At 46.4% G+C, this 72,089-nt stretch overlaps 1 protein-coding gene, 1 long non-coding RNA gene and 1 pseudogene across 2 annotated transcripts; 1 reads left to right on the forward strand and 2 right to left on the reverse strand.

Annotated features, from left to right (window-relative positions):
* Positions 1-1,017: 1,017 nt before the first annotated feature.
* LOC123153836 (probable glutathione S-transferase GSTF1) lies at positions 1,018-2,348 on the reverse strand. The gene is made up of 4 exons (XM_044572762.1): positions 2,196-2,348; positions 1,946-1,994; positions 1,629-1,776; positions 1,018-1,381 (listed from the first exon to the last, which is right to left on the reverse strand). Exons 1-4 carry the CDS (start codon positions 2,346-2,348, stop codon positions 1,084-1,086), a joined length of 648 nt encoding a protein of 215 aa, XP_044428697.1. The 3' UTR covers positions 1,018-1,083.
* A 1,945-nt stretch (positions 2,349-4,293) lies between these two features.
* LOC123153837 (probable glutathione S-transferase GSTF1) lies at positions 4,294-12,226 on the reverse strand (annotated as a pseudogene).
* Positions 12,227-12,717: 491 nt separating this feature from the next.
* On the forward strand, positions 12,718-14,753 carry LOC123149600 (uncharacterized). Its single transcript, XR_006474759.1, has 3 exons — positions 12,718-13,038; positions 14,259-14,388; positions 14,475-14,753. It is a non-coding gene; the product is annotated as an uncharacterized lncRNA (long non-coding RNA).
* Positions 14,754-72,089: the final 57,336 nt, after the last annotated feature.

A 72,089-nucleotide genomic window follows, 5' to 3' on the forward strand; every position in this document is an offset into this window, starting at 1 on the left:
GTCCAAATTTAAGTTTTTAAATTTTCCGAACTAGTAGATGTAGTAATATAACTACCTCTCGAAGGATTTTATTTTTTGAAGTTTTTATCATTTTCTTTTGATTTTTTCGAACCAAAAAAGGTGATCCACCAAGGGGGGTAGAGTTTGAAAATGGGACCTTTAGTCCCGGTTTGAGGTTTAGGGTCCCGGTTCGTGCCTCAAACCGGGACTAAAGGGCTCAGGTGAACCGGGACTAATGCCTTAGCCGCACGAACCGAAACCGATGCTCACATTAGTCCCGGTTCGTGACTGAACCGGGACTAATGGGCTAACCCGGCCTGGACCTTTGCCCCCTTTTCTACTAGTGCTCCGCCTGCTTCATTGCGTCGCTGGCGTCCCTCACGACGACTAGCGGGAGGTGTTGGCATGAGTAGGCATAGCGATGGGTGGGGAGCAGCCTACAGCGACGGATCAAGCGGTGGTGGTGATTCGAGCGACGACGGTGGCAAATCAAGCGGCAGCACTTTTGGGCGAGGTGATTTCAGTCTGGATTCTGACAATTTTGGGGGGAAATGGGTGGCAATGAGGAAGACCTAGGGTTTGGGTGAGGCGCTAGTAAGAATTTATAGCGGCGGGATGTCAATCGGTCGTCGCGGCGGCGGTTCTGCCGTTTTATGTAGTAAGAAGAGCTAGCTCGTGATTTGAGGAGAAAGTGGCGTTGCTCTCTCAAATTTGATCCAAAAAAGAACCTTTTGAGATTTAACTCCTCAAACTTTTGAGAAGTTATAGGTTTGAGGCTTCGGTTAGGTTTGATTAAATCCTCAAAATATGCCAATTTGGGAATTTGAGGTGTAAGTAATAAAGATCTTTCCACATAAATTGGGTATACTTAGACCGTTTGACGGCTGATTGAAACCCTCTAGGGCCTTGTTCAGTTAAACTTCTCTCAAAAAGGATTTAAGGAGATTGAGGGGAGGTATAACTTTTATATCCCTCCTATTCAAATTGGAAAGAGTTGGTGAAACAAATCGAATCGTATGCACCAGCACATCTTAAGAAAAAAGATAACTTCCAATCCACAAAGCACACACCACACAACTCTTTTCACGACGCATCCATAAGCTCCATGACCTTCTTCACGCTCGGTCGATCCATCATCCCATCAATCCAAGCCTTCACACGTGGATACGCATCGAGAACCGACGCGCAGGGGCTGGCCAGCAGGTAGTGAGCCATGGGGCAATGGCTGAGGTCCGCCAGGCTGATGAAATCTCCGGCCAAGTATTTGAACCTCGACAGACGCTCCTCGTAGACTCCGAGGGCCACCTTCAGCTTCTCCAGCTTCTCGTCGATGATTTTGTGGTCAGTCGTCCCGCCCATGAACATGGGCACGACAAAGGCCCTGTTTAGATACTCTAACTCGGTTAGAGGTTAGAATTAGATTCTAACCCTAAACTAATCCTGAACTAACTCTAACCAAAGAGGTGTTTGGATGATAGGGTTAGATGGAGCACGGATACGGCGAGGCGCTTTCACGGACGGTGCGAGAGGGAGGGAGGAAGAGGATGAGAAGCTTCGTGAAAGTGGGAAGGGATCTGCTGCGGGAAGAGCAAGAGAAAAATGTGTTTTTTAGTGGTCCCGAGAAGCACTGGAAGGTGATCGCCGACATAGCCTTGTTGAAGTTGTGGGACTCCGCGTCGAGCCACGCGTCGACCGTCGCGGCCTCGGCGAGGCTGCTCTCCCTTAGAAGATCGGATGCGCCTTTGCGGAGCTCGTACCTTGAAATCGCACACGATTCTGGGATGACAACATAATACGAAAGTTAAATCTGAATAATTATTTTTCAGAGCAATTTGCTCAGTCTATAGCTAAGCTAACACAAAGATGTTGTTCTTTCAGGCTTTTCCTTGTGTTTGTGTGTCGACACGATATATATAGAAATGTGAATGAATATTTGTTCTCTCACCGAAAAGGATGAGATCGCCGTCCTGGAAAGCCGGGACCTGGCCAAAGGGCTGCAAGGCAAATACAAAGCTGATGAACAACCAGACATGTTAAGCATGGTTAGCTAGCTAGACTTTCTGAATCTGAACCTGTACGCGGCCTAGCAACCATCACTCAAAATCTCAGCCGGGCAATCTAAGGGTACTCGTTATGGAAAGAGAAATCTCAGTGAAAGCAATCGGCTGCTGGAAGAAGAGGTGAGCGGCACGTACGCTGCGGGCGAGGTGCGCCGGGCCCTTGTGGTCGCCGGCTGGGAGGTGGACGTGCGCCAGCTCGTACTCGGCGCCGACCTCCTCCAGGCACACCAGCACCCGCGCCACGCAGGTGGATCTCACCGGCCCGAACACCTTCACCTTCAAATTCATGATCTTTTTAACTTGGTGAAGTAAAAAAATGTTTTTTCGTTTAAAAAAATCATGGATTAGAAAATCAGTTCACGAACTAGAAAAAAAATCAAGAATTGAAAAAAAGTTCATGAATTTGAAAAACTTCATGAATTCAAAAAAGTTCGTGCATATGAGAAAAGTTCACGTATATGCTTTTTTCATGAATTTCAAAAAGTTCACAAATTCAAAAAAGTTCAAGAACTTGAATAAAAAGTTCACGCATTTGACAAACATTCATAGATTTTTAAAAAGTCCACACATTTAAAAAAATCACAATTCAAAAAAAGCCATAAAACAAAAGAATGGTTGCCGTGGATCAAAGCACGGAACTCACAGAAGATCACTGGGCGGAGGAAGAGGCAGACGAGTGATGCCATGCTAACGAACCAGCAGCGAGCACCCTATCGCTCTCAGCCACACACCTGCCAAATCCCCCAAAGTTAACAGTCGTGTCAGGGTGTCGCACGCCTAGAAACCACACATTCCACACAAATGTGTCTCTTACCTGTTAACATTGGCCACCAGTTGTTATAAAGATCACATACCTAAAGAAGACAGAGTTGTAGAGATTTAGGCAACATCGAAAAAGGATAAAAATACTGACACCAAGACGTTAAATGTCCAACAAGTCTGCAACTAATATTGCCAGGGCAGCAAGTCTTTGACTATGAAAACATGTCCTCATACTGCGTGATAGTGCCATCGTCTCCTTTGATGTTCTTCAGATACAAGTGCTGGAATGAGTAAAAAGCGGACAATAAAAAACATTGCAGGCATAGTGAGTAAAAAACAGTATGATCATGAACTAATTACCTGATAGCCTCATATAACCGAATTACAATCATATGATTTGTTGCCGAGTGACCATAAACAACCTGTCAGGATATTAAGGATGCTCTCAACCTGTCTAAATACACAGAGCCACACGGTGTCACAGTCCATGTTTTCAGTGTGCGTTGGACTAACGAATTGCTACCTCTGTCAGATTCAAACATGATTGCAGCCTTGCAGCTGACAAAATAATACTCATGTGCAGCAAAGGGAAATTTTGTGACCAGCATCCTAGTCATCCATGGAAATACCCACGGGGTCGAATTTCATGACCAACATCTACTCTGGATGACCATACTGTGATTGACGAGCAGAATCGCTTATACACGAAAGTAAAGGTAAAAATCCAGACCCATGGGTGTTGTCTCTGGCTGGAAACCGCGGTGGTGATAGTGGTCATGGATGATGTTGTTGGGCTCGAGATCTGCCTCCTCAGCCAGTTCCCCCAATAGCAGCCGCTGGAACTCATCGTGGTGATGGTGGTGGTGGTCATGATTGTAATCATTGACCACAAGCTCTCAGATGCAGACCAAAAATAAATAAATAAGCAGAGGCGAGCACGACAGCGGCATCAAGCAAAGAGGAGTACCTAGTGGTGGCAGGAAGAAGCCGAGTCGCCAGGATCGGGCGGATCGGGGATGCCTCGTCAGTGGCGCGGCAGAGAGAAGGGGGCCGGTGACGAAGATGGGGCGGTGGAGGAAAGGGTGGGAAAAGGGGAGGCAGAAGGACGGGGGCGGCGGCGGCGTCAGGGAGGATGAGAGGAGGCGACGACGGCAAGAGGGAAGGGAGTCGTGGGAGAGACCCGTGCTAGGTCATGACCCGTCTGGATTGATCGAGACGACTTGACCAACCAATCCAGTCACGCCTTTTCTTTTCCCCAATCGCGAACTACTGCGGAAGCAGTACGTCGGGCAACGTGGCATGCGCGAGTGTCCGCACCTTACGCCACTGTTAATGGGTTTGATTGCTATTCAGAATGGAACCAAGACAAATCATCTCCACACAACTTCCATTCCACAAAGTGTTGGATATTTGTGTGGTTTTCAACATGGTTATTATTTAACACAAAGCACACACTACAACACCATTCTTTTTACGAAGCATCCATAAGCTCCATGACCTTCTTCACACTCGGCCGATCCATCATGCAATCAACCCACGCCTTCACATGCGGATACGCATCGAGCACCGACGAGCAGGGGCTGGCCAGCAGGTTGTGAGCCATGGGGCAATGGCTGAGGTCGGACAGGCTGATGAAATCTCTGGCCAGGTACCGGGATTTGGACAGACGCTCCTCGTAGACTCCGAGGGCCACCTTCAGCTTCTCCAGGTTCTCCTCGACGACCCTCTGGTTGGTCGTCCCGCCCATGAACATGGGCATGACGAAGCACTGGAAGGTGATCGCCGACATGGCCCTGTCGAAGTTGTGGGACTCAGCTTCGAGCCATGCGTCCACCGCCGCCGACTCGGCGAGGCTGTTTTCTCGGAATAGATCGGACACGCCTTTGCGGAGTACGTACCTTGAAATCGCGCGCGACTCTGGGATGACAATATATATATACGAAATATAAATCATCTGAATAATGTTGTACAGAGCAATTTGTTCAGTTTGCAGTGAGTCAATTGTAAGAAACCACCACATTTGTGGCTAGGTTTGCAGAAAACCACCAACTCATTAATCCGTTGCAAAAAACACCGCAAAATCATTTAAGTCGTTGCAAAAAGCACTGATCGGGTGATTTAGCCCGTTTGATCACTTTCTGACAAGTGGGGCCTGGCTGTTAAGAGCTGACTTAGCAAAACATTGACACACACACCCCCTAGAACTTTTAAAAAGTGCAATCAGCCCCCTCGGTGTGGACAACCTCAGCGCACTGGCCCTGCTGTCTGATTGGCATGGCGGCGCCCTCGTCGGCGTCGGAGATGGGTACGACCGCGATAGAGGACAAGGAGGCGGCCGGGGTGTGCGCATTTTCGAGGCGTTGGCCTGCCGGTGCTGAAGCGATGTGGAGGACGCGTCGGAAGCCGAAGCAGAGGAGCGGCAGCCTCCTCTGATGTGGTCGGCGAAGAGAGTGGAGGGGAGGAGGCGACGAGCTCCACCTGCTCGACAAGCCATTCCTGTCACCCTCCTCCATTGAAGAGGATGAGCTCGAGCCGGAGCACCTGCTCTGGCGCTGCCATGGCAGAAGCACTCGCGGCGTCTGCGCCATCGAGGGAGGGAAGCGGGTGGGCTTCCAGCGGCGGCGACGGGAGCCAGTGGGGGCGGCGCGGTGACGGGATCCAGCGGCGGCGATGGGAGCCAGTAGGGGCGGCGCGGCGACGGGAGCCAGTGGGGGCGGCAACGGGAGCCGGTGGGGGCGGCGCGGAGACGGGATCCGGTGACGGCAACAGGAGCCGGTGGGGGTGGTGCGGCGATGGGAGCCGGTGGGAGCTGATTGGAGCAAGGGACGGGGATTGGGAGGGAGGGTTTGATTGCTATTCATTTTTAGATACAGGGGTGTGTATGACATTTGATTGCCAAGTCAGCACCTTACAACTCGGTCCTACCTGTCAGAAAGTGATTAAATGAGCCAAATCACCGGATCAGTGCTTTTTTGCAACGACTTAAGTGATTTTGTGGTGTTTTTTACAACGAATTAACGAGTTGGTGGTTTTCTGTAAACCTAGCCACAAATGTGGTGGTTTCTTGCAATTGACTCGTTTGCAGTCTATAGCTACACGAAATGTTGTTCTTTCTGGGGTTTTCTTGTGTTTGTGTGTCGATACGAGATATATAGAAATCTGAATGAATATTTATTCTCTCACCGAAAAGGATGAGATCGCCGTCCTAGAAAGCCGGGACCTGACCAAAGGGCTGCAAGGCAAATACAGAGTTGAACTAGGATCAGACATATTAAGCATGGCTAGCTAGAGTGCTAGACTACTTTCTGAATCTGAACCTGTACGCGGCCTAGCAACCATTACCCAAATTCTCAGCCGGGCAATCTAAGGGCATTCGTTATGGAAAAAGAAATCTCAGTGAGGCTGCTGGAAGAACTGAAGAAGAGGTGAGCGGCACATACGCTGCGGGTGAGATGCGCGGGGCCCTTGTGGTCGCCGGTGGGGAGGTGGACGTGCACCAGCTCGTACTCGGCGCCGACCTCCTCCAGGACCCTGCTGATGTACACCTCTTAACTGAAGAACAGAGCAACTACTCTGAAGAAATCGACATCGATGATGAAGCGGTACGCACCTGGGAACGGACGGCTGGGATGGAACAGATGGACATCAACGGTCGACAATGGTAACGGTTCTGTTCACCTTCACGCCGTTGCCGCCACCCTCCTGAAGCCTACAATGACGGAGCGGGTCTGGCACGGCGTCGCCACCAACCTGCCAGCTATTTAGCCCCTTCAAGACGTCTCTGGAGTCATCTTTCCCTTTCTCCAAGTTGTAATGGCTAACCTAAGTGTAGAACCCTAGACTACTTGGTAGAATTCGGGCAGATCCTCGATCTGAACCCCTGTATCTGTACTCTGTTTCTCAAAATTAATACAATCGGGGCTAGTTCGAGTAGTTGTGTTGTTGATCGGAGTAATTTGGTCCTGTCAATTGGTATCAGCAGCCAGTCGTTCCTCGGAGGCGATTCGGTCGAAGCAGGCTGTGGTTGGGTCTCGGCTTGGTAAAATTCCACAGCGGGTTGTCGATCGCGGCAGCGGAGTTCGTCGGAGGCGGATTTTGGCGGCGGAAGGGCGAGGTCACGAGCCAGGGTTGCAGACTTGTTCTGTTGTAAAATTCCAGAGCCGGTGATCGCCATGCCTACCAGGACGAAGCACATGGACGAGATCTCGGACGAGCTCGAAGCTCTTCAGAGCGAAGTCGCTGCACTCGGCCTGAAACAGGACAAGATCCAGGATCAGATGGATCTAGTCAACAATCGCTTACAGACGATCGATTCCTTAGAGAAGCAATTGGGCAAGGTGGAACTCTTGGTGGAAAACAATTCCAAGGTCCAGCAGGAGATTTTCACTATCCTGAGGGAGATGCGGTCTGAAAATCCCAACCCACCCTCCCTTGTTTCTCAAACAGAAACAACAGTGGTTGTCCCACAGCGGCAAAATCAGCAAGCACAAGCAGAGACTCGGGAAAGAGAACTAGCAAATCAAGGGGCCACAACGGACCAGCAACGTGTGCAGCAATTCCAAGGGCAATCTTCAGGTACTGTTCGAAATGAGGGACAACAAGCACCAACACTAAGGAACACAGCAATGCAGTACCAATCTGACCGCAATTCAATTCATGAAATCCATTTCCAAGGGACCTAAACTAGATTTCCCTAATTTCAGTGGTGAGAACCCATTGGGTTGGATCAGGCAAGTTAACAAGTACTTTCAGTTAGCACAAACTCCTAATGAATGCAAGGTGGATTTATCACTCACCTATATTACAGGTCGAGCTGATAACTGGGTAAGAAGTGCCCAAATGGATAACAAAGCATTGTCATGGCAAGAATTCTGCAGAGCACTGTGTGACAGATTTGCAGATTCAAGTATTTATTAAGTACTTAAAAAATTCCATAATCTGAAGCAGAACACCCTGTCAGTAGCTTCTTACACTGACAAATTTGAGGAAATCATGGCAGTCGTCAGAGATGAGCACCCCTATTTGCAGGAGAACTACTACATAGTCAGCTTTGTCAATGGACTGAAACCTAGCATACGATGCAATCTCAGACCACAAAGGCCAACAACTCTCAACCAGGCTTATTGGTTAGCCAGAGACTATGAAAGTGGTCTGCAAGCTAAATATCAGTCTTATCAGGATAAACAACTGCAGTATCATTCCACACAGCAACATAAAGCAACTATTCCAGCAGCACCCAACTTACATGTTCCACAAGCAGCACCTGCCACAAAGAAACCTGGTATATGCTGGAGATGCAATGGTCCATGGGCACCTGGACATAAATGCAAGCAAGCTCCTGCAATACATGCTATAATAGGAGAAAATGAGATCACAGACCTTTCTCCTAAAGAAGAAGCTCAACTGGCTGTCCTAGCAGCTGAAGCACATTTAACTGAAACCACAGCTGACTGTATGCACATCTCTGCACAAGCAGTTTCAGGGAACACTTCTTACTCTACATTAGCAGTTCACATCTCTGTTGGGGGCAGACAGGGAGTTGCTTTGATTGACACTGGCAGCACAAATACATTCATTGATCTCAAGTTTGCCCTCAAGGCCAAGTGCCAACTCATAAACACACCCACCAAGAAATTTACAGTAGCCGGGGGAGGTTCACTCACTTCTGGTGCATGTGCCCAGTCCTTAAAATTCAGAATTGGCCAAGAAACATTCTGCAATGATCTGACAGTACTAGAACTGCAAGGATATGATATAGTGATTGGTTGTGACATGCTCAAAAAGCATAGCCCAATTTCCATGGACTTTGAAGAAAGAACTGTCACATTCACAAAGGACAAAGCTACTCAAATAACTTTTCCAGACTGCACTAGTACTGAACCACCAAAAGTTATTACTGCAGATAAGATGAACAAACTACTGGACAGTGGAGCAGTAGGTTTTGCAATGGGCTTACACTTCATGACCACTGGCCATCTCTCACCAGTACAAGAGCAGCACACACCTGAAGATATCTTGCAAGTTTTAGAGCAGTACAAGGGACAATTTCAGGAACCAACTGAACTACCACCAAAGAGAGAATGTGATCATGCAATTCCACTTAAAGAAAACTCTACGCCTCCAAATGTGAGACCATATAGAGTTCCACACTTACAGAAAAATGAGATGGAACAGCAGATCAAGATCCTTCTGGCTAGAAACATCATACAACATAGCATGAGCCCATATGCATCTCCTGCTATTTTAGTCAGAAAAAAGGAGGTACTTGGAGACTGTGTATTGATTACAGAAAACTGAATGCACAGACAATCAAAAATAAATTTCCTATACCAGTGATTGAGGATTTATTGGATGAACTCTCCATGGAGCAGCAATATTCAGTAAATTGGATCTCAAGTCAGGATATCACCAGATCAGAATGAAACCTGAAGATATACACAAAACAACATTCAGAACATATTAAGACCACTTTGAGTTCTTGGTCATGCCTTTTGGTCTCACTAATGCTCTTGCAACCTTTCAAGCACTGATGAACAGGATATTTGCACCTTATTTAAGGAAATTTGTCTTGGTTTTCTTTGATGACATCCTGATTTTCAGCAAAACCCCAGAGGAACACAAGGAGCATTTAAAGATAGTGTTGGACATCTTGGAAAAACACAACCTCTTCCTCAACAGATCCAAGTGCACATTTGGTACAGACACTGTTGAATATCTTGGTCATGTAATCTCTGCACAAGGTGTTGCAATAGACCCTGAAAAGATCATAGCAGTGAAATAGTGGCCTATTCCAACCAACCCTACTGAAATAAGGAGTTTCTTAGGGCTGGCAGGGTACTACAGGAGATTCATCAAAGATTATGGGTTTATTTGCAGACCACTTCATGACTTGTTGAAGAAGGATTCCTTTCTATGGACAGAGACACACACCAGAGCATTTCAAACATTAAAGGAAAGTCTAACAAATGCACCAGTACTGGCTCTCCCAGATTTTTCTATACCATTTGTCCTGGAATGTGATGCTTCAGGAGCTGGAGTGGGAGCTGTCCTTATGTAGAACAACAAACCTATTGCCTACTACAGTAAATCACTAGGTCCAAAAGCACCTGCAATGTCCACCTATGAAAAAGAGGCAATAGCAATTTTGGAATCTTTAAGGAAATGGAGACACTATTTTCTGGGATCCTCTTTAATCATAAAAACAGACCACCAAAGTTTGAAGTTCATCACAGAACAGAGAATCTCAGAGGGCATCCAGCACAAGCTAATGTTGAAACCGTTGGAATTTAATTATGTCATTGAATATAAAAAGGGAAAGGAGAATAGAGTTGCTGATGCTCTTTCTAGGAAACCACACATCATGTCAATTTCAATGGCAGTGCCCAGCTGGACTGATAACATAGAGCAATCTTACCAGAATGATGATACATGTAAAAGTCTTATAACAAGAATTACTGCAGGAGCAACAGACCTCACTTCCTATTCCTACATTGCTGGCATACTCAGATACAAGGGCAAGATTTATGTAGGTAATGATGAGGTTTTCCAACAGTAGTTGCTCTCCACTTTCCACTCTTCTCCTATTGGGGGTCACTCTAGAATTAGAGAAACTTATCACAGAATTCACATGATTTTCCACTGGCCTAAACTCAAAACAATGGTGGAGACTTTTGTGCAGCAGTGCCCAGTGTGTCAGAGGTCCAAAGGTGAACACTGCCACTATCCTTGGTTGCTAGATCCACTCCCAATTCCTGATATGGCTTGGAGGCACATTTCTATGGACTTTGTGGAAGGATTGCCCAACTCCCAAGGGAAGGATGTGATCTTAGTTGTGGTTGACAGATTCACTAAATATTCCCATTTTATTGCTCTGTCTCACCCCTTCAGTGTCACTACAGTACTGCAAGCCTTTATTGACAATGTGTTCAAGCTCCATGGCATGCCTGTGTCTATAGTGACAGATAGAGACAGGATTTTCACTAGTAATTTCTGGCAAGCTCTGTTTAAATCCATGGGAGTTAAATTAAACATGAGCACAACCTACCATCCTCAATCTGATGGACAAACTGAGCGTGTGAACCAGTGCTTGGAAGCTTACCTCAGGAACATGGCTTTTAATGAGCCAAAGAAATGGTACTCTTGGTTAGCCCTAGCAGAATGGTGGTTCAACACATCTTACCGTATAGCAACAAAATTCACACCATTTCAGTGTCTCTATGGATTTCCCCCACCTCAAATAGGAAAAGTGTCTATACCTGGACCCACTGACTCAGAAGCACTGGCATTTCAAACAGCAGAAAGACCATATACAACAACAGCTCAAACACAACTTGATCATAGCACAACAGAGAATGAAGAAGTATGCAGACAGAAACAGAACAGATAGACAGTTTCAGGAAGAAGAAATGGTCTACTTAAAAATGCAGCCATACAGGTTAGCAGCCTTCAACATAAGTACAGGACTGAAGCTGGCTACTAAATTCTATGGGCCTTACAGAATCTTACAAAAGATTGGCAACTCCTCATACAAACGGTTACTACCTGAAGATGTACAGATATACAATGTGTTCCATGTCAGTCAATTGAAGAGACACTTGGGGCCCTTGGCCGTACCAGCTCCAGGTCTGCCGTTGGTGGATGAGTCGGGCAAGATAACAGTTTCTCCTGTTCTGGTGCTGGAAACTCGAGCAGTCCCACGTCCACCAAAACTTGTTACTCATATGGCTTGTCCAGTGGCTTAACATGTCCCCTAAAGAAGCAACTTGGGAAGACGCAGACTTCATCAAGTCAACCTTCCCTGAGTTCTTCAACTCCACCATTCGCTCCTGGTTTCCAACACCCGATCCTTGAGGGTAAGGATCGTCTTTAGCGGCGGGCAATTGTCAGGACCCTGCTGATGTACACCTCTTAACTGAAGAACAGAGCAACTACTCTGAAGAAATCGACAGCAATGATGAAGCGGTACGCACCTGGGAACGGACGGCTGGGATGGAACAGATGGACATCAACGGTCGACAATGGTAACGGTTCTGTTCACCTTCACGCCGTTGCCGCCACCCTCCTGAAGCCTACAGTGACGGAGCGCGTCTGCCACGGCGTCGCCACCAACCTGCCAGCTATTTAGCCCCTTCGAGACGTCTCTGGAGTCATCTTTCCCTTTCTCCAAGTTGTAATGGCTAGCCTAAGTGTAGAACCCTAGACTACTTGGTAGAATTCGGGCACATCCTCGATCTGAACCCCTGTATCTGTACTCTGTTCCTCAAAATTAATACAATCAGGGCTAGTTCGAGTAGTTGTGTTGTTGATCGGAGGAATTTGGTCCTGTCATCCAGGCACAGCAGCACCCGCGCCACGCAGGTGGATCTCGCCGGCCCGAACACCTTCACCTTCGCCTCTGTCCCCATGGATCCCCTCCCCTCCCCTCCCCTCCCTCCTGTGATTGCACAAGTCAAAAGCGGCGGCTTACGGTCGCGGCTGGACCGACAGTTGCATTTCTATAGTCTATAGAGCTGCTTCGTAGAAAGTTCATGTAATAGACCGGCGATCTGAAAACTCCAACATATGGGTGGTGTCTTCACCAGTAATCCGGGTTGTTTTTCTCTAGTTTTTAAAATTTTGGTAAAATCAAAACAATGTTTTTGTGTTTAAAAAATCATGTATTAGAAAAAATACAACTGTTACGGTGATTGGCGATTTTACGAGGCGTCCATCCACCTAAATCCAACAGTAGAAAAATAGAAGTTACAAGGAGTTACAAAACTAAAATTACGAGAAATTACAAATGACGACCGGACCATTACAAATTTTGGTGTGGTCAGTTAGTTATTTTGAGGGTAGATCGGTCATTTTCTTTGAAAAATTCCCCATGACAATGTCATCTCCTGATCCACTCGTCTCATCTCACCGGAACCTTGCCCCGCGGCAGCCCTGGAATACCACCGTCCGGAAACTTCCCGGCTACCTCCCGCAGCGCCGGCGCGAGGACCTGGGCGACGGGGCGGGGCGAGGTCCTGTAGGCAACCCCCGGCTGTGCTTGGTCGTAGCGGTAGCGAGAGGGAGCCGCGGGCGCGAGGACATGGGTCAGGAGCTGGCCGAAGACGCCGGTGTGAGGACCTTGGCTTGGGGCCGCTCCCCCACGGCCCTGCCGACGCCGGCGTGAGTTCCTGGAGTCGAAGCCCCGGCTGGGCTTGGCGTAGTGGTCGACCAACGAAGCAAGGTACCTCGCCCCTGCTCTCATCTATTCCCTCCCTCCCTGCCTGCACGTTCAGCGTCGACCAACTGCTCCTTTCACCACCTTGAAATAAAGATCCAGTTAGTAGTTGAGTAGTGACCACACCTAATGTAGCTATTGCAGAACATGGTTCGTATTGTTCCCCTGAAACTCTGAATCTTGTGTTTGGTGTTATTTGTAAAACCAAGTACTAGTAGAACATGATTCGTATTTGATCAAGCTGACAGGTGGCAATACCCCTCTGCTGCCATGACTTTCACAGTTGTCAAGGCCTATAAAATTTTCATTCGGGAGACTACAACCATTCCTGCCATTGCCTGGCTTTGGAAAGCCTGCACTCAACTGAAACATAAAATCTTTTTCCGGTTGTTGATTAACAACATGCTGAACACCACAGAGCTGGTGTGTCATGTGTGATCAGTATGTCCTAGAAACCAGAGATCGTCTATTTCTTCACTGCAATTTTGCACAAATTTGCTGGAAATATGTTTGCCCCAATTCGTCTCCTCTGTCAGAAGGGATTCAGGGTCAGTTTAGTAACTTGAACACCATGCTTCATATTTCATTTGCCATGGACAGAATCATTTTGATTTTTTGGGCCATATGGAACACTCGCAGTGAGTTCATTTTCAGAGATATCACTCCCAGTCTATATGCTTGCAGAAGCAGATTCAAAGATGGGCTTCAATGGTTGGTCCACAGAGCCAAAATAAAATCATATGCTACACTCTCAGATTGGGCTAAATCTTTCAGATAGCAAGCACTAGCAGGCCTCAGCTGATTTTTGTACTTTCTTATTGTATTTGTACTTTGTAGGCCTAGCTTTTTCTTTTCTTGTACATAACTATATACTTCTAAAAAATCTACAAAAATGCTCTGGGGAAGAAATTCCTACAGGTTCGAGTCAGAAAACTAGTGAAAGTGAACTCTTTTTTTATGTCATAACCCCATACGTTATTTCCAATAATCTTCATAGCCACAACCTCCACAAAAATAATTTGTATCATAGCCACATGTCGAGTTCCACCGAACTATTAAATGTCTTTCACTTATAGTGCCAGATACCAATTTTGATGAATGTCTTTTTGTAAGTATCCATACTTTTGTAGGCATCTTTCCTCAAGGATAACTCATGTATCCTAATAAATGTACTCCATTCGCTTGAATTTACAAGGCTTATTTGATTTGTCTTTACATTAAAATAGGTTGGCAAAAAAGGAGCATTTCAAAGCTTGGCATTATCTCAGCATAGTCACAACGTAGGGGGAGCACGTCGTTAGCAACTTTGAAGGCCACGTTGTTGCAATCTTCCAAATGTGCTAGCAGCAAAAAAAGGTGAGTGCATATTGTTAATCTCCTTGAAACAAAACACTCTTCTTCTTCTTTCAAATTGCTTTACTGACCATGCTCTGTTTTTCAAGGATGAGTAAATTACAGGCAAGCAGGAACCAGCAGCTGCTTCTTCCATCAATTCTTCAATCTTTGCTCCATATTTTTGCTCAGAACTATCCATCAGTTCCTAGTTTGCATAGAGGCTGAACTTCTTGTTTCAAATACTTGGAGACGCTTTTGATCCAGTGGCAACTTGCAGGCATAAATAATGTACGTTATAATGTCACTGAAGGGAGTTTCACAGTTCTTATTGTATGTCATGGACGCTGTCAGATTATGGTCAATCCATTTCATGCAGTTTACTTTCATTTCTTGCGAACATATGTCATGTACAATAAATTTTAGAGTCCAGACAGAAATCTAGGAACCAATGATGTTTATCAAGTGAAAGAAATTGCATTATGGCATGTTTACAGGGATCAAATCTCTGCGCTGATGCTTGAATTGAAGCGGTGTTTGTTCAGACTAATGCTATCAAGATACATGAGAACAGAGTTTCGTACTTGAAGTGAGCAAGGCATGCTCCGAGGTACATCCCCTGAGCCTGAACTAGTGAACGTTGAACGCCTGAAGACAAGTGCGCGATTGCGGGGTGTTCTTTTCGCCGTCCCGCCCTCCCCTCAACCTCTCCCCACCACCGTGCAACAACCACCCGCGGCCATCCCTCTAAATCTACTAACCCCTTGAAATTCTCCGGCGAACCTGCACCACCCCCACCCCTAAGATAGACAAGGGGGGAGATGCTACCCCCCGCTACACCCCTTGCACCCTAAGATGGGCCCGAACGACTAAGATGGATACTTGTAAGCTCGAAACGAGTAAGATCCGTACTTACGAGCTTGAACAAGTAAGATCCGTACTTGTGTGCCCGAACGCCTCATAGTTGTACTTGCGAGCCTAGACGACTCAGAACGGTACTTATGTGCCTGGAGAATTAAGGATGGTACTTTTGACCTCGGACGACTCCCAGTGATTCGTAGTGGTATGTGTGGGCCCTATGACCCAGAGTGATTCGTGGTGGTATTTGTTAGCCCGGACGATCCAGAGTGACTAGTAGTGGCATTGATGGTCCGGACGACGTAAAGGGGCACCAGGTGGTATTGGTGGCCCGACCCATAGTGGTACTTGTGGGTACACAACTAGCACTATGGGTAGTTCAACCCCACTACTAGATATGGGGCGTTTGAACCCTCGACTAGCACTTCAGTGTGTCTTGACACAATACTACCACTACGGCTCGTCCGGGCGACTAATATAAGATCGGTGCTTGTGGGTCTAGAAGGACTAATGTCGGTTCTTGTAGGCTTGTGGGTCCAGCCGACTAAGATCGATATTTTGTGAGCCTGAATGACTAAGATTGGTACTTGTGGGTGGGCCCGAACGATTAAGATAGTAGCGAGACCGAACGGGTAAGGCCGGTACTTGTGGGTTCGGACAACAAATATTGATACTTGTGTGCCCAAACGACTAAGATCAATAGTAGTAAGAACGAATGAGTAATATCGATACTTGTGGGTCTGGACAACTAAGATCGATACTTGTGGGGCCGAACGACTAAGATCAATAGTACTAAGAATGAACTAGCAAGATCAGTACTTCTTGGTTTGGACGACTAAGATGATATTTGTGGGCCCGAACGACTAAGATCGGTATGTGTGGACCAGGACAACTATGATCGGTACTAGTTAGCCCAAACTAGTAAGATCGGTATTTGTCGGCCTAGACGACTAAGAGTGATACTTGTGGGCCCAAACAGCTAAAACGTTAGGCTGTGAGTTTTTGTCTTCTGTATGTTTTCACTCATGTCGGGACAAAGGGTATCCTTAATGACATTTACTTTACGATTTTGTTCTTCAAGAGGTTGGAATTTTTATCTATCTTTCGTATCGTCGGATTAATTTACATTATCTGTCGAGTTTCATCATTCTTTTGAAGTGAAATACTTTGTTGGTGTTTTTGTCTTTAAACTTCCATGTGAAAATGGTGTTGCCTGGACAAACTTGTCCTTTACACCATATTTTGTCCATGAATGCAAGATGGTTGCCAAAGTAGACGTGTAGATAGCTCACTACCAGAAACCACCTTATATCGCACTGGCAACAATCTGTACTTCTACCTTGTGGTCCTCGGTTCGAGACAAGTTGACCATTTTTTGGAATGTTTTTCTTTCGGAGAATAGGGATCCAATCTATGATAGAACTGTACTTACCCACCAAACATTATTCTTTGCATAGCGCAATTGTGATCTCATTGTATTATGCACCTGTAAAATATATAAGGAGGTAATGACAAGAATAGGCGTGCAATCTAGCAGCCCCAACTTTATCAATCTTGAGGAGCCCCGGCAATACAACGCCCAACAAGATCATGCGCCCGTCTAAATTTCTTTAAACCGCAAGGCGAGCAATACAACCCCCAATACACACACACACACACACACAAACCCACAAATAAAAAAAATGTAACTCATTACTTCGCCACATTTGAAGAATGCAATCAAGCTACAGGGATGGAAAACCACATGGCCTAGTTCATCAAAACAATGTTGCTCATATAACCGTAAGATTAGGCATTTGCTATAGGCAGATAGCAGCAGGGAAACCTGGTATGATCCCAAAAACATCCCATTCAGATCAGTTCCACCTCACCAACAGTATTTCCAATCTTCATATGTACATGACCTCAAAATGCCGCCGTTGAAACAAGTCCCTGCACCGCAACGTCCATCATGGACGCCCACAATCACAGACCATGTGAGCAAACATTAGTCCTACTTCTTTTGGTCAAAAGTATTAGTAACTTTTCCTAAATAAATGAGGCAGCAACTTTGCTAGAATAAAAAGACACTTGCAACCTTGTAAAACCCTGAAGTCCAACTCTATTAAGTTCCATTCAATAAAAAACAATAGGAGTAGATATTTTAAACGAAAGATAGATCCCGGTTCCCTAAGAAAAGCAAACAACATTAAAGGAAGTTCGTACTGAAGTATCACATTCTGATGACAAGATTTCATTTGCTCTCTACTCACTTTCACGGTCCAGTCTTATTATCTTTGAGCACTAAAATTTGTAGAAAGCATGATTAAATAATTTATGATATGAAGGATATAGATGCACTGGTCAGGCTTCATGGTAAGTAAACTGTAATCACTAGCAGAATTCGTTGTAATCTGGGAAATTGAACATATTAACCTGAGTACCTAACAAAATAAATAGCCACACTTTGAAAAGGGCATGTTTGAGTCATTGTTAATTTAACAGAATTTTCTCCTTTTGACCTTACATCAGCAAATACACAATTGTATCACAAAGTAGCAAATGACTGGAAGCATGCAAAACAATTGTATCTAACATTTCAGATTAATCACTCACCATGCAAGGCAGAAGTCGAGTATTTTGTATCTAACTCCAGAACAGCACCTTCATAAGTTCATGATTGTGTACTTGTCACCAGCAACAAAGTGTCAACCAATTAGAAGTAGTATTACTAAAGACTTGAGCATGCTTAGTTACAGAGAATGGAATACTTGCAGAAAATAGTACTACCACAAAATAGGAGTACCTAACAGCGCATGATACAGAAGTTGTAGATTAGATCGATGGCAAGGCCAGCTCAGACTGTTATGTACACGTATCATATGCATATGCCCACACAATCAGGACTGTTTCCATCATCCTACCACAAAACATGCTTAGTTATTACAGAGAATAAAATACTATTCACCTGTGATTACTTGATAATAGGACCACAAGCGCAATAGTTCCCTACCACGAAACCCCTTGTAGCTAAAAGTTTGCTGCCATCATCTCCTACACAACATCTATGCACCTACCTTTAGTGGGCGGGAAGGTCGCCGGCGGCGCTGACTAAGGCAGTAGGGTATCTGACGTACGGTGTAGAGCAGCAGTTCCATTACTTAGACGTGCAAGCAATCCTTGTGAGTAACGATTTATACTGAATCCCAAAACAAGAAAATGCAGAGCAGGAACTGAACTGGGGATTGATTAATTCCTGAAAAAAGAACAAATTTTGGTGTTTTCCAATCTTCCATTACTCAGAGTTGAAGTCAACATAGATCAATCAAGAACCGAAGAGAAAAGGGGTTGTGGGGGAGATGAACCTGGATGGCAGTCTGGCGGAAGGGGTTAGGGAAGAGGCCGGAGCCGTTCCATGCCTTGCCGACGAAGTTCCCGATGACGGCGTACAGGGTCGGCCGGCACGCGGATTGGATGCGCCGCGACGTAGCGCCTGCAGTACTGCCGACCGACCGGAACCTGCGGTAGGAGCGACAACAAGGTCGCGGACTGCCGCTTCTCGCCTGGATCGGGGTCACCGCGTGGGGATGATCCAAACAGCGAACCGAGCTACCTGTCTACGAGCGGGATATGCGGCGGTGACGGCGGCGGCTATGCGAGGGAAAACTGGGACGGCCTCTGAACGTGCCGTGTCGTGAGGAACGGAAACGGACGAGAGACTCAAGTACTATTATACCCTTTTAGAAAGAAAGAAAAATTTAAAATGATTTTCCCAAATCTAATGGCTAGAAATAACCCGAGGTAGAGTTACATGAAATTACAAATCGTAACTCCCCAATCACCTTAAATTCAAAAAAGTTCGCGTGTTAGAAAACAAGTTCATGAATTCAAAAAAGTTCGCGCATTTGAAAAAAGTTCACATAATTGGAAAAAAAAGTCCATGAACTTCAAAAGTTCACAAATTCAAAACAAGGACTTGCATAAAAAGTTCGCGCATTTGAAAAACATTCATGGATTTGGAAAAAGTCCCCTCATTTCAACAATGCTCACAATTCAAAGAAGGTTGATGAACTTGAATAAAAGTTCATGCATTTAGAAAACATCCATGGATTTGAGAAAACTTCACAGATTTAAAAAAAAGTCTGTGCATTTGAAAACATCCTATTGGCGAGCTTTGTGGGCCCGCTTCTTCGCTCCTGTGTGTCTGGTTCGACTAAGCTAGTCCTTGTTTCTGGTTTTCTCTCGTTCCTGTTTCTAGTTTTCTTTTGTTCCTGTTTCCGGATCTACTTCGCACTTTTCTTCCAGTGCTTTGACGCACAAGGAAATAGGAGTTCTGGAACAAATGCCAAAAATAATTAAGGGTCTACATAAAGGAAATTCTTTTCCAACTCTGTACTGCATGGAACAGAAAAATAAAAACAAACAGGAATTTGCATCACTCAAAAACACTTTTGTTCATTGATTATAAAAGATTCCGTAGATTCAAAAAAATGTTCAAGCCGCTGAAAATTATTCTTGACTTAAATTTTGTTCATAATTACAAATTTAGTTTAAAATTTATTTTCGGATTTAAAAATTCTCGGAGATTCAAGAACTGTTAAAAGCATGCAAAATTGTTCATCCATTCAAATAATTGTTTGTTGATTTAAATTTTGTTCACCATATAAAACAATCATTGATTTAAATAATTGTTTATTTCAAAAATGCTTTCAGAATGTTTTGACTTTTTATTGACTTGCTACTTTATTTTTTCATATAGGGTGTATATACACCTAGGAATCAAACGTTCCCATCCTACGACAAGTCAGACGCCTACTGTAAGCGTTATGAGCTAATCGTGGCTAGCGGACAGCCATCCAACCCGAGAATGATGTTTCAATTGCCAAATGGTGCAACAAGTTCTAATCTCTACACCTAAATATCAGCCTCGCAGGTCACAGCCTAGAGACCAGAAACCCTAGCCGCCGCCACCGCCAAGAGAGCCAACCCTTCTAGCGGCTCCCCTTTGCCAGCGACCTCTTGGTCACTGGTGGTGAGGGAGGTCGTCGGATCCTACGCGTGCGGATCGTTTTAGGTTTAGGTTCTAGACCCCTAGTAATTTAGGTTTTTGGATCATTAATTCGACGTCTTGGCTTCAGCGGTAGCGACAACGATGTTGAGTAAAGAAACTCCGGATTCTTCTCTGGCGAGGCGATCGTCTCTATTGTCAGTGATGGATGTGGGAAGCTGTCTATTCAAGCGGCGGTGTCGTGGCGGCGACGACATCCTTGTGGTGAACGTGCGTCCTCGGGCTCCACCGTTGCGACGGCAGCTGCTCCGACTCGGCACAGAGCTTGGGAGGCAGTCCAGGACGGATGCAAATCGTGGTCTGCATCAACGATATCTAAAAGAAGAAACTTGTGCTCGGTTCGTGGTTGATGGATGAAGGTATGGTTTTTTTCCTTCGACATCTTAGTCATGATGGGGTGTCAGATTTGGAGTTTAATGACGTGTCCCGTGTGTTGCCCCGGTCTAATTCATTCGACAACAATGGTTTCACTTTTGGTGAGTTACCTTGGAGGCCCGCAAATCTGCATACCAGCGATGGAGCCGTGTCGAGTTCGGGTAAGGAGGAGATCCGTCATTTTTTCCTACAGTGTCTACTGTGGTGGTGCCGGAGACAGGTGACCGGCGTTGGTTTCAAGTTCAGAGATGTTCTGTTGTCTTTTTAGTTTTGTCATGTTGATCTATGTGAGTTGTATTTTAATCTTTATAATATATAAATGAGACATGTATTACCACGCAAAAAAATGATGCACCAAGTTTCCTAGATAAAAGATTGTGAAAAGAATCATTTTCTAACACAAAATATTCACGACAACGAGATATTAACTGGCACACCAAAGTTTTTTTGTAATAGTACCGAACTACTTCAGCTTCCTTCGATCCGAATCGAACGGCGACTCTCTCGGTCCAAACGCCAACGTCCCGTTTTGATTTCTTTTCCTCTGTTTTATTAGCTATATACGAGGGATCGAACGATCTCCTCTCCGTACGCCCCTGTACCATTTTTTCCCTTTATTTTACTTCCGGTTTTTCCCGGTGAATTTTTCCTTGTCTTTCCTCCTTTTCCCCCCATGGTTTATCTATCGATTTCTTGCTGCGAGCGAGAAAAATAAACTAAGTGTAATGGGGACTCGAACCCTGGTTGTAGTTGTAGGCTACACAAAACCAACTAACCAACTAATCTAGGTTCACCCAACACACATTATATAAAACATCACCAGATATACTCCCTCCTTCCATCTATATAGAGCCTAATGCGTTTTTCAAGACCGCGTTTGACTATTGACAAGATTAATAGTACATGACATGCATAATGTGAAAATTATATCATTGAAAGCTCCTTTCACATACGAATTTGACGATGTGCTTTGTATAACTTGCATGTCATATATTATTGCTCTAACATTTGGTCAAACTTAGCCTCAAAAAACGTATTAGGCCCTATATAGATGAAAGGAGGGAGTAGGATAGATTTCTCAAAAAAATTGCATTTCACAAAGTGTACAACAGCTAATTCATGAATCATACAAATAATTTATAATGTCATTCTACGTGAATCAACATTCTTTCTGAAACAAATCAACTATATAATGTTTTATCTCAATGCACAATTTCTCAACACATGGTGCCCGAATGTTTAAAATCTCCTTAAAATGAATTATAGTATGTGTTCAACATGTCCAGGCGGGCCTTGGTCCATCATAGTATGGGTCAAATATACAACCATTTGAAATTTGCAAATCATATTGTTATAGTATGACATGATGAATTAAGTACGGGGTGTGGGCTCCACTGTATCTATTGTGTGCGGATACACACACAAAAAGAATTCTTTCGGCCATTGTTGATACATTGACTACCGTACAGACATGATTTAGCACAAAAATAGTTGGCAATATCTCAAGTTAGCACAGAAGATTTCAAGTGGTTTGGAAATACGTAAACATTTGTTTATTTTAAAATGATTATTTTAGTTGTTGTTGGACCACTTTATAAGTTCCTAGGGATTAATTGGTGTCAACATGACAAATGATCAGGGGCATTTGTAGAATAATGCCAACATAGTTTTACTGTTTGAAGGAATATTATTTTGACTTGCTATTTTAAATTTAAATTTGACTTTGATTTTTATCAAGTGGCATACTGGAGTCATTATCCTTCTTGCCTTAGAAATCACTGACACTTGGTTGGTGAGACATCGATAAGTCAGGGCTGGAATCCATCGCTCTACAATGAACAAGCCTATGATACATTCTTGAAAGACAGCCTTTTGGACACTACACAAAAGAAGGGGCTTGTCACCTTTGTTGTGGACCCTTTGAACCCCAAAGCCACATGAGGCAAGAAGCATGCTGCCGTCCGGATTTTCGACTCCTTTGTGCGCAAGCATAAAACCTCCGGTTATAGTGGCACAAAGTACATCTCTCTAATCACCACTGTTAGAAGGGAGAGAGGGATTGATGGAATAGTTCATGGGTCTGTTTAGGACACATCTAGATGTGACATAGTTATGTCACATCTAACCTGATGTCCACTATGTTTGTGGTCTATTTTTTTTTGTCCCAGCTTTATTTTCTGTTCCTTGTTGCTGCGTTATTTGTGGGAGCTTAGATATGACATCCTTAGAAAACATCTAGATGTGAATTAGACAAACTGATAGTTCATTGTATTGCTTGAGCCTCGTGGGCACATATATAGGAGTACAATCATCTACTCGAAGTACAAGACAAGCTAGAACAAATCCTAGTCTATCTCGTCTTTCCTAATAAACATTATACTCAACATCCCCCCGCACTCACAACGGTAGCGACGCAGACGGTGAGACTGGAGAAGAATCCGAAGGCAAGCCAACGGACACCCCCTCACAGTCGTAACGGTCGACGCATCGCGGAGTCGTGACTGGAGTGGCAACCGACGAGGTTGCTCAAGCAAGACGGTAGCCCTTTGTGCCGTTTGTCGATGTAGCCGAGAGCGTGGGTGGTGGAGCCATGGTCGAGGTAGCCGTGCGAAGAATGTCGTGGTTGATGTCGAGTCGGGGTAGCCGGTGTCGAGGAAGTCGTCGTGGAGCCGCGGGCGCAAGAGGGCGCCGAGTTAGCATGGGCGCAGTGGTGTCGAAGTAGGAGTGCGCCGGGAAGAAAATGTTGTTGACGACGCGTCGCTGCGGGTTTGCCAAGCCCGGGGACACATCGCGGACGAAGGCACGCACCGGTGCTGCCAGCACCGGGCATGCGTAGACGGACGAAGACGAAGTTGACAAAGCGCCGACCAAGCTTGCCAGGCCCGGCGACACGTCGTGGATGAAGGCACGCATCGGTGTTGCCAGCACCGGGCATGCGTAGATGAGGGACCTGCACGAGCTGTACGCCATGTCGGAGAAGTCAGAGGGGCCAGCAGAGAAGAACTCGACGACGATTGCGGCGTCCATCGGCGCGGTGCCGATGTCAACAACGGTGGTCGGAGTAGACGAAGTGGCGGGGTAGATGACGGCGACGCTGGCGACGGGCTGGTGCTGGACAAAGACGAACGGGGTGGACGGGCGGCGGCGGCAGCTACGGAGGTAGCCGCGGTGGCGGCCAAAGAAGAGCGGCGGTGGCTAGGTTAGAACTGCGGCGGCGGTGCTCGAAGTAGGCGAAGAACCCTGACAGTGTGACGAAGACCGACGCGGACGGTGGCGTTCCCGCGCCAAGGAAGACGGCGCGGTGCATACCACGGGAGGTCGACGCGCGATGACGGCGGAGCTGACCGTGGGTCGCGGCGCTACGGCCCGAAGGGGCGACGCAGCGGCGGCATGCGGGTCAGGACGACGGCGGGGACCCCGCGCCGCGACGCTGCGGCCTGAAGGGGCGACGCAACGGCGGTGCGCGAGTCGGTGCAGCCGCGGGGACGGCCTCGGGGCGGCGGTGGGGACCGCGTATCAAGGCACTACGGCCCGAAGGGGCGACGCAGCGGGGACGCACGAGTCGATGCAACCGTGAAGAGAACCACGGGGCGGCGGCGATGCAGCCCGATGCTCGATCGGTGGAGAGGCACGCTGAACTCGGGGACGATCTTCACGGGACCTGCGGAGGCGCGCATAGCCGACGGGCCAGGTCGGTCGCGCGGCGTAGATGAGGCGGATCGCGGCGGCGAGCGGGTTATCAAGCCGATCGCGCGTGAGGTCGGGGACACCGCTCGGTGTGGAGGCGTGGTGGCGACGGAGTCCGAGATGAAGCCGGCGACGATGGACGCCGTGGGACGTCGCAGATGAGCTTATCAGCATCGGCACCCGGGCTGCCAAAGCAGCGCCGGCGCCCGGGCAGCGAGGCCTGAGCGACCAATGGAGCAACGACGTCCGAGTTGAGGCAGCCGACGAGCCTGATGTAGCCGTCCCGATGCAGCCGAGAACGAGGCCGACGAGGTAGACCGCTGGGCCGCTGTGCAGACGCGGCGAAGGCGTGTGACGTGGATCGATGGGCGGGCCGGCACGCGAGCGACGGCTATGATTGGCCGTCGCGTGGCGCGAGGCCGCCAGGTCGGGGCGATGCAGGTGTCCCAGTCGGAGCAGGGCGGTGACGGCCGGCGCAGGGCGACGGGCGGACCGACGCGCCGACGGCGGCTAGCCGTGACGGGCCGCCTCGACGCGTGTGGCCGCGGTGGTGCTCGAAGTAGGCGAAGAACCCGACAGCATGACGAAGACCGGCGCGGACGGTGGCGTTCCCGCGCCAAGGGAGGTGGCGCGACACATACAACAGGAAGTCAACGCGCGTGGGCGACGATGTGGACCATGGGACGCTGCGCTACGGCCCGAAGGGGCGACGTAGCGGCAGCGGGCAGGTCGGGTGATGGCGGGAAGACCTTAGGGTGGTGGCAGGGACCACGGGTCGTGGCGCGACAGCCCGAAGGGGCGGCGTGGCGGAGGAGCGCGGGTTGGTGCAACCGCGGGGACGGCCTCTGGACGGCGGCGTGGACCGCGTGCCACGCTCGCTACGGCCCGATGGGGCGACGCAGTAGCGGCGCGAGGGTCGGTGCTGCCACCGGGACGACCTGGAGCGGACGGCCTCTGGGCGGCGGTGGACCGCGGGCCGTGGTACTACGACCCAAAGGGGCGACACAACGATGACGCAGGGTGCAGCTGGGAGAAGAACCACGGGGCGGCGGCGCTACGGCCTGACGGGGCGATGCAGCGGCAGCCCATTGCTCGATCGGTAGAGGCGCACGCTGAACTCGGGATGGTCTTCACGAGGCCTGCGGAGGTGCGCGCAACCGACAGGCCAGGTCGGTCGCACGAGTAGATGAGGCGGATCACGGCGGGCGGGTGATCAATCCGATAGCGCGCGAGGTCGGGGACGCCGCTCGGTGGAGGCGCAGTGGCGGCGGAGTCCGAGTTGAAGCCGCCGGCGGCGGGCGGCAGGGCGGCTATGATTGGCTACAGCATGGCGCGAGGCCGTCGGATCAGGGTGATGCAGGAGTCCCGGTCGGAGCAGGGCGGTGACGGCCGGCGCAGGGCGACGGGTGGACCGACGCGCGGACGGCGGCTGGCCCTGACAGGCCGCCTCGGCGCGCATGGCCGCGGGGTCAGAGGAGAGGCCGGCTGGTCGTGCCAGGGTCGGAGTAGAGGCGCTCGGGGTCGACGGCGACGGTGGGCGACGCAAACCGATCAAGAATAGATCGGAAAATCAAAAAAAAAACCGTGCGATCAAGATGACCGGCGGGAGAGAGAAAACCCCGAAGCAAGGCTCGGTGAAAAGACTCTTTAAGGCAGCCGGTCAACACGACCGGTGAACGAACCCTAGGTATGGGCGGCGCGGCCCCCAGCGACGGTTATGGAGGCCGACCGCCCCGGGGGCGGCGCGCGGGTGCGAAAGCAGCGGCTGCTAGGGTTTAGAATCGACTTGTGATAGATACCATGTTATAAGGAAGAGAGGAGGATTGGTGAAATTGTTGCGGAATATGACGGATGTATTATTGAGCCTCGAGGGCGAATATATATTGAGTACAAGACTTGGAGGGCAAGACGCCTCTCTTAAAGATAAGGTAGGAGACAGATTACAAATTCTAAACTACCAAATACATGTATCCCAAATATATCTCTAACAACCACCTCCACCAAGGAAGTAACCACATTGATTAGAATGCTAGGCTGGAGAGTCAAGGAAGATGTAAGAGCATCTCCAGCCACGCCCCCAATAGGCCCTCCAGGTCACTTTTTCGGCGCCGGCATAAAAAAATGCCCCAGTCGCGTCCCCAGGACACCGAAAAACGCCGGTTCGGCCCTTTTTCCGCCCGGCGGTCACAGGCCGAACCCGGTGCACTAGGGGGCAGTTGGGGGCTCCGGCGTAAGGGAAAAGCGCGGCTGACCCACGCCGTCAGGGGAAAAGTCAAGGTTTTCTTCCCCGACTCGCCTCCCACCCCCCGCGCCCTCGTCCGCCAGTAGCTATATCCCGGCGCCGCCCGTCGCCTTTCACCACTAGATAGCCATTCCACGCTGGAAAAATAGTAGAGCTTCGCCGCGGCAGCCCCTCCAACAACAGTTGGGCGTTTCCGGCCGCCGTTTCCGGCCGTGGAGGGGCAGTTTAGCGGCGGGTACACGCCCACCGGGCACAAGGTGTTCGGCGATTTGCCTGACTCGGCGATGGACTCGGATAACGAGGAAGCGCTCACTGCGCTGCTGGAGGAGGAAGCCGAGGCCGACGTCCAGGAAGAAGAGCATCTCATGATGCTCACCGCCCTCGCCCAGCTGCTGGCGAGCAATGAAAAGCCACGGCGAGGTGGCTCGGTGCCGGGGCGGGTGAAAGCAAAGAACCGGCATCGTCTCGAAGGCTACTGCATGCTCTACTCCGACTACTTCGCCGATGCTCCACTTCACGGCGAGAAAACATTTCAGCGCCGTTATCGGATGAGCCGAAAGCTCTACCTCAGGATTGTGAATTCCATCCGGGAGTTCGACAACTACTTCAAGTGCAAGATGGATTGCACCGGCGCCCTTGGGTTCACCTCCATCCAGAAGTGCACGACAACGATGAGGATGCTGATACGTCTCCAACATATCTATAATTTTTGATTGCTCCATACTATATTATCTACTGTTTTGGGCAATATTGGGCTTTTATTATCCACTTTTATATTACTTTCGGGACTAACCTATTAACCAGAGGCCCAACTCAGATTTGCTGTTTTTTTGCCTATTTCAGTGTTTCGAAGAAAAGGAATATCAAACGGAGTCGAAACGGAACGAAATCAACTGGAGAAGTTATTTTGGAAGGAAACCTACCGGATAGACTTGGACCCTACGTCAGAAGATGAAGGAGGAGCTCACGAGGGTAGGGGCGCGCCCCCTGCCTTGTGGCCCCCCCTTCGGTCCACCGACATACCTCCTGCACCCATATATACCTACGTAACCTAAAACTTCCAGAACGGAGATTAGATCGGGAGTTCCGCCGCTGCAAGCCTCCGTAGCCACCGAAAACCAATCTAGACCCGTTCCGGCACCCTGCCGGAGGGGGCAATCCTTCTCCGGTGGCCATCTTCATCATCCTGGTGCTCTCCATGACGAGGAGGGAGTAGTTCACCCTCGGGGCTGAGGGTATGTACCAGTAGCTATGTGTTTGATCTCTCTCTCTCTCTCTCTCTCTCTCTCTCTCTCGTGTTCTTGATTTGGCACGATCTCGATGTATCGCGAGCTTTGCTATTATAGTTGGATCTTATGTTTCTCCTCCCCCTCTTCTCTCTTGTAATGAATTGAGTTTCCCCTTTGAAGTAATCTTATCGGACTGAGTCTTTAAAGATTTGAGAACACTTGATGTATGTCTTGCGTTGGATACCCGTGGTGACAATGGGGTATTCTATTGATCCACTTGATGTATGTTTTGGTGATCAACTTGCGGGTTCCGCCCATGAACCTATGCTTAGGGGTTGGCACACGTTTTCGTCGTGATTCTCCGGTAGAAACTTTGGGGCACTCTTTGAGGTTCTATGTGTAGGTTGAATAGATGAGTCTGAGATTGTGTGATGCATATCATATAATCATACCCACGGATACTTGAGGTGACATTGGAGTATCTAGGTGACATTAGGGTTTTGGTTGATTTGTGTCTTAAGGTGTTATTCTAGTATGAACTCTAGGGCTGTTTGTGACACTTACAAGAATAGCCCAATGGATTGATTGGAAAGAATAACTTTGAGGTGGTTTCTTACCCTACCATAATCTCTTCGTTCGTTCTCCGCTATTAGTGACTTTGGAGTGACTCTTTGTTGCATGTTGAGGGATAGTTTTATGATCCAATTATGTTAGTATTGTTGAGGGAACTTACACTAGCGAAAGTATGAACTCTAGGCCCTATTTCCTATCATTGCAATACCGTTTACGCTCACTTTTATCACTTGTTACCTTGCTGTTTTTATAATTTCAGATTAAAAATACATTTATCTACTATCCATATACCACTTTTATCACCATCTCTTCGCCGAACTAGTGCACCTATACAATTTACCATTGTATTGGGTGTGTTGGGGACACAAGAGACTCTTTGTTATTTTGTTGCAGGGTTGCTTGAGAGAGACCATCTTCATCCTACGCCTCCTACGGATTGATAAACCTTAGGTCATCCACTTAAGGGAAATTTGCTACTGTCCTACAAACCTCTGCACTTGGAGGCCCAACAACGTCTACAAGAAGAAGGTTGTGTAGTAGACATCAAGCTCTTTTCTAGCGCCGTTGCCGGGGAGGTGAGTGCTTGAAGGTATATCTTTAGATCTTGCAATCGAGTCTTTTAGTTTCTTGTTTTATCACTAGTTTAGTTTATAAAAGAAAACTATAAAAAATGGAATTGAGTTTGTCTCATACGCTTCACCTTGTTAATATCTTTCCTGAGTATGATGGAAAGGATAATTGTGTTCAAGTGCTAGAAGAAGAAATCTATAAAATGTTTGGCACTAAATATTTGAATGATGAACATGATTGCAATGTTGTTAGTATGAATTCCTTGAATATCCATGATGCTAATGATATGCAAGCCACAAGCTTGAGGAAGCTATGTTTGATGAAGATGATATTTTTTGTCTCCCAAATTTTGATGAGCATGTTTATTATGATGAAAGCATGCCTCCTATCTATGATGATTATTGTGATGACACGTATGCTTTAAAGAATAATTATAACAATGAAACTTGTCATCTAGATTTCAATTTTCAATCCCATGATAGTTATTTTGTTGAGTTTGATCTCACTATTATTCATGAAAAGAATTTTGCTTATGTGGAGGGTAATAAAATTTCTATGCTTGTAGATCATGAAAAGAATGATTTAGGTGCTGGTTATATTGTTGAATTAATTCATGATGCTACTGAAAATTATTATGAGGGAGGAATATATGCTTGTAGGAATTGCAATAATATCAAGTTTCCTCTCTATGTGCTTAAAGTTTTGAAGTTATGCTTGTTTTACCTTCCTATACAACTTGATTCTTGTCCCCTCAAGTTGTTTGCTTACAAAATTCCTATGCATAGGAAGTGGGTTAGGCTTAAATGTGCTAGTCATATTCTTCATGATGCTATCTTTATGTTACAATTCTTATCCTTTATGTGAGCATCATTGAAATCATCATGCCTAGGTAGGGGCGTTAAACGATAGCGCTTGTTGGGAGGCAATCCAATTTTATTTTAGTTCCTTGCTTTTTGTTCCTGTTTAGTAATAAATAATTCATCTAGCCTCTGTTTAGATGCGGTTTTATGCTTTTAATTAGTGTTTGTGCCAAGTAGAACCTTTGGGGAGACTTGGGGAAAGTCTTACTGATCATGCTGTAAAAAATAGAAACTTTAGCGCTCACGAGAACTGCTACCATTTTTATTTGGAGAGTGCTATTTAGTTAATTCGTTTTTCAGATGGTTAATATATAAATTACTCAGGTCCAGCAATTTATTTGAGAATTTTATGAGTTCCAGAAGTATACGTTTGATTCAGATTACTACAGACTGTTCTGTTTTTGACAGATTCTGTTTTTCGTGTGTTGTTTGCTTATTTTGATGAATCTATGGCTAGTAAAATAGTTTATAAACCATACAGAAGTTGGAATACATTAGGTTTAACACCAATATAAATAAAGAATTAGTTCATTACAGTACCTTGAAGTGGTGATTTATTTTCTTATACTAACGGAGCTTACGAGTTTTCTGTTAAGTTTTGTGTTGTGAAGTTTTCAAGTTTTGGGTAAGGATTCGATGGGCTATGGAATAAGGAGTGGAAAGAGCCTAAGCTTGGGGATGCCCAAGGCACCCCAAGGTAATATTCAAGGATAGCCAAGAGCCTAAGCTTGGGGATGCCCCGGAAGGCATCCCCTCTTTCGTCTTCGTTCATCGGTAACTTTACTTGAAGCTATATTTTTATTCGCCACATGATATGTGTTTTGCTTGGAGCGTCATTTTATTTTATTTAGTTTTGCTTGATGTTTGAATAAAATACCAAGATATGAAATTATTAAATGTTAGGGAGTCTTCACATAGTTGCATAATTATTCGACTACTCATTGATCTTCACTTATATCTTTCGGAGTAGTTTGTCGTTTGCTCTAGTGCTTCACTTATATCCTTTTAGAGCACGGTGGTGGATTTGTTTTATAGAAACTATTGATATCTCATGCTTCACTTAGATTATTTTGAGAGTCTTAAATAGCATGGTAATTTGCTTAAAATCCTAATATGCTAGGTATTCAAGAATAATAAAATTCTCTTATGAGTGTGTTGAATACTAAGAGAAGTTTGATACTTGATGATTGTTTTGAGATATGGAAATGGTGATATTCGAGTCATGCTAGTTGAGTAGTTGTGGATTTGAGAGATACTTGTGTTAAAGTTTGTGATTCCCGTAGCATGCACGTATGGTGAACCGTTATGTGATGAAGTCGGAGCATGATTTATTTATTTATTGTCTTCCTTATGAGTGGCGGTCAGGGACGAGCGATGGTCTTTTCCTACCAATCTATCCACCTAGGAGCATGCGCGTAGTACTTTGTTTCGATAACTAATAGATTTTTGCAATAAGTATGTGAGTTATTTATGACTAATGTTGAGTCCATGGATTATACGCACTCTCACCCTTCCACCATTGGTAGCCTCTTCAGTACCGCGCATTGCCCTTTCTCACCTCGAGAGTTGGTGCAAACTTCGTCGGTGCGCATCCAAACCCCGTGATATGATACGCTCTATCACACATAAACCTCCTTATATCTTCCTCAAAAGAGCCACCATACCTACCTATTATGGCATTTCCATAGCCATTACGAGATATATTGCCATGCAACTTTCCACCATTCTGTTTATTATGACACGCTCCATCATTGTCATATTGCTTTGCATGATCATGTAGTTGACATCGTATTTGTGGCAAAGCTACCTTCATAATTCTTTCATACATGTCACTCTTGATTCATCGCATATCCCGGTACACCGCCGGAGGCATTCACATAGAGTTATATTTTGTTCTAAGTATCGAGTTGTAATTCTTGAGTTGTAAGTAAATATAAGTGTGATGATCATCATTATTAGAGCATTGTCCCATGTGAGGAAAGGATGATGGTGACTATGATTCCCCCACAAGTCGGGATGAGATTCCGGATGAAAAAAAGAGGCCATAAAAAAGAGAGAAAAAAGGCCCAAGCAAAAAAAGAGAAAAAGAGAGAAGGGGCAATGTTAATATCGTTTTCCACACTTGTGCTTCAAAGTAGCACCATGATCTTCATGATAGAGTGTCTCCTATTTTGTCACTTTCATATACTAGTGGGAATTTTTCATTATAGAACTTGGCTTGTATATTCCAATGATGGGCTTCCTCAAAATGCCCTAGGTCTTAGTGAGCAAGCAAGTTGGATGCACACCCACTTAGTTTCTTTTCTTGAGATTTCATATATTTATAGCTCTAGTGCATTCGTTGCATGGCAATCCCTACTCCTTGCATTGACATGCTAGTTGAGTAGTTGTGGATTTGAGAGATACTTGTGTTAAAGTTTGTGATTCCCGTAGCATGCACGTATGGTGAACCATTATGTGATGAAGTCGGAGCATGATTTATTTATTGATTGTCTTCCTTATGAGTGGCGGTTGGGGACGAGCGATGGTCTTTTCCTACCAATCTATCCCCCTAGGAGCATGCGCGTAGTACTTTGTTTCGATAACTAATAGATTTTTGCAATAAGTATGTGAGTTCTTTATGACTAATGTTGAGTCCATGGATTATACGCAGTCTCACCCTTACACCATTGCTAGCCTCTCTAGTACCGTGCAACTTTCGCGGTACCATAAACCCACCATATACCTTCCTCAAAACAGCCACCATACCTACCTATCATGGTATTTCCATAGCCATTCCGAGATATATTGCCATGCAACTGTCCACCGTTCCATTTATTATGACACGCTTCATCATTGTCATATTGCTATGCATGATCATGTAGTTGACATCGTATTTGTGGCAAAGCCACCGTTCATAATTCTTTCATACATGTCACTCATGCATCATTGCACATCCCGGTACACCGCCAGAGGCATTCATATAGAGTCATATCTTGTTCTAAGTATCGAGTTGTAATTCTTGAGTTGTAAGAAAATAAAAGTGTGATGATCATCATTATTAGAGCATTGTCCCATTGAGGAAAGGATGATGGAGACTATGATTCCCCCACAAGTCGGGATGAGACTCCAGACGAAAAAAAGGAGGCCAAAGAAGCCCAAATAAAAAAAGAGGCCATAAAAAAAAGAAGAAGAGAAGGCCCAAACAAAAAAAATAAAAAAATGAGAGAAAAAGAGAGAAGGGACAATGCTACTATCCTTTTACCACACTTGTGCTTCAAAGTAGCACCATGATATTCATGATAGAGAGTCTCCTATGTTGTCACTTCCATATACTAGTGGGAATCTTTCATTATAGAACTTGGCTTGTATATTCCAATGATGGGCTTCCTCAAAATGCCCTAGGTCTTCATGAGCAAGCAAGTTGGATGCACACCCACTTAGTTTCTTTTGAGCTTTCATAAATTTATAGCTCTAGTGCATCTGTTGCATGGCAATCCCTACTCACTCACATTGATATCTATCGATGGGCATCTCCATAGCCCGTTGATACACCTAGTCGATGTGAAACTATCTTCTCCTTTTTGTCTCCTCCACAACCACCATTCTATTCCACCTATAGTGCTATGTCCATGGCTCACGCTCATGTATTGCGTGAAGATTGAAAAAGTTTGAGAACATCAATAGTATGAAACAATTGCTTGGCTTGTCATCGGGGTTGTGCATGATTTAAATATTTTGTGTGGTGAAGATGGAGCATAGCCAGACTATATGATTTTGTAGGGATAACTTTCTTTGGCCATGTTATTTTGAGAAGACATAATTGCTTAGTTAGTTTGCTTGAAGTATTATTATTTTTATGTCAATATGAACTTTTGTCTTGAATCTTATGGATATGAATATTCATACCACCACTACAGGAAACAGATAATTTGCCGTCTGTGGATTACAGATGGCAAATACCTAATTCCAGACGGCAAAGACTTTGCCGTCTGGAGGCAGACGGCAAAGTCAGACGGCAAAGATAAGTCGGCAAAGAATACTTCGCCGTCTGCTGTTTATCAGGATGACGGCAAAGAGTTTTCCGTCGGTCAATAGGGTTCACTGTGAGGGGACTAGCCAGACGGCAAAAATATGCCAACACACGGAGCGGTCATGCTAACGGATGGCGTCAAATACTTTGCCATCAGCTAGCTATGTCTTTCCCATCATCCTTATATACCCACACGGCAAAGCAAATATTTTTATTTTTAAAAAACGAAACAATGTAAAAGCCGTAGATGGCCGAAGGCGTAGGGAAAATCTTTCACAGCTATGACGAGCGAACAATTTTTTACGAGACACTCTCTTTACATACTATATATGTTGGGGAACGTAGTAATTTCAAAAAATTTCCTACGCACACGCAAGATCATGGTGATGCATAGCAACGAGAGGGGAGAGTGTGATCTACGTACCCTTGTAGATCGACAACGGAAGCGTTGGTTGATGTAGTAGTACGTCTCCACGGCCCGACCGATCAAGCGCCGAAACTACGGCACCTCCGAGTTTTAGCACACGTTCAGCTCGATGACGATCCCCGGACTCCGATCCAGCAAAGTGTTGGGAAAGAGTTCCGTCAGCACGACGGCGTGGTGACGATCTTGATGTACTACTGTCGCAGGGCTTCGCCGAAGCACCGCTACAATATTATCGAGGACTATGGTGGCAGGGGCGCCGCACACGGCTAAGAATATGATCACGTGGATCAACTTGTGTTCCTCTGGGGTGCCCCTGCCTCCGTATATAAAGGCTCAAGGGGGGGGGGTGCGGCCGGCCTAGGAGAGGCACGCCAGGAGGAGTCTTACTCCCTCCGGGAGTAGGATCCCCCCCCCCCAATCCTAGTTGGAATAGGATTCACGGAGGGGGGAAAAGAGAAAGGGGGCCGGCCCCCTCTCCTTGTCCTATTAGGACCAAGGGAGGGGAGGGCGCGCGTGGCCCATCTCAGGCTGCCTCTTCTCTTTTCCACTAAGGCCCACTAAGGCCCATATAGCTCCCGGGGGGTTCCAGTAACCTCCCGGTACTCCGGTAAAATCCCGATTTCACCCGGAACACTTCCGATATCCAAACATAGGCTTCCAATATATCAATCTTTATGTCTCGACCATTTCGAGACTCCTCGTCATGTCCGTGATCACATCTGGGACTCCGAACAACCTTCGGTACATCAAAATGTATAAACTCATAATATAACTATCATCGAAACCTTAAGCGTGCGGACCCTACGGGTTCGAGAACAATGTAGACATGACCGAGACATGTCTCCGGTCAATAACCAATAGCGGGACCTGTACGCCCATATTGGCTCCTACATATTCTACGAAGATCTTTATCGGTCAGACCGCATAACAACATACGTTGTTCCCTTTGTCATCGGTATGTTACTTGCCTGAGATTCGATCGTCGGTATCCAATACCTAGTTCATTCTCGTTACCGGCAAGTCTCTTTACTCGTTCCGTAATACATCATCTTGCAACTAACTCATTAGTTGCAATGCTTGCAAGGCTTATGCGGTGTGCATTATCGAGAGGGCCCAAAGATACCTCTCCGACAATCGGAGTGACAAATCCTAATCTCGAAATACGCCAACCCAACATTTACCTTTGGAGACACCTGTAGAGCTCCTTTATAATCACCCAGTTACGTTGTGACGTTTGGTAGCACACAAAGTGTTCCTCCGGCAAACGGGAGTTGCATAATCTCATAGTCATAGGAACATGTATAAGTCATGAAGAAAGCAATAGCAACATACTAAATGATCGGGTGCTAAGCTAATGGAATGGGTCATGTCAATCACATCATTCTTCTAATGATGTGACCCCGTTAATCAAATAGCAACTCTTTTGTTCATGGTTAGGAAACATAACCATCTTCGATTAACGAGCTAGTCAAGTAGAGGCATACTAGTGACACTCTGTTTGTCTATGTATTCACACATGTATTATGTTTCCGGTTAATACAATTCTAGCATGAATAATAAACATTTATCATGATATAAGGAAATAAATAATACCTTTATTATTGCCTCTAGGGCATATTTCCTTCAGTCTCCCACTTGCACTAGAGTCAATAATCTAGTTCACATCGCGATGTGATTCAACACTAATAGTTCACATCACCATGTGTTTAACACCCATAGTTCACATTGTCATGTGACCTATACTCAAAGGGTTTACTAGAGTCAGTAATCTAGTTCACATCGTTTATGTGATTAACACCCAAACAGTACTAAGGTGTGATCATGTTTTGCTTGTGAGATAATTTTAGTCAACGGGTCTGTCACATACAGATTCGTAAGTATTTTGTGAATTCTATGTCTACAATGCTCTGCACGGAGCTACTCTAGCTAATTGCTCCCACTTTAAATATGTATCTAGATCGAGACTTAGAGTCATCCAGATCTGTGTCAAAACTTGCATCGATGTAACTTTTTATGACGAACCTTTTTGTCACCTCCATAATCGAGAAATATATACTTATTCCACTAAGGATAATTTTGACCGCTGTCCAGTAATCTACTCCTAGATCATTATTGTACTCCCTTGCCAAAATTAGTGTAGGGTATACAATAGATCTGGTACATAGCATGGCATACTTTATAGAACCTATGGCTGAGGCATAGGGAATGACTTTCATTCTCTTTCTATCTTCTGCCGTGGTCGGGCTTTGAGTCTTACTCAATTTCACACCTTGTTACACAGGCAAGAACTCTTTCTTTGACTGTTCCATTTTGAACTACTTCAAAATCTTGTCAAGGTATGTACTCATTGAAAAAAAACTTATCAAGCGTCTTGATCTATCTCTATAGATCTTAATGCTTAATATGTAAGCAGCTTCACCGAGGTATTTCATTGAAAAACTCTTATTCAAGTATCCCTTTATGCTATCTAGAAATTCTATATCATTTCCAATCAGTAATATGTCATCCACATATAATATCAGAAATGCTACAGAGCTCCCACTCACTTTCTTGTAAATACAGGCTTCTCCGAAAGTCTGTATAAAACCAAATGATTTGATCACACTATCAAAGCGTTTATTCCAACTCCGAGAGGCTTGCACCAGTCCATAGATGGATCGCTGGAGCTTGCACATTTTGTTAGCACCTTTAGGATTGACAAAACCGTCTTGTTGCATCACATACAACTCTTCTTTAATAAATCCATTAAGGAATGCAGTTTTTGTTTTTCCATTTGCCAGATTTCATAAAATGCGGCAATTGCTAACATGATTCGGACAGACTTAAGCATAGATACGAGTGAGAAACTCTCATCGTAGATAACACCTTGAGCTTGTCGAAAACCTTTTGCGACAATTCTAGCTTTGTAGATAGTAACACTACTATCCGTGTCCGTCTTCCTCTTGAAGATCCATTTATTATCAATGGCTTGCCGATCCTCGGGCAAGTCCACCAAAGTCCACACTTTGTTCTCATACATGGATCCCACCTCAGATTTCATGGCTTCAAGCCATTTTGTGGAATCTGGGCTCACCATCACTTCTTCATAGTTCGTAGGTTCATCATGATCTAGCAGCATGATTTCCAGAACAGGATTACCGTACCACTCCGGCGCGGATCTCACTCTGGTTGATCTACGAGGTTTAGTAGTATCTTGTCCTGAAGTTTCATGATCATTATCATTAGCTTCCTCACTAATTGGTGTAGGTGTCGCAGAAACAGTTTTCTGTGATGTACTACTTTCCAATAAGGGAGCAGGTACAGTTACCTCATCAAGTTCTACTTTCCTCCCACTCACTTCTTTCGAGAGAAACTCCTTCTCCAGAAAGTTTCTGAATTTAGCAACAAAAGTCTTGCCTTCAGATCTGTGGTAGAAGGTGTATCCAATAGTTTCCTTTGGATATCCTATGAAGAGACATTTCTCCGATTTGGGTTCGAGCTTATCAGGTTGAAGCTTTTTCACATAAGCATCGCAGCCCCAAAATTTCAGAAACGACAACTTTGGTTTCTTGCCAAACCATAGTTTATAAGGCGTCGTCTCAACGGATTTTGATGGTGCCCTATTTAACGTGAATGCAGCTGTCTCTAATGCATAACCCCAAAACGATAGTGGTAGATCGGTAAGAGACATCATAGATCGTACTATATCTAATAAAGTACGGTTATGACGTTCGGACACACCATTACACTGTGGTGTTCTAGGTAGCGTGAGTAGTGAAACTATTTCACATTGTTTTAACTGAAGACCAAACTCGTAACTCAAATACTCTTCTCCACGATCAGATCGCAGAAACTTTATTTTCTTGTTATGATGATTTTCCACTTCACTCTGAAATTCTTTGAACTTTTCAAATGTTTCAGACTTATGTTTCATCAAGTAGGTATACTCATATCTGCTCAAATTATCTGTGAAGAACAGAAAATAATGATACCTGCTGCAAGCCTTAATATTCATCGGACCACATACATCAGTATGTATGATTTCCAACAAATCTGTTGCTTGCTTCATTGTTCCGGAGAACGGCGTTTTAGTCATCTTGCCCATAAGGCATGGTTCGCAAGCATCAAGTGATTCATAATCAAGTGATTCCAAAAGCCCATTAGCATGGAGTTTCTTCATGCGCTTTACACCAATATGACTTAAACGGCAGTGCCACAAATAAGTTGCACTATCATTATTAACTTTGCATCTTTTGGTTTCAATATTATGAATATGTGTATCACTACAATCGAGATCCAACGAACTTGTTTCATTGGGTGTATGACCATCGAAGGTTTTATTCATGTAAACAAAACAACAATTATTCTCTGACTTTAATGAATAACCGTATTGCAATAAACATGATCAAATCATATTCATGCTCAACGCAAAAACCAAATAACACTTATTTAGGTTCAACACTAATCCCGAAAGTATAGGGGAGTGTGCGATGATGATCATATCAATCTTGGAACTACTTCCAACACACATCGTCACTTCACCCTTAACTAGTCTCTGTTTATTCTGCAACTCCTGTTTCGAGTTACTACTCTTAGCAACTGATCCAGTATCAAATACTGAGGGGTTGCTATAAACACTAGTAAAGTACACATCAATAACATGTATATCAAATATACTTTTGTTCACTTTGCCATCCTTCTTATCCGCCAATCACTTGGGGTAGTTCTGCTTCCAGTGACCAGTCCCTTTGCAGTAGAAGCACTTAGTCTCAGGCTTAGGACCAGACTTGGGCTTCTTCACATGAGCAGCAACTTGCTTGCTGTTTTTCTTGAAGTTCCCCTTTTTTTTCCTTTGCCCTTTTTCTTGAAACTAGTGATCTTGTCAACCATCAACACTTGATGCTCTTTCTTGATTTCTACCTTCATTGATTTCATCATCATGAAAAGCTTGGGATTCATTTTCGTCATCCCTTGCATACTATAGTTCATCACGAAGTTCTACTAACTTGGTGATGGTGACTAGAGAATTCTGTCAATCACTATCTTATCTGGAAGATTAACTCCCACTTGATTCAAGCGATTGTAGTACCCAGTCAATCTGAGCACATGCTCACTAGTTGAGCGATTCTCCTCCATCTTTTAGCTATAGAACTTGTTGGAGACTTCATATCTCTCAACTCGGGTATTTTCTTGAAATATTAACTTCAACTCCTGGAACATCTCATATGGTTCATGACGTTCAAAACGTCTTTGAAGTCCAGATTCTAAGCCATTAAGCATGGTGGACTAAACTATCAAGTAGTCATCATATTTAGCTAACCAAACGTTCATAACGTCAGCATCTGCTCCTACAATAGGTCTATCACCTAGCGGTGCATCAAGGACATAATTCCTCTGTGCAGCAATGAGGATAAACCTCAGATCACGGATCCAATCCGCATCATTGCTACTAACATCTTTCAACACAATTTTCTCTAGGAACATATCAAAATAAACACAGGGAAGCAACAACGCGAGCTATTGATCTACAACATAATTTGCAACATACTACCAGGACTTAGTTCATGATAAATTTAAGTTCAATTAATCATATTACTTAAGAACTCCCACTTAGATAGACATCCCTCTAATCCTCTAAGTGATCACGTGATCCAAATCAACTAAACCATGTCCGATCATCACGTGAGATGGAGCAGTTTCATTGGTGAACATCACTATGTTGATCATATCTACTATATGATTCACGCTCGACCTTTCGGTCTCCGTGTTCCGAGGCCATATCTGTATATGCTTGGCTCGTCAAGTATAACCTGAGTATTCCGCATGTGCAACTGTTTTTTCACCCGTTGTATTTGAACGTAGAGCCTATCACACCCGATCATCACGTGGTGTCTCAGCACGAAGAACTTTTGCAACGGTGCATACTCAGGGAGAACACTTCTTGATAATTAGTGAGAGATCATCGTAAAATGCTACCGTCAAACTAAGCAAGAATAAGATGTATAAAAGATAAACATCATATGCAATCAAAATATGTGACATGATATGGCCATCATCATCTTGCTTCTTTGATCTCCATCTCCAAAGTACTGTCATGATCTATATCATCACCGGCATAACACCATGATCTCCATCATCTTGATCTATATCAATGTGTCATCACGTGGTCGTCTCGCCAACAATTGCTCTTGCAACTATTGCTATCGCATAGCGATAAAGTAAAGCAATTATTGGACGCTTGCATCTTATGCAATAGAGAGACAACCATAAGGATTTTGCCAGTTGCTGATAACTTCAACAAAACATGATCATCTCGTACAACAACTTATATCTCATCACGTTTTGACCATATCACATCACAACATGCCCTGCAAAAACAAGTTAGATGTCCTCTACTTTGTTGTTGCAAGTTTTACGTGGCTGCTACGGGCTTAAGCAAGAACCAATCTTACCTACGCATCAAAACCACAACGATAGTTTGTCAAGTTGGTGCTGTTTTAACCTTCGCAAGGACCGGGCGTAGTCACACTCGGTTCAACTAAAGTTGGAGAAACTGACACCCGCAAGCCACCTATGTGCAAAGCACGTCGGGAGAACTGGTCTCGCGTAAGCGTACGCGTAATGTCGGTCCGGGCCGCTTCATCCAACAATACCGCCGAACCAAAGTATGACATGCTGGTAAGCAGTATGACTTATATCGCCCACAACTCACTTGTGTTCTACTCGTGCATATAACATCAACACATAAAACCTAGGCTTGGATGCCACTATTGGGGAACGTAGTAATTTCAAAAAATTTCCTATGCACACGCAAGATCATGGTGATGCATAGCAACGAGAGGGGAGAGTGTGATCTACGTACCCTTGTAGATCGACAACGGAAGTGTTTGGTTGATGTAGTAGTACATCTCCACGGCCCGACCGATCAAGCACCAAAACTACGGCACCTCCGAGTTTTAGCACACGTTCAGCTCAATGACGATCCTCGGACTCCGATCCAGCAAAGTGTCGGGGAAGAGTTCCGTCAGCGCGACGGCGTGGTGACGATCTTGATGTACTACTGTCGCAGGGCTTCGCCTAAGCACCGCTACAATATTATCGAGGACTATGGTGGCAGGGGGCGCCGCACACGTCTAAGAATATGATCACGTGGATCAACTTGTGTTCCTCTAGGGTGCCCCTGCCTCCGTATATAAAGACTCAAGGGGGGGTGCGGCCGGCCTAGGAGAGGCGCACAGGAGGAGTCCTACTCCTTCCGGGAGTAGGATTCCCCCCCAATCCTAGTTGGAATAGGATTCACGGAGGGGGGAAAAGAGAAAGGGGGCCGGCCCCCTCTCCTTGTCCTATTCGGACCAAGGGAGGGGAGGGGCGCGCGGCCCATCTCAGGCTGCCTCTTCTCTTTTCCACTAAGGCCCACTAAGGCCCATATAGCTCCCGGGGGGTTCCGGTAACCTCCCAGTACTCTGGTAAAATCCCGATTTCACCCGGAACACTTTCGATATCCAAACATAGGCTTCCAATATATCAATCTTTATGTCTCGACCATTTCGAGACTCCTTGTCATGTCCGTGATCACATTTGGGACTCCGAACAACCTTCGGTACATCAAAACGTATAAACTCATAATATAGCTGTCATCGAAACCTTAAGCGTGCGGACCCTACGGGTTCGAGAACAATGTAGACATGACCGAGACATGTCTCCGGTCAATAACCAATAGCGGGACCTGGATGCCCATATTGGCTCCTACATATTCTACGAAGATCTTTATCGGTCAGACCGCATAACAACATACGTTGTTCCCTTTGTCATCGGTATGTTACTTGCCCGAGATTCAATCGTCGGTATCCAATACCTAGTTCAATCTCGTTACCGGCAAGTATCTTTACTCGTTCCGTAATACATCATCTTGCAACTAACTCATTAGTTGCAATGCTTGCAAGGCTTATGTGATGTGCATTACCGAGAGGGCCCAGAGATACCTCTCCGACAATCGGAATGACAAATCCTAATCTCGAAATACGCCAACCCAACATTTACCTTTGGAGACACCTGTAGAGCTCCTTTATAATCACCCAGTTACGTTGGGACGTTTGGTAGCACACAAAGTGTTCCTCCGGCAAACGGGAGTTGCATAACCTCATAGTCATAGGAACATGTATAAGTCATGAAGAAAGCAATAGCAACATACTAAATGATCGGGTGCTAAGCTAATGGAATGGGTCATGTAAATCACATCATTCTTCTAATGATGTGATCCCGTTAATCAAATAGCAACTCTTTTGTTCATGGTTAGGAAACATAACCATCTTCGATTAACGAGCTAGTCAAGTAGAGGCATACTAGTGACACTCTGTTTGTCTATGTATTCACACATGTATTATGTTTCCGGTTAATACAATTCTAGCATGAATAATAAACATTTATCATGATATAAGGAAATAAATAATAACTTTATTATTGCCTCTAGGGCATATTTCCTTCAATATATCCATCATCACAGTATAGTTACACAATATAATGTTCTTCATTTACAAAACGGACGAACTGGCCGTGGTGTGACGGACGAACGAACGAACGAAACAGCACCAAAAAAATTACTACAAAACGGACGAACTGGCCCTTGCCAGCGTCGAGATCCGAGAGCAGGCGTCGAGCTCAAGGAGGTGAGGGTGGTCTTCGGGCGGAGTTGACCATGGTACCATGGATCCCCTGGATCGGGAGGAGGTGTGGGGTCACGGACGGGGAGGAGGAGGATCCCTTTGCGGCCTCCAGCTCAGGCAGCGGCGAGGCGGGGTCGACCAGGCGGGAGGTTGTGCTGCAGAGGAGCTCGGGCGAGCTCTTGGCAACCGCGCCGCTGTATCGAAGGGCGGCGGCCATTGACGAGCAGGGGAGGAGGCGCTGAGTCACAGGCGGGGAGGAGGATCTCACACCGGCGAGGCAGGGCCGGCCAGCTGCAGTTGACGAGCAAGCAAGGAGGAGGAGGCGCCGGGTCACGAGCGGGGAGGATGAAGATGATCCCGCAGCGGCCTCCGGCTCAGGCGACGGCGAGGCCGGGTCGAGCAGCGGGGGTTGACGAGCAGGGGAGGTGGAGGAGGATCCCGCGCCGGCCACGGCTCAGGCGACGTGCGGGATCGAGCAGCGGGGGTTGACGAGCAGGGGAGGTGGAGGAGGATCCCGCGCCGGCCACGGCTCAGGCGACGTGCGGGATCGACCGGCAGCAATTGGACGAGCAAGGGATAAGAGAGGGAGAGATGCGGTCGGTCGTGAGGGGTGGGGGTTGTGCGGCAGAAGGAGGGATCGAGGGAGAGATGCAGTCGGTCGTGGTGGGGCCTTGGGGATAAGAGAGAGAGATGGGATGGGTGGTTGGGGTGCACGTGGTGACTGGTGAGAGACATAGGCGGGTGCGGGCGGCCCAGATCACGCCATATCACCGATCCGTGGGATCAATCCGTGTGCTGTGTTTTCTCTTTGCCGTCTGTGATTTTTTTACAGACGGCAAAGAGCAGACTTTGCCGTCTGTAAAAAAAATCGCAGACGGCAAAGACTTTGCCGTCTGTAATTGTCTGTAAAAATAATCCCAGACGGCAAAGAGTCTTTGCCATCTGTGTTTTTTTAGAGACGGCAAAGTATGGATTTGCCGTCAGTTGTTCTTTGCTTTCAGTTGCTATCGGCAAAATTTGTCTTTGCCGTCTGGCCCGACGAAATGCTGACGGCAAAGAACAGTACTGACGGCAAATCTCCTATTTCCTGTAGTGCACAATTAAGAAGAATTACATTGAAATTATGACAACTAGCATTCCACATCAAAAATTATCTTTTTTATCATTTACCTACTCGAGGACGAGCAGGAATTAAGCTTGGGGATGCTTGATACGTCTCCAATGTATCTATAATTTTTGATTGCTCTATGCTATATTATCTACCGTTTTAGGCAATATTGGGCTTTATTATCCACTTTTATATTACTTTCGGGAATAACCTATTAACCGGAGGCCCAGCCCAGATTTGTTTTTTTTGCCTATTTCAGTGTTTCGAAGAAAAGGAATATCAATCGGAGTCGAAACGAAACGAAATCAACTGGAGAAGTTATTTTTGGAAGGAAACCTACAAGATAGACATGGACCCTACGTCAGAAGATGAAGGAGGAGCTCACGAGGGTAGGGGCGTGCCCACCCCCCTAGGGCGCGCCCCCTGCCTACTGGCCCCCCCTTCGGTCCACCGACGTACCTCCTGCACCCATATATACCTCCGTAACCTAAAACTTCCATAACGGAGATTAGATCAGGAGTTCCGCCGCCGCAAGCCTCCGTAGCCACCGAAAACCAATCTAGACCCGTTCCGGCACCCTGCCAGAGGGGGCAATCCTTCTCCGGTGGCCATCTTCATCATCCCGGTGCTCTCCATGATGAGGAGGGAGTAGTTGACCCTCGGGGCTGAGGGTATGTACCAGTAGCTATGTGTTTGATCTCTCTCTCTCTCTCTCTCTCTCGTGTTCTTGATTTGGCACGATCTCGATGTATCGCGAGCTTTGCTATTATAGTTGGATCTTATGTTTTTCCTCCCCCTCTTCTCTCTTGTAATGAATTGAGTTTCCCCTTTGAAGTAATCTTATCAGATTGAGTCTTTAAAGATTTGAGAACACTTGATGTATGTCTTGCGTGGGATACCCGTGGTGACAATGGGGTATTCTATTGATCCACTTGATGTATGTTTTGGTGATCAACTTGCGGGTTCCGCCCATGAACCTATGCTTAGGGGTTGGCACACGTTTTCGTTGTGATTCTCCGGTAGAAACTTTGGGGCACTCCTTGAGGTTCTATGTGTTGGTTGAATATATGAGTCTGAGATTGTGTGATGCATATCGTATAATCATACCCACGGATACTTGAGGTGACATTGGAGTATCTAGGTGACATTAGGGTTTTGGTTGATTTGTGTCTTAAGGTGTTATTCTAGTACGAACTCTAGGGCTGTTTGTGACACTTATAGGAATAGCCCAACGGATTGATTGGAAAGAATAACTTTGCGGTGGTTTCGTACCCTACCATAATCTCTTCATTCGTTCTCCGCTATTAGTGACTTTGGAGTGACTCTTTGTTGCATGTTGAGGGATAGTTTTATGATCCAATTATGTTAGTATTGTTGAGGGAACTTACACTAGCGAAAGTATGAACCCTAGGCCCTATTTCCTATCATTGCAATACCGTTTCGCTCACTTTAACCACTTGTTACCTTGCTGTTTTATAATTTCAGATTACAAATACCTTTATCTACTATCCATATACCACTTGTATCACCATCTCTTCGCCGAACTAGTGCACCTATACAATTTACCATTGTATTGGGTGTGTTGGGGACACAAGAGACTCTTTGTTATTTGGTTGCAGGGTTGCTTGAGAGAGACCATCTTCATCCTACGGCTCCTACAGATTGATAAACCTTAGGTCATCCACTTGAGGGAAATTTGCTATTGTCCTACAAACCTCTGCACTTGGAGGCCCAACAACGTCTACAAGAAGAAGGTTGTGTAGTAGACATCAGATGCTTGCATACGGAGCTCCCGGTGATTCACTCGACGACTATGGGCGCATGGCCAAGTCCACCAGCATAGAGTGTTTCTACAATTTCTGTCGGGTAGTGGTGGCAGTGTTTGGACCACAATACTTGAGAACACCCAATGCGGAAGACACTGCTCGAATCCTAGCATAGAATGCGGCAAGAGGGTTTCCTGGGATGCTTGGAAGCATCGACTGCATGCATTGGAAATGGAAGAATTGCCCATTTGCTTGGCAGGGGATGTACAAAGGCGCCAAAGGCGGTTGCAGTGTGATACTTGAGGCGGTTGCCACACGGGACCTCTAGATTTGGCACTCCTTTGGTATGCCAGGAACTCACAATGACATCAACGTGCTGCAGTGCTCTCCTATCTTTGCCAAGCTTGTTGAAGGTCATTCTCCTCCGGTGAACTTCGAGATCAATGGGCGGCACTACAACAAGGGGTACTATCTAGCTGATGGCATCTATCCGAGATGGTCGACATTTGTGAAGACGATCTCAAACCCTATGCCAGGAGGCAAGAACGCCTGGATTGCGAAGGTTTAGGAGGCTTGCAGGAAGGATGTCGAGCGGGCATTTGGTGTGCTCCAACCTCGATTTGCTGTTGTCCGGTACCCCGCTCAGACCTGGTCGAAAGATCAAATGTGGGAGATTATGAATTGATGTGTCATCTTGCACAACATGATCATCGAGAGCGAGCAAGAAGACCCAGTGTTTGACACTGAACCATACTACAGGTAGGGTCCTCTAGCCGAGTTGATCACCAGCTACCGGCAACCTGGATTGCCTATCTCAGTATGCGTCAGGAGATCCGAGACCCACAGGTGCATCATCAACTGCAGCAAGATCTAATAGAGCATCTATGGAGGCTCAAGGGCAACGCCAGGCGCGACGTGTGATGAAATATGATTTTTTTATTTGTTGAACTATATAATTTGTATTGAACTATTTATTGTTGTACTATTTTGTTGAAGTATTTGGTATTTCTGTGATGAAATATGTGATAAATTTTTTTTATGTGCATAACTGAACGCCGAACAACGGCGAACCATGCCGAATATGGGCCTATTGTCGCCCATATGAGCCCTTTATTCGCCGAAATGGGGCTGAAAAGTGGGCCAATATCGGCGCCTGGGGGCGAGCTGGGGGCGACGGCTGGACGCGAAACCGCCCCAGCGCCGATTGTATCGCCAGCTCGTCCCCTGGGGGCGATTTTTATGCGTCCTGGGGGGCGAACGGCTGGAGATGCTCTAAACATCAAGCTATTTGCCACAAAGGCCATCACTCATATAGCTCCGTATCTACATATTCTCAAGATCCCTGGAACCATGCAAGAAATCTCTTTTCTTGATGTCCAAGACAATAGATGACACGAAACAAAAAAATCATGAAGAGATCCTCAGTCTTTGCCGTCTACATGGACCTGTGCATGAACTATTGACTGACACTGAAAATTGGATTGGTTAATGAGAGGAATGAAGATGAGGTTGCATATGTTGGGCTAAGTCCCTCCACATGGAGGTGTGTTGGCAGCCCAACATCAGCCCATAAGTCCAACACATGTCAGCCGTTGATCTGCGCTGCATCCAGCGGTTGAGAGCGCTTCCAAGGGAAGTGAAGCAAGAAGAAAACCCTAGCCACTCCACCCCTTGCTGGTGGTGGCTGCCATTCGTAAGAGTGAGAGTGAGAGCACACAAGAGAAAACACAACCCGAGAGAGAGGAAGAAGAAGAAGCAGAGGCTCTGTCCAGATTTGCTGCATCTGACTAGACAGTGTTCAAGCTGGTGATTGGAGGCTCAAACGTGCTTGGATCGACTCCAAACTTGGTGAGCTCGTTCCTTACTTTGAGTACTTCGATCTGGTTAGCTGGTTTGAGGATTGGGTCAGTGGAGCATCAGATTTGAGAGTGGTTTTGCCAGTTCTGACTGTTGCAGTTTCAGAATGGAGTAGTTTTGGGAGACGAACAGTTTGGGTAGGCAAATGATGTCCGATTGAGCTGAAATTTGGAGGGGATGTCTATAACTCATGTGTCTACTTGGCTTCCAAATTTGGTGCTGTTTGGTTCAGCGGTTTAAGAGCAGTTTGCAAAACACTGAAGGGTACAGAAGCTGTGTAAACTCTGCTTTGCTGAAATCTTGCCTCTTGTGGCTGTTGTTGCTGTTGCCGGTTGGCAACGTGGAGAGTGTGTTGTAAATCTCTCAAGAGGTTCTAGAGCAGACTTTGTACTCATCATTCTCATAGTGAAGTTGCGTGGACCAGTCGGTCCACATCCGTGGTTTTTTACTCAAGTTGAGGAGGTTTTTCCACGTTAAATCCAGTGTCACATGTGCATGTTGTTTGTGTTATTCCGCTGCTTACTTGTTGGTTAAAGCTGTCCTCAAAGTTCATCACAAGTGGAGGGGGATGTGTAGTGTGCATGTTTTCCGTGTTGGTGAATTTGTGCAGCGCATTGCTGCTTTCCAGCCCCAACAAAGTGGTATCAGAGCCTTGGTTTGCTTGTGCAAATTGCTGAGTTTCTTGTGGTGAAAGATGGAAGTGAATACCAGCAGGATGATATCTTTGAATGGTACAAATTATCAAGCATGGAAGGGCAAGATGGAGGACTTGTTGTATGTGAAAGAATACTGGAAGCCAGTGTTCTCCATGGAGATGCCAGAGGGCATTGAGGAAGGTCAGTGGAAGGTACTTCATCGCCAAGCTTGTGGGTTCATTCGGCAATGGGTCGATGACAATGTTTTGAACCATATCATTGATGAGACACATGCACGCACCTTATGGCGGAAATTGGAAGAGTTGTTTGCCCGAAAAGTGTTGGGGATCGTAGCAGAAATTTAAAATTTTCTACGCATCACCAAGATCAATCTATGGAGTAATCTAGCAACGAGGGGAAGGGGAGTGCATCTACATACCCTTGTAGATCGCTAAGCGGAAGCGTTGCAAGAACGCGGATGAAGGAGTCGTACTCGCAGCGATTCAGATCGCGGTTGATTCCGATCTAAGCGCCGAAACACGGCGCCTCCGCGTTCAACACACGTGCAGCCCAGTGACGTCTCCCACGCCTTGATCCAGCAAGGGGAGAAGGAGAGGTTGGGGAAGACTCCATCCAGCAGCAGCACAATAGCGTGGTGGTGAAGGAGGAGCGTGGCAATCCTGCAGGGCTTCGCCAAGCACCGCGGGAGAAGAGGAGGACTTGGGAGAGGGGGAGGGCTGTGCCAGAACTTGGGTTCGGCTGCCCTCCCACCCCCCACATATATATAGGGGCAAGGGAGAGGGGGCCCGGCCCCCTCAGATCCAATCTGAGGAGGGGGCGGCAGCCAAGGGGGTTGCCTTGCCCCCCAAGGCAAGGGGGGCGCCCCCTTTAGGGTTCCCCCAAACCCTAGGCGCATGGGTGATAACCCACAAGTATAGGGGATCGCAAAATTTTTCGAGGGTAGAGTATTCAACCCAAATTTGTTGATTTGACACAAGGGGAGCCAAAGAATATTCTCAAGTATTAGCAGCTGAGTTGTCAATTCAACCACACCTGGAAACTTAGTATCTGCAGCAAAGTGTTTAGTAGCAAAGTAATATGATAGTGGTGATAACGGTAACAAAGTAAAGACAGCAAAAGTAATGTTTTTGGTATTTTGTAGTGATTGTAACAGTAGCAACGGAAAAGTAAATAAGCGTAAACCAGTATATGGAAAACTCGTAGGCACCGGATCAATGATGGATAATTATGCCGGATGTGTGGTTCATCATGTAACAGTCATAACATAGGGTGACACAGAACTAGCTCCAGTTCATCAATATAATGTAGGCATGTATTCCGTAAATAGTCATACGTGCTTATGGAAAAGAACTTGCATGACATCTTTTGTCCTACCCTCCCGTGGCAGCGGGGTCCTATTGGAAACTAAGGGGTATTAAGGCCTCCTTTTAATAGAGAACCGGAACAAAGCATTAACACATAGTGAATACATGAACTCCTCAAACTATGGTCATCACCGGGAGTGGTCCCGATTATTGTCACTTCGGGGTTGCCGGATCATAACACATAGTAGGTGACTATTGACTTGCAAGATAGGATCTAGAACTCACATATATTCATGAAAACATAATAGGTTCGGATCTGAAATCATGGCACTCGGGCCCTAATGACAAGAATTAAGCATAGCAAAGTCATAGCAACATCAATCTCAGAACATAGTGGATACTAGGGATCAAACCCTAACAAAACTAACTCGATTACATGATAAATCTCATCCAACCCATCACCGTCCAGCAAGCCTACGATGCAATTACTCACGCACGGCGGTGAGCATCATGAAATTAGTGATGGAGGATGGTTGATGATGACGACGGCGACGAATCCCCCTCTCCGGAGCCCCGAACGGACTCCAGATCAGCCCTCCCAAGAGAGATTAGGGCTTGGCGGTGGCTCCGTATCATAAAACGCGATGAAACTTTCTCTCTGATTTTTTTCTCCTCGAAAGCCAATATATGGAGTTGGAGTTGGCGTCGGAGGGCCACCAGGGGGCCCACGAGGTAGGGGGGCGCGCCCAGGGGGGAGGGGCGCGCCCCCCACCCTCGTGGACAGGGTTAGGGCCCCCTGGTCTTCATCTTTGGCGAAGATTTTTTATTATTTATTCTAAGATATTCCGTGGAGTTTCAGGTCATTCCGAGAACTTTTGTTTTCTCCACATAAAACAACACCATGGCAATTCTGCTGAAAACAGCGTCAGTCCGGGTTATTTCCATTCAAATCATACAAGTTAGAGTCCAAAACAAGGGGAAAAGTGTTTGGAAAAGTAGATACGACGGAGACGTATCAACTCCCCCAAGCTTAAACCCTTGCTTGTCCTCAAGCAATTCAGTTGACAAACTGAATGAGAAAAAGAAAAACTTTTACAAACTCTGTTTGCTCTTGTTGTTGTAAACATGAAAAGCCAACATTCAAGTTTCAACAATTATTATGAACTGACCATACTCACAATAACACGTAGGTCTCACAATTACTCATATCAATAGCATAATCAGCTAGCAAGCCATAATAATAAAACTCGGATGACAGCACTTTCTCAAAATAATCATAACATGATATAACAAAATGGTATCTCGCTAGCCCTTTCTGAGACCGCAAATCATAAATGCAGAGCACCTTTAAAGATCAAGGACTAACTAAACATTGTAATTCATGGTAAAAGAGATCTAGTCAAGTCATACCCAATATAAACCAATCATAATGAATGCAAACGACAGTGTGCTCTCCAGCGGGTGCTTTTTAATAAGAAGGGTGATGACTCAACATAAAAGTAAATAGATAGGCCCTTCGCAGAGGGAAGCAGGGATTTGTAGAGGTGCCAGAGCTCGATTTTTGAAATAAAGATAAATAATATTTTGACTGGCATACTTTCACTGTCAACGTAACAACTATGAGATGGCTATATCTTCCATACTACATGCATTATAGGCAGTTCCCAAACAGAATGGTAAAGGTTTATACTCCCCCTCCTCCACAAGCATCAATCCATGGCTTGCTCGAAACAACGAGTGCCTCCAACATTCAACGGGTCCTAGGGGGAGTTTTGTTTAATTATTTTGATTTGCTTTGATCTTTTTGGATCATGGGACTGGGCATCCCGGTTACCGGCCCTTTCTCGTGAATGAGGAGCGGAGTCCACTCCTCTTGAGAATAACCCACCTAGCATGGAAGCTATTGTTGGGGAACGTAGTAATTTCAAAAATTTGCCTATGCAAACGCAAGATCATGGTGATGTATAGCAACGAGAGGGGAGAGTGTTGTCTACGTACCCACGCAGACCGACTGCGGAAGCGTTGACGCAACGTAGAGGAAGTAGTCGTACGTCTTCCCGATCTGACCGATCCAAGCACCGTTACTCCGGCACCTCCGAGTTCTTAGCACACGTACAGCTCGATGATGTTCCCCGGAATCCGATCCAGCAAAGCTTCAGGGAAGAGTTCCGTCAGCACAACGGCATGGTGACGATGATGATGTTCTACCAACGCAGGGCTTCGCCTAAGCACCGCAACGATATGACCGAGGTGGAATATGGTGGCAGGGGGCACCGCACACAGCTAAGGAACGATCATGTGGATCAACTTGTGTCTTCTAGGGTGCACCCCCGCCTCCGTATATAAAGGAGCCAAGGGGGAGGGGCGCGGCCGGCCAAGGAGGGCGCGCCAAGGGAGTCCTACTCCCTCTGGGAATAGGATCCCCCCCCCAATCCTAGTTGGAATAGGATTCCTTGAGGGGGGAAAGAGAGAGAGGGGGCCGGCCACCTCTCCTTGTCCTAATAGGACTAGGGGAGGGGGGAGGCGCGCGGCCCACCTTGGGCTGCCCCTTTCTCCTTTCCACTAAAGCCCACTAAGGCCCATATAGCTCCCGGGGGGTTCCGGTAACCTCCCGGTACTCCGGTAAAATCCCGATTTCACCCGGAACACTTCCGATATCCAAACATAGGCTTATGATATATCAATCTTTATGTCTCGACCATTTTGAGACTCCTCGTCATGTCCATGATCACATCCGGGACTCCGAACAATCTTCGGTACATCAAAATGAATAAACTCATAATAACTGTCATCGTAACATTAAGCGTGCGGACCCTACGGTTCGAGAACAATGTAGACATGACCGAGACACGTCTCCGGTCAATAACCAATAGCGGGACCTGGAAGCCCATATTGGCTCCTACATATTCTACGAAGATCTTTATCGGTCAGACCACATAACAACATACGTTGTTCCCTTTGTCATCGATATGTTACTTGCCCGAGATTCGATCGTCGGTGTCGAATACCTAGTTCAATCTCGTTACCGGCAAGTCTCTTTACTCGTTCTGTAATACATCATCCCGCAACTAACTCATTAGTTGCAATGCTTGCAAGGCTTATGTGATGTGCATTACCGAGAGGGCCCAGAGATACCTCTCCGACAATCGGAGTGACAAATCCTAATCTCGAAATACGCCAACCCAACATCTACCTTTGGAGACACCTGTAGAGCTCCTTTATAATCACCCAGTTACGTTGTGACGTTTGGTAGCACACAAAGTGTTCCTCCGGTAAACGGGGGTTGCATAATCTCATAGTCATAGGAACATGTATAAGTCATGAAGAAAGCAATAGCAACATACTAAACGATCGGGTGCTAAGCTAATGGAATGGGTCATGTCAATCAGATCATTCAACTAATGATGTGACCTCGTTAATAAAATAACAACACTTCTTTCATGGTTATGAAACATAACCATCTTTGATTAACGAGCTAGTCAAGTAGAGGCATACTAGTGACACTAAGTTTGTCTATGTATTCACACATGTATTATGTTTCCGGTTAATACATTTCTAGCATGAATAATAAACATTTATCATGATATAAGGAAATAAATAATAACTTTATTATTGCCTCTAGGGCATATTTCCTTCAGTCTCCCACTTGCACTAGAGTCAGTAATCTAGATTACACAGTAATGATTCTAACACCCATGGAGCCTTGGTGCTGATCATGTTTTGCTCGTGGAAGAGGCTTAGTCAACGGGTCTGCAACATTCAGATCCGTATGTATCTTGCAAATCTCTATGTCTCCCACCTGGACTAGGTCCCCGGATGGAATTGAAGCGTCTCTTGATGTGTTTGGTTCTCTTGTGAAATCTGGATTCCTTTGCCAAGGCAATTGCACCAGTATTATCACAAAAGATTTTCATTGGACCCGATGCACTAGGTATGACACCTAGATCGGATATGAACTCCCTCATCCAGACTCCTTCGTTTGCTGCTTCCGAAGCAGCTATGTACTCCACTTCACAGGTAGATCCTGCTACGACGCTTTGTTTAGAACTGCACCAACCGACAGCTCCACCATTTAATGTAAACACGTATCCGGTTTGCGATTTAGAATCATCCGGATCAGTGTCAAAGCTTGCATCAACGTAACCGTTTACAATGAGCTCTTTGTCACCTCCATATACGAGAAACATATCCTTAGTCCTTTTCAGGTATTTCAGGATGTTCTTGACCGTTGTCCAGTGATCCACTCCTGGATTACTTTGGTACCTCCCTGCTAGACTTATAGCAAGGCACACATCATGTCTGGTACACAACATTGCATATATGATAGAGCCTATGGCTGAAGCATAGGGAACATCTTTGATTTTCTCTCTATCTTCTGCAGTGGTCGGGCATTGAGTCTGACTCAACTTCACACCTTGTAAAACAGGCAAGAACCCTTTCTTTGCTTGATCCATTTTGAACTTCTTCAAAATCTTGTCAAGGTATGTGCTTTGTGAAAGTCCAATTAAGCATCTTGATCTATCTCTATAGATCTTTATGCCTAATATGTAAGCAGCTTCACCGAGGTATTTCATTGAAAAACTCTTATTCAAGTATCCCTTAATGCTATCCAGAAATTCTATATTATTTCCAATCAGTAATATGTCATCCACATATAATATCAGAAATGCTACAGAGCTCCCACTCACTTTCTTGTAAATACAGGCTTCTCCGAAAGTCTGTATAAAACCAAATGCTTTGATCACACTATCAAAGTGTTTATTCCAACTCTGAGAGGCTTGCACCAGTCCATAAATGGATCGCTGGTGTTTGCACACTTTGTTAGCTACCTTTGGATCGACAAAACCTTCCGGTTGCATCATATACAACTCTTCTTCCAGAAATCCATTCAGGAATGCAGTTTTGACATCCATTTGCCAAATTTCATAATCATAAAATGCGGCAATTGCTAACATGATTTGGACAGACTTAAGCATCGCTACGGGTGAGAAGGTCTCATCGTAGTCAACCCCTTGAACTTGTCGAAAACCTTTTGCGACAAGTCGAGCTTTGTAGACAGTAACATTACCGTCAGCGTCAGTCTTCTTCTTGAAGATCCATTTATTCTCAATTGCTTGCTGATCATTGGGCAAGTCAACCAAAGTCCATACTTTGTTCTCATACATGGATCCCATCTCAGATTTCATGGCTTCAAGCCATTTTGTGGAATCTGGGCTCATCATCGCTTCTTCATAGTTCGTAAGTTCATCATGATCTAGCAGCATGATTTCCAGAACAGGATTACCGTACCACTCTGGTGCGGATCTCGCTCTGGTTGATCTACGAGGTTCAGTAGTATCTTGTCCTGAAGTTTCATGATCATCATCATTAGCTTCCTCACTAATTGGTATAGGTGTGGCAGAAATAGTTTTCTGTGATGTACTACTTTCCAATAAGGGAGCAGGTACAGTTACCTCGTCAAGTTCTACTTTCCTCCCACTCACTTCTTTCGAGAGAAACTCCTTCTCTAGAAAGGATCCATTCTTAGCAACGAATGTCTTGCCTTCGGATCTGTGATAGAAGGTGTACCCAACAGTCTCCTTTGGGTATCCTATGAAGACACATTTCTCCGATTTGGGTTCGAGCTTATCAGGTTGAAGCTTTTTCACATAAGCATCGCAGCCCCAAACTATAAGAAACGACAACTTCGGTTTCTTGCCAAACCATAGTTCATAAGGCGTCGTCTCAATGGATTTTGATGGTGCCCTATTTAACGTGAATGCGGCCGTCTCTAAAGCATAACCCCAAAACGATAGCGGTAAATCAGTAAGAGACATCATAGATCGCACCATATCTAGTAAAGTACGATTACGACGTTCGGACACACCATTACGCTGTGGTGTTCTGGGTGGCGTGAGTTGCGAAACTATTCCACAATTTTTCAAATGTACACCAAACTCGTAACTCAAATATTCTCCTCCACGATCAGATCGTAGGAACTTTATTTTCTTGTTACGATGATTTTCAACTTCACTCTGAAATTCTTTGAACTTTTCAAATGTTTCAGACTTATGTTTCATTAAGTAGATATACCCATATCTGCTTAAGTCATCTGTGAAGGTGAGAAAATAATGATATCCGCCACGAGCCTCAATATTTATCGGACCACATATATCGGTATGTATGATTTCCAACAAATCTGTTGCTCTCTCCATAGTACCGGAAAACGGTGTTTTAGTCATCTTGCCTATGAGGCACGGTTCGCAAGTACCAAGTGATTCATAATCAAGTGGCTCCAAAAGTCCATCAGTATGGAGTTTCTTCATGCGCTTTATACCGATATGACCTAAATGGCAGTGCCACAAATAAGTTGCACTATCATTATCAACTCTGCATCTTTTGGCTTCAACATTATGAATATGTGTGTTACTACTATCGAGATTCATCAAAATTAGACCACTCTTCAAAGGTGCATGACCATAAAAGATATTACTCATATAAATAGAACAACCATTATTCTCTGATTTAAATGAATAACCGTCTCGCATCAAACAAGATCCAGATATAATGTTCATGCTCAATGCTGGCACCAAATAACAATTACTTAGGTCTAATATTAATCCCGAAGGTAGATGTAGAGGTAGCGTGCCGACCGCGATCACATCGACTTTGGAACCGTTTCCCACGCGCATCGTCACCCCGTCCTTAGCCAATCTTCGCTTAATCCGTAGTCCCTGTTTCGAGTTGCAAATATTAGCAACAGAACCAGTATCAAATACCCAGGTGCTACTGTGAGCTCTAGTAAGGTACACATCAATAACATGTATATCACATATACCTTTGTTCACCTTGCCATCCTTCTTATCCGCCAAATACTTGGGGCAGTTTCGCTTCCAGTGACCAGTCTGCTTGCAATAGAAGCACTCAGTTTCAGGCTTAGGTCCAGATTTGGGTTTCTTCTCTTGAGCAGCAACTTGCTTGCCGTTCTGCTTGAAGTTCCCCTTCTTCTTCCCTTTGCCCTTTTTCTTGAAACTAGTGGTCTTGTTGACCATCAACACTTGATGCTCCTTTTTGATTTCTACCTCCGCAGCTTTTAGCATTGCGAAGAGCTCGGGAATAGTCTTGTTCATCCCTTGCATATTATAGTTCATCACGAAGCTCTTGTAGCTTGGTGGCAGTGATTGGAGAATTCTGTCAATGACGCAATCATCTGGAAGATTAACTCCCAATTGAATCAAGTGATTATTATACCCAGACATTTTGAGTATATGCTCACTGACAGAACTGTTCTCCTCCATCTTGCAGCTATAGAACTTATTGGAGACTTCATATCTCTCAATCCGAGCATTTGCTTGAAATATTAACTTCAACTCCTGGAACATCTCATATGCTCCATGACGTTCAAAACATCGTTGAAGTCCCGATTCTAAGCCGTAAAGCATGGCACACTGAACTATCGAGTAGTCATCAGCTTTGCTCTGCCAAACGTTCATAACATCTGGTGTTGCTCTAGCAGCAGGCCTGGCACCCAGCGGTGCTTCCAGGACGTAATTCTTCTGAGCAGCAATGAGGATAATCCTCAAGTTACGGACCCAGTCCGTGTAATTGCTACCATCATCTTTCAACTTTGCTTTCTCAAGGAACGCATTAAAATTCAACGGAACAACAGCACGAGCCATCTATCTACAATCAACATAAACAAGCAAGATACTATCAGGTACTAAGTTCATGATAAGTTTAAGTTCAATTAATCAAATTACTTAAGAACTCCCACTTAGATAGACACCCCTCTAATCCTCTAAGTGATCACGTGATCCAAATCAACTAAACCATAACCGATCAGCACGTGAGATGGAGTAGTTTTCAATGGTGAACATCGTTATGTTGATCATATCTACTATATGATTCACGCTCGACCTTTCGGTCTCCGTGTTCTGAGGCCATATCTGCATATGCTAGGCTCGTCAAGTTTGACCTGAGTATTCTGCGTGTGCAAAAACTGGCTTGCACCCGTTGTAGATGGACATAGAGCTTATCACACCCGATCATCACGTGGTGTCTGGGCACGACGAACTTTGGCAACGGTGCATACTCAGGGAGAACACTTCTTGATAATTTAGTGAGAGATCATCTTATAATGCTATCGTCAATCAAAGCAAGATAAGATGCATAAAAGGATAAACATCACATGCAATCAATATAAGTGATATGATATGGCCATCATCATCTTGTGCTTGTGATCTCCATCTCTGAAGCACCGTCATGATCACCATCGTCACCGGCGCGACACTTTGATCTCCATCGTAGCATCGTTGTCGTCTCGCCAATCTTATGCTTCCACGACTATCGCTACCGCTTAGTGATGAAGTAAAGCATTACATCGCGATTGCATTGCATACAATAAAGCGACAACCATATGGCTCCTGCCAGTTGCCGATAACTCGGTTACAAAACATGATCATCTCATACAATAAAATTCATCATCATGCCTTGACCATATCACATCACAACATGCCCTGCAAAAACAAGTTAGACGTCCTCTACTTTGTTGTTGCAAGTTTTACGTGGCTGCTACGGGCTTAAGCAAGAACCAATCTCACCTACGCATCAAAACCACAACGATAGTTTGTCAATTTGACTCCGTTTTAACCTTCGCAAGGACCGGGCGTAGCCACACTTGGTTCAACTAAAGTTGGAGAGACAGTCGCCCGCAAGCCACCTATGTGCAAAGCACGTCGGGAGAACCGGTCTCGCGTAAGCGTACGCGTAATGTCGGTCCGGGTCGTCTCGTCCAACAATACCGCCGAACCAAAGTATGACATGCTGGTAGGCAGTATGACTTATATCGCCCACAACTCACTTGTGTTCTACTCGTGCATATAACATCAACATATAAAACCTAGGCTCTGATACCACTATTGGGGAACGTAGTAATTTCAAAATTTTGCCTACGCACACGCAAGATCATGGTGATGTATAGCAACAAGAGGGGAGAGTGTTGTCTACGTACCCACGCAGACCGACTGCGGAAGCGTTGACGCAACATAGAGGAAGTAGTCGTACGTCTTCCCGATCTGACCGATCCAAGCACCGTTACTCCGGGACCTCCGAGTTCTTAGCACACGTACAGCTCGATGACGTTCCCCGGGCTCCGATCCAGCAAAGCTTCGGGGAAGAGTTCCGTCAGCACAACGGCGTGGTGACGATGATGATGTTCTACCGACGCAGGGCTTCGCCTAAGCACCGCAACGATATGACTGAGGTGGAATATGGTGGCAGGGGGCACCGCACACGGCTAAGGAACGATCACGTGGATCAACTTGTGTCTTCTAGGGTGCACCCCTGCCTCTGTATATAAAGGAGCCAAGGGGGAGGGGCGCGGCCGGCCAAGGAGGGCGCGCCAAGGGAGTCCTACTCCCTCTGGGAGTAGGATTCCCCCCCCCCAATCCTAGTTGGAATAGGATTCCTTGAGGGGGAAAGAGAGAGAGGGGGTCGGCCACCTCTCCTTGTCCTAATAGGACTAGGGGAGGGGGGAGGCACGCGGCCCACCTTGGGCTGCCCCTTTCTCCTTTCCACTAAAGCCCACTAAGGCCCATATAGCTCCCGGGGGGTTCCGGTAACCTCCCGGTACTCCGGTAAAATCCCGATTTCACCCGGAACACTTCCAATATCCAAACATAGGCTTCCAATATATCAATCTTTATGTCTCGACCATTTCGAGACTCCTCGTCATGTCCATGATCACATCCGGGACTCCGAACAATCTTCGGTACATCAAAATGCATAAACTCATAATAACTGTCATCGTAACGTTAAGCGTGCGGACCCTACAGTTTGAGAAGAATGTAGACATGACCGAGACACGCCTCCGGTCAATAACCAATAGCGGGACCTGGATGCCCATATTGGCTCCTACATATTCTACGAAGATCTTTATCGGTCAGACCGCATAACAACATACGTTGTTCCCTTTGTCATCGGTATGTTACTTGCCCGAGATTCGATCGTCGGTATCCAATACCTAGTTCAATCTCGTTACCGGCAAGTCTCTTTACTCGTTCTGTAATACATCATCCCGCAACTAACTTGCAATGCTTGCAAGGCTTATGTGATGTGCATTACCGAGAGGGCCCAGAGATACCTCTCCGACAATCGGAGTGACAAATCCTAATCTCAAAATACGCCAACCCAACATCTACCTTTGGAGACACCTGTAGAGCTCCTTTATAATCACCCAGTTACGTTGTGATGTTTGGTAGCACACAAAGTGTTCCTCCGGTAAACGGGGGTTGCATAATCTCATAGTCATAGGAACATGTATAAGTCATGAAGAAAGCAATAGCAACATACTAAACGATCGGGTGCTAAGCTAATGGAATGGGTCATGTCAATCAGATCATTCAACTAATGATGTGACCTCGTTAATCAAATAACAACACTTTGTTCATGGTTAGGAAACATAACCATCTTTGATTAACGAGCTAGTCAAGTAGAGGCATACTAGTGACACTAAGTTTGTCTATGTATTCACACATGTATTATGTTTCCGGTTAATACATTTCTAGCATGAATAATAAACATTTATCATGATATAAGGAAATAAATAATAACTTTATTATTGCCTCTAGGGCATATTTCCTTCAGATATAGGCAGCCATAGTTGCACATGAGCTGCTCGAGCATACAAAACAGAATTTCATTGGAAGGTTTGGAGTTTGGCACATACAAATTTACTTGGAACGGCAGGTAGATACCGCATATAGGAAGGTATAGTGGATTCATATGGAACAACTTTGGGGTTTAAGGAGTTTGGATGCACAAGCAGTATTCCCGCTTAGTACAGGTGAAGGCTAGCAAAAGACTGGGAAGCGACCAACTAAGAGAGCGACAACAGTCGTAAACATGCATTAAAATTAATTCACACCGAATATAAGCATGAGTAGGATATAATCCACCATGAACATAAATATCATGAAGGCTATGTTGATTTGATTTAACTACATGCGTGAACATGTGCCAAGTCGAGTCACTCAATTCATTTAAAGGAGGATACCATCCTATCATACCACATCATAATCATCTCAATAGCATGTTGGCACGCAAGGTTAACCATTATAACTCATAGCTAATCAAGGATGGCACAAGCAACTATAATCTCTAAATGTCATTGCAAATATGTTTACTTCATAATAGCTGAATCAGGAACGATGAATCATCATATTTACAAAAACAAGAGAGGTCGAGTTCATACCAGCTTTTCTCATCCCAATGAGTCCATCATATATCATCATTATTGCCTTTCACTTGCACGACCGAACGGTGTGTATAATAATAAGAGTGCACGTGCATTGGACTAAGCTGGAATCTGCAAGCATTCAACTCAAGAGAGAAGACAAGTAATATGGGCTCTAAGTTAAATAAACAATCATGCATATAAGAGCCACTAAGCATTTTCAATATAGTCTTCTCGACCCCCAAAGAAAGGAAAAGAAAAATAAAAACTATTTACACGGGAAAGCTCCCAACAAGCAAAAGAAGGACGGGAAATATTTTTGGGTTTTATTTTTAATTCTACTACAAGCATGGAAAGTAGACTAACACTAATTTTTTTTGTTTTTCTTAAGGTTTATTAAACACACAGGAAGAAAGCAAGAAAAAGGAAAATAAACTAGCATGGATATTACAGTGAAAGAGTATGAGCACCGACATCTAGCAATGAGTGTGAACATGAATGTAATGTCGGTGGGAAATACGTACTCCCCCAAGCTTAGGCTTTTGGCCTAAGTTGGTCTATTGCCAGGGATAACCTGGCTGATATCCGTAGGTGAAGCTGGGGTCGTACTGCGATGAAGAATAGTTGGGATCATAATGTGATGAAGAGGACTCTGACTGCCACTGGCTGGCAACCGCCTCAAGATCCCAAGAATAAACAGACATTCGTGGAGGCTCCGGTTCTGAGGCTAGTGCAGGCTTCCGATAGGCTTGAACAGCCGCCCACGGAACAACGTAAGTACCTGCAGACAAGTTAAACAAAGAGGGAGCAGGCAAAGTAATAGTCTCAGGGTGATGTTTATCAAAGTACAATTTATATTTAAGCGCCCTTTCACGATTCTTAACAAGAAAATCATGTGCTACCATACTCTTATAATCTAAATAAGCACGGGGCAGCGCTGTTTATTCTTTCTCCTCATGCCTAATAGGTATTTCAAAATGTTCAGCTAGGCGTGAAGCATAAATGCCTCCAAAGATGGGGCCCTTAGTACGGTTCATACTCAACCGTCTAGCAACAATTCCACCCATACTAACAGAGTTATTGCGGTATAAACCATGGAGCAAAATAATAATATCAGGAATACTAAGGTTCCCACAGTTCCCGCGACCAATCAAGCAACGACTAGCAAATAAGGCAAAGTAGCGTAAAACAGGGAAATGTATGCTAGTAATTCTTGCATCAGAAACCTTCCTGGTTTCTCCCACAGTGATAGTGTCAATATAAGCTTCCACTTCATTACGGTGTGGTTCATCTAAAGAACCCTCGAAAGGTATTTTGCAAACCTCACAAAATGCAGCTAATGTCATCTCCCTAGCAACATCATATAAATGAAACTCTACTGTTGGAGGTGATTTCTTAGGGAAAAAGTAGAAGTTCTGCACAAAAGTATTTGTGAGTAAGAGATAGTGATGACGTTGGTCGCGGAGGAAGTTGGTGAGGCCGGCGTTCTCAATCAATAGATAGAAATCTTCATAAATCTCGGCACTCCTCAAGAAGTCATCGGAAGGCCATTCACACGGCCGGACCTCCGCGATACGAGGCAGATTAAATTTGGGCTTCTGTTCTTCTTCCTTTTGTTTCTCCTTAGAACTTCGGCTCGACGAGCCCCTCAAAAGTCTCTTTATTATTTCTGAAACAATCTGAAATTTTTAGTAACTTCAAACAAAGTGAACCAACTTCAATAAGATTGATAGCAACTACTCATACAAGTGCCTAGAGCATATATCAAGCATTAGAACTACTTGGAACCATATATATTTGACATGCAAGCTCAAGAACATGGTCACCTATGCAGCACAAATTTGTAATGAATAAAGCACTAGCACAAAAACTAATTGGACCAATGGAGGATTCACATACCAAGGAACAATCTCCCCAAGCAGTTTTGCGAGAGGTGCTTTGAGCAAGGAGATCGAAAATCGCAGCAAAAGTTGCTGGAACACGAGCTTGAGTTGGTTTTTCGGGTTTGTGCGAGACAGAGGAAGAAGCTGGGTGCAGGAATAAGTGGAGGAGGGCCACCGTGGGCCCACGAGGCAGGGGGCGCGCCCAGGGGGGTAGGGCGCGCCCTCCACCCTCGTGACCAGGTGGCAGCTCCCCCCGCGGTAATTTTTGCACTAAAAATCCTTAAATATTCCCGAAAAAATCATATTAAATTGACATGGCATTCTGAGGACTTTTATTTTCGGGATATTTTTATATTGCACGGATAAGTTAGGAAACAGACAGAAAAATACTATTTTACTTTATTTCTACTAAAGAACAGAAAATATAAAGAGGGTACAGAAGGTTGTGCTTCTAGTTTCATCCATCTCATGCTCATCAAAAATAATCCACTAACAAGGTTGATCAAATCTTGTTAACAAACTCATTCCGATAATCATGGAACCGGAGAAATTTCGAATAACACTATGTTACCTCAACGGGGATATGGACATCCCCAACAATAAGTATATCATATTTCTTTTTGACAGTAGGAAGAGGAAATTCAAAACCTTCAAATATAATCGATAGAATTTTTCCAATAGAGTTGACACTATAAACTTGAGGTTGTTTCCTCGGAAAGTGCACCGTACGCTCATTACCATTAACATGAAAAGTGACATTGCCTTTGTTGCAATCAATAACAGCCCCTGCAGTATTAAGGAAAGGTCTTCCAAGAATAATAGACATACTATCATCCTCGGGAATATCAAGAATAACAAAGTCCGTTAAAATAGTAACGTTTGCAACCACAACAGGTACATCCTCACAAATACCGACAGGTATAGCAGTTGATTTATCAGCCATTTGCAAAGATATTTCAGTAGGTGTCAACTTATTCAAGTCAAGTCTACGATATAAAGAGAGAGGCATAACACTAACACCGGCTCCAAGATCACATAAAGCAGTTTTAACATAATTTCTTTCAATGGAGCATGGTATAGTAGGTACTCCTGGATCTCCAAGTTTCTTTGGTATTCCACCCTTAAAAGTGTAATTATCAAGCATGGTGGAAATTTCAGCCTCCGGTATCTTTCTTTTATTAGTAATGATATCCTTCATATACTTAGCATAAGGATTTGTTTTGAGCACATCAGTCAATTGCATACGCAAAAAGATAGGTCTAATCATTTCAGCAAAGCGCTCAAAATCCTCATCATCCTTTTTCTTGGATGGTTTCGGAGGAAAAGGCATGGGTTTCTGAACCCATGGTTCTCTTTCTTTACCATGTTTCCTAGCAACGAAGTCTCTTTTATCATAACGTTGATTCTTTGATTGTGGGTTATCAAGATCAATAGCAGGTTCAACTTCTACATCATTATCATTACTAGGTTGAGCATCATCATGAACATCATCATTAACATTTTCACTAGGTTCATGTTCATTACCAGATTGTGTTTCAGCATCAGACATAGAGATATCATTTGGATTATCAGGTGGTTCAGCAATAGGTTCACTAGAAGTTTGCACAGTTCTATCATTTTTCTTTTTCTTCCTTTTAGAAGAACTAGGTGCATCAATATTATTTCTTTGAGAATCTTGCTCGATTCTCTTAGGGTGGCCTTCAGGATACAAAGGTTCCTGAGTCATTCTACCAGTTCTAGGAGCCACTCTAACAGCATAATCATTTTTCTTACTATTCATTTCATCAAGCATTTCTTTCCGAGTTGTCGGTGTACTAGAGTAGGGGTACCCTAGTATCCCGAACTTGTGCACGGGCAGTTGCAGCCTCCCGCGGCAAGGCTTGCCGGGTGGCCGCCAAGGACCTCCGTGGTTCCTTTGGAGCCATTCAAGAACAAAGTATCCAAGACAAGAAGACAAGACCCCGGCAAGAGGAGCTTGCCGGGAAGGCCAACTAAGGCATCTCAAGACCCCAGCAAGAGGAGCTTGCCGGGAAGGCCAACTAAGGCATCTCAAGACCCCGGCAAGAGGAGCTTGCCGGGAAGGCCAACCAAGGCACCTCAAGACCCCGGCAAGAGGAGCTTGCCGGGAAGGCCGACCAAGGCCCGGTGAGCGACAAGCTCCCGGACGCGACAAGACCACGACCGCGGCAAGGCGCTTGCCGCGGCAAGCCCCCACTCCATACCCGCGCTCCAGCACACCCACCAATGTGTCGCTCTGGGACCCTTCCAGACGTACGTGGCGGGAGGCTGTGCAGCCAGCGGTGTGAGGTGGCAAGCGGCGCAGATTGCCATCGTGGCGAACGTTGGCGTCCCTGGCGGTCCCTTTTGCACTTTTTGGGTGACACAGACGGGCATTTAATGCCCTTGTCTCCTGCCGCCAGGGTTAGGTACGATACACTGTAGCGGGTAGCTGTACCAACCGCAGCTACTTTCCATTTTTACCCTTGTCTATGTTGCCACCTGTCGGTGACCCCTTGAGCATATAAAAGGAGGCCCATGCGCAACGTAGAAGGGGGGGAAGGGGAACATTCACGCTCGGTCTCGTTAGCTGCTGGAGATTACTGTAGCACTCCGCGCTCCCGAGCAAGAACTCAATACAAACCAAAGGCAGGAGTAGGGTTTTACGCATCCGTGCGGCCCGAACCTGGGTAAACTGCTCGTGTGCTTCGCCTCGATCCGCTCTTCGTGCGACCTCCGCCCCCGCCGAACCGAAAGGGACTCGGTCCGCCGGTCCCATAGGTGTTCATGGATTAGTCCCCCGACATCTTTGGCGCGCCAGGTAGGGGGCGTCGAGGTTGTGTGAACCAGATCCGGCGTTCACACGAGCTAGATCTTCATCATCTTCATCGACATGCCGCCGAAGAAGAAGGCTTCGGAGGCGGCTGCTCCGTCCGTGCTGAACCCACCACCATCGGAGCAAACGGCTGATGGGGCAGACGCCGGCAGAAGAACGGGCGTCGACGAGGGAGCTCACGATGCTGCCAGGTCCAAGGACAAGGCTGCGCTACCCATCGGCGGCATAGCCGGCTCCCACAACGACCGGGCGCACTCCAAGACCTCGGCGTCCGTACATGCACCGCGCCCATCTCAGGAGGCGCGGGACCGGCAGCGTCATGGTACTCTCAGTGCCATACGTTTGCTGGACCAAGATCGAGCTGGTGGATCTCGGAGTGCTCAAGACCAGCATGCACGCCAACATGCTGGCACGAGCGAGGCACGGTCGCCTGGACGGGGTACTGCTCCTTCTAACATAGTTAGGAGTCCGAGCATATCCCGCTCCTCGCACCGTTCGCCGCCGCCACCCGTCACTTCAGCAGAAGCTTTGGCGCGAGCTCAACTGCTCCTGAACTACCCTCCAGCGGCAGACAAGATCGACGATTGGAGGGCCACCATCCAGAGTCTCATCGGCTTCGCCAACGGCGACACTCCACGGCAGCCGAGTATGTCGCAGCCGCGGCAAGTCAGCCAGGCACGAGCCGGTGGAGACAAGACCGGTGGAGGTGCAACCAATGTGCACTCTCCGCCCCGAAGGCCAAGATCGCCGACTCGTCGGACCCACCTCGACAGCGACTCCACCGCGTCATCGGACCCACGAGCTCGTTGCGATCAGCGCCAAGTTCTTCATCAACGTCAGCAAGAAGACGCTCGTACACGCATCGAGCGCCAAAGAGAAGCGCGGCGTCAGTCGGACTAGCGCGCTGGGCCCTCTGTTGACATGCATGCGCCAGGGGAACCAGGCGGCTTGCTGTACGCGGTAGGTTGCCCTGCGTTTACTCATGAGCTGCGGCAAGTCCAGTGGCCCAGCATGAAGAATTTCAAGCCAGATGTACCAGAGAAGTACGACGGCAAGTCGCATCCGTCGGAGTTCCTCAGCATCTACACCATCGCGGTGCATGCTGCCGGGGGACGGGACGACAAGATCCTTGCCAACTACTTCCCACTGGTGCTCAAGCCCAACTTCAGGTCCTGGCTCATGCACTTGCCGGACAATTCCATATCCTCCTGGGCAGACCTATGCCATCAGTTTGTCGGCGCCTTTACAGGCGGCCACAAACCTCATGGCCAAGCGAGTGACCTTCATCTGCTCGCCCAGAAGGAAGGAGAGCCCCTGCGCAAGTACATTCAGAGATTCAGCCGTGTACAGCGCACCATCCCAGATGTCCACCCTGCAGCGGTCATCAGCGCGTTCCATCAGAACGTGCGTAACCGCAGGATGCGGGAGGAGATGGCGATGTGCAAGATCAGAGACGTTAGTGAGCTGTATGCCCTGGCCGACAAGTGTGCACGTGCTGAGGAAGGGAGGAAACTCCCCGGAGAAAATACTGCAGCAGGAGGATCTGACAGCGAGGATGCTGCCCCGACAAGGAAAAGCCGGCGGCGGAACAACAGGAAGAAGAAAGGCAAAGATGTTCTAGTCGTTGAGCAGTCCGGCAACGAAGGGGGCGCCAAGAAAGCCAAAGTTGGTAGCTCCGGCAAGGAGATTGCCGCATGCGCCAACTGCCAGGCTGTGGCGGCCACCGACAAGCAGGACGGCACCGACAAGCAGTACTGCAAGATCCACCGCACCAAGGGCCATGACCTCCAGAGCTGCAAGAAGGTCGAGCAGCTTGTCCAGCAACAAAAGGCTGAGTACGAACGACGCGACAAGGAGAGGGCCCAAGGAGGCGCTGGAGAATCCGGCAAGAAGCGCGCCGCCCGGGGAGGACGCCGCGGCAAGGCCAAGCAGCGACAAGGAGACAGACCTCCCCGCGGCCGCGACAAGGATGAAGATGACGACGACGACGAAGACATGGATGATGTAGAGACCAGTGAGCAGGAGTTCCAGAAAGCCACAGAAGTCTTGTGCGTTAACGGTGGTGCTTCTCTGCATACTTCGCACCGCCAACTCAAACAGTGGATGCGGGAAGTCAATGCGGCAGAACCACCTGTTGAGTCACGCAAGCTTCTGAAATGGTCCAGCACGCCTATCATCTTCGATATTGAGGACCACCCTGATCGCACAACTGCGGTCGGGTGCTTGCCGATGTTGGTTTCACCAACTATCCGCAACCTCAAGGTCAGTAAGATGCTAGTTGACGGCGGGGCCGGCTTGAACCTGATCTCCTCCGCTGTACTCCAGAAACTCCAGATCCCTGACAGCGAGCTTGAAGAGACCGGCACATTCCAAGGAATCAACCCGGGAAGGAGCAAGCCGAAGGGGAAGGTCACGTTGCCAGTAACATTTGGCAGCGAGTTGAACTTCAGAACTGAGAGGGTCACTTTTGACGTTGCCGATATTCCATTGCCTTACAACGGGATACTTGGCCGTCCAGCACTCGCCAAGTTCATGGCAGCCTCTCACTACGCATACAACATGCTGAAGATGCCAGGCCCGATAAGCGTCATCTCTGTCCCCGGCGACAAGAAAGATGCTCTTATCTGTGCCGACAAGATCTACCGGGAAGCAGCAGCCACAATAGATCGCAAGTCACTTGCCGCTGAAGCTCCCGGGGGGAAGAAGAAGACCAAGTCCGGCAAGAGTTCTGATGCCCACTTCGGCAAGCGCACCTCTTCGGAGTGCTGCGCTGCCGTCGAGGACGCACCATCGAGCTCCACCGGCAAGTGTAAGAAGGCAATGGCAGCTCCGCCAAAAACCAAGAAGGTGTCCGCCAAGGAGGACGGCACTGGTGGTACCTTCACCATCAGTGCCACGCTTGACCCTGAATAGGAAAGCGCGCTCATTGCTTTCCTGCGGGCGAACGTCGACGTGTTTGCGTGGCAACCGTCTGACATCCCCGGTGTTCCCAGGAAAGTAATTGAGCACCATCTTGCCGTTTGTCCTCATGCGCGGCCCGTCAAGCAGAAGGTCAGGAAGCAAGCAGTGGAGCGCCAAGAATTCATCGCAGAAGAAATCAAGAAACTGGAAGCAGCAGGCCTTGTTAGGGGTGTGCTCCATCCTACGTGGTTGGCCAATCCTGTTGTCGTGCGCAAGGCAAACGGGAAATGAAGGCTTTGTATTGACTTTACCGATGTTAATAAAGCTTATCCCAGAGACCCATTTCCCTTGCCGCGCATTGACCAGATTGTTGACTCCACGGCCGGATGTGACTTGCTTTCATTTCTTGACGCATACTCAGGATACCATCAGATCTTCATGGCAGAAGAGGATGAGGAAAAGACCACATTTATTACTCCATGTGGCACGTACTGTTTCATATGGATGCCTTTCGGTTTAAAGAATGCTGGTTCAACATTTGCCAGGGTAGTCCATGTCGCTCTTGAGCCACAAATGCACAGAAATGTGGAAGCCTACATGGATGACATAGTAGTCAAGAGCAAGGACAGGGCAACTCTGATTCAAGATTTAGGCGAGACCTTTGCAAATCTGCGCAAGATCAACCTCAAGCTCAACCCCGAGAAGTGTGTGTTTGGAGTCCCTTCCGGCAAGCTTCTCGGGTTCTTCGTGTCTCAGCGGGGAATTGAAGCCAATCCCGACAAGATCAAGGCCATTGAGCAGATTGAAGCACCAAAGCGCGTCAAGGATGTACGAAGACTTGCCGGTTGCATGGCTGCTCTCAGCAGGTTTATCTCTCGGTCTGCTGAGCGCGCCCTGCCATTTTTCAAAATATGAAAAAGGCAGGTCCAATGAAATGGACTCCGGAAGCGGGAGCTGCGCTGCAGGACTTGAAGAGATACCTGTCCTCCCAACTTGTCCAACAAACCACTTGTCGCGTACCTAAGCCCCGCAAGAGAGAGTTGTCTTCTGCTATATGTGATTATTGCAGGCAACTCAATCAAAGTGCGTTAGTGTCTGCGTTAAGGTTGCCGGCGCAGAGGGAGTGGCACTGAATCATGAGCTTCACAAACCCAATTCATAGCAAATGCACAGTCCAGCGACAAAGCAGGGGGCTTCCCCAAACGCAAGCTCTTCGATCCCGAACAAGGATAGGATCTTTGATCGCAGACGGTCAAGGAGACTCACAGAACGTAGAATGGCTGAGCTAGAACGCCCATTTACTTTGTCAGTTCCCCTGTCTTGCAGGTGGCTAGGGGCTAAGCTACTCTGGCGTTGACAGCAATTGCTAGTTTCCGGCCTTCTCAAATGGCTTCGAAGAAAGCCTGCAAGCCAAGCTTCCGGGAACGCACAGAGAGTCTCGCCATAGTTCCCGTCAGCAGATCGAAAGATTCCGCTGTCACACCCTAGCTAGTCATGCATTAGAGTGTTGCATCATGTTTACTCTTTCATCAGAAACTTGAAATGGGGATCTGTGAAACCCTCAGAATCATTTTGAAAATGACCCAAATAAAAATTTCTCCAAAAGGGTCCAAGAAAATGCTCATGTTGCTCTCTGAAAATATTGGACAGAGATAAAAATCAAACCAATATTTTTAGTGGCTCATGGTATTTATTTTGGGCATTTGGAATTAATGCATAAATATTTGCATTGGAAATATATTATTATATATATTAATATATGTCCAAATATTATGCCAATTATAAAGGAGCTCTGGAATAATATATCTAGCCCCTGCAAAAATTGGCATAAGTTAAATAAATGATTTAATATATTATTTAAATCAAAACAAATGTCAGAAATTAGAAAACAGAAAAAAATAAAAGGGAGAAGCTTACCTGGGCTCCTCCCTGTGCAGCCCAGCCAGCTGGCCGGCCCAGCCAGCAGGCGGCCCAGCCCGTCTCCCTCCTCTGTCGTCTTCGTCCCGACAGAGGGAGGGGAGTGTGGCCGGCGCGCGCGCGCGCCACCGCGCCACGCCACCTCTCTCCCTGCCTGCCTGCCCTCCCCTCCTCGCCTCGATGCCCCTGGACGACGCCACGCCTCCCCCCTGCTCTCTCTCACTCGCCCTCGGCTCTTCCCTCCTCTCCCTCGCTCTCTCTCTCACACGGCCGAACACCACCGTCGCCGCCGTTCGCCATAGCAGCCGTCTCCGGCCACCCCTCGCTCCCCCGACTAGCTCAGAAGCTCCGCCACAACCCCCTCTTCCTCCCCACCGCTCCACGGGCCTCCGGAAGCCCTGCATCGCCGCCACGTCGCCGTTCCCCTCTTCGGGCTCCGACCATCATCGCCGTCGAATTCGCCGTCTCCAGCGCGTCTCCGAGCCCGCTTCGACGCCCACTGCAACCGCGGTGAGCCCCCGAGTCGTTTCCCCCTTCTCCCCTGGTCTCTTTCGACCTCTAGGCCTTAGCCCCACCTTGGCCGAGAGCTCCACGCCGCCGGCGATGTCGCCGTCGTGGCCACGGTCACCGTAGCGCCCAACCGAGCACACTATCGTGCTCCACGCCTCACTAGGAGCACGCAGCACGCACCAACGCCTCCCCAAACCCCCTGCAACGCCGACTCCGACCGCACCCGAACTCCGGCGGCCGCAGCCGAGCTCGCCCGTCGACGTCCGGCCACCCCAGGCTCGGCCACCACCACCGTTCGACGCGCGGGAGCAAGAGCTCTCCAACGAGCCCAAGAACGGCCTCGCCCGTGCCCTGTAGCGCGATCCCGCATCGCGCCGCCGTCTCGGGCCTCGCCGGCGTCACGTCGCCGGTGGGTTTGACCCACTTTGACCACGGCAGGACCCCCCTGAGTCCCTGACAGGTGGGCCCAGCCCTGTAGCTAATTAGGATTAGCGCTAACCACTGTTAGTTAACCCCCTGACACTGACCAGTGGGCCCCAGCGCCACTAATTAGTAATTAGGATTAATTTAACCCTGTTTAACCCCCCTGTCACTGACGTGTGGGCCCCACACGTCAGGTTTGACCTCAGCCAGCCGCAGTTGACCACTGACGTCATGCTGACGTCATGCTGGCGCAATAATTATATTTCTGGATTTAAATTTAAATCAGGAAATTCCAGAATATTATTTAAACTTCAAAAATTCATAACTTTTATTCTGTAACTCCAAATTGGACAAATTATATATGAAAAATGATCAGAAAAATCCAATCTATCCATCTGTACTATTTTCATGCATGATCAAACAAGTTAAATTGATGTTTCAAGCAGAACAAGGAAAAGCACTTTAAAAGGCCATGTTTGAGTTTGAAATTTGAATCTTGATTCAAATTTGTTCAAACCCTTCTGGTTTTAGTTGCATTAGCCCAACACACTCATATTGCCATGTTTCATGCATGCATCATATTGTTGCACATTGTTTGGTGATGGTTGTGTATCGGTGTCCTTTGCGACAGGTTCTGCCTCCGAGGAGTACCGTGATTACCCTAACGAAGAACCGTATCAGTGCATCGAACCATCAGGCAAGCAACCAACCATTTGATCATATCGATACAATCCCATGTTCTCGCTCCTGCTCTCTTTTACTGCATTAAGACAACGCGTTTCAAACTGCTGTGTGCTACGGTAGTTGAACCCATTTCCTCTGCATGACCTGTC

Source organism: Triticum aestivum, chromosome 7A, assembly GCF_018294505.1.
Source record: "Triticum aestivum cultivar Chinese Spring chromosome 7A, IWGSC CS RefSeq v2.1, whole genome shotgun sequence".
In the NCBI taxonomy this organism is placed as follows: domain Eukaryota; kingdom Viridiplantae; phylum Streptophyta; class Magnoliopsida; order Poales; family Poaceae; genus Triticum; species Triticum aestivum.

What these genes read in the sequence shown, in the direction of transcription:
- LOC123153836 (XM_044572762.1), bottom strand. Translation starts at nt 2,348, where the DNA reads ATGAATTTGAAGGTGAAGGTGTTCGGGCCGGTGAGATCCACCTGCGTG. An exon ending in CGGCGCACCTCGCCCGCAGC is followed by an intron (nt 1,995 to 2,195) that starts GTACGTGCCGCT and finishes TTTGCCTTGCAG; the next exon opens with CCCTTTGGCCAGGTCCCGGC. An exon ending in ATGTCGGCGATCACCTTCCA is followed by an intron (nt 1,382 to 1,628) that starts GTGCTTCTCGGG and finishes GTATCTAAACAG; the next exon opens with GGCCTTTGTCGTGCCCATGT.